The sequence below is a fragment of the Schistocerca piceifrons genome, chromosome 2, assembly GCF_021461385.2.
Source record: "Schistocerca piceifrons isolate TAMUIC-IGC-003096 chromosome 2, iqSchPice1.1, whole genome shotgun sequence".
In the NCBI taxonomy this organism is placed as follows: domain Eukaryota; kingdom Metazoa; phylum Arthropoda; class Insecta; order Orthoptera; family Acrididae; genus Schistocerca; species Schistocerca piceifrons.
In genome coordinates this window covers 968,396,780-968,468,868 of record NC_060139.1, presented here as the reverse complement: position 1 = coordinate 968,468,868, position 72,089 = coordinate 968,396,780, and the positions used below count along the sequence as shown (strand labels likewise).

The following is a 72,089-nucleotide window of genomic DNA, read 5'->3' as shown; positions in this document are numbered from 1 at the left end:
CCACGCTGTCGCGGCATGCTACCAGTGTTAAAGACTGCGATGGAGCTCCGTATGTCACGGCAAACTGGCTGACACTGACGGCGGCGGTGCACAAATGCTGCGCAGCTAGCGCCATTCGACGGCCAACACCGCGGTTCCTGGTGTGTCCGCTGTGCCGTGCGTGTGATCATTGCTTGTACAGCCCTCTCGCAGTGTCCGGAGCAAGTATGGTGGGTCTGACACACCGGTGTCAATGTGTTCAGCAAACGATATCGAAAACAATATGGCAACATCCTCAAAAAGTTAAGGAAACTGTCCATGTAAGCCTTTTAGGGCCCCAATAAATTCTTCAAAGGTCACATTTTCTTCAACGCCAGTGAGCTAAGAGAACTGGAATTTGTCAGAATGTTTTCCGTCTACAACATGATTTTCTTTTTAAATACATCCCCAACAAATCAGAAAGAAATGTTTCTCACCTTGCAATGTCCTACTGTTGGCACTTGCACAAAGCTCACAGTAAGACATTGCAAGGAGAGAAACAATGCGAGACATGCAATCCATTCCTGAAACGAAAACTAGAGTTTTCGTTTCTGCACTACTTTTTCCTGCATAAACTCAACAACAGCAAGTCTTAAATAAAAAACTCGTTCCAGGCATGACCCTTGACTTAACCAGATTAACTAGCAGTAATATATGAAGCCCATACTCATCGTTCGTTTCCATCGAAAACTGTTGAAACTGACAGCTGAATAATGTGTGTAACTTCAGAAGTTATGCTATTCTTACTACCAGTTGTTTCACGTTCTCCTTGCCTGGACATTTAGCACTAAATGCTTCTTGATGCACGGAAAAATGAATCTCATCTGTCGAGCGTTGTAATTTTTTGCTCTTTCATCGTCAACTCTTTCTTAAAATTCTTTCTATATGGTATCGTAATGTCGCATCATAGCAAATTTGCAGTAGTCCTTATGAAAATGCATAATATATTTTGGGAAGTCTCATCCCTCTCTCCTGTCATTCCCATTCATTTTTAAAGACTTCTCACCATAGATCGCTGGACAGCCTCGTTTTGAGCGAACGGCCACTGGACCTGTGAAGGTCCTTCAAATGGTTCAAATGGCTCTAAGCACTATGGGACTTTACATCTGATGTCATCAGTCCCCTAGAACGTAGAACTAACTAACCTAAGGACGTCACACACATCCATGACCGATGCAGGTTTCGAACCTGCGACGGTAGTGGTCGCGCCGTTCCAGACTGAAGTTCCTAGAATCGCTCGGCCACAGCGGCCGGCGGAGGTCCTTCATAGTACGAGGCGTGTTTTTGAAGTAAGTAGCGTTTTGAAATTGAAAAAAGACGTGCTAATATACGTCAATAATTTTATTTTTGCATGAAAGCCTGTACCTTAATCTACTTTTCTACATAATTTCCGTCAATACTGAGGCACTTGTCATAACGTTGTAACAGTTTTTTTAATACCCTCCTCATAGAATTCTGCCGCCTTATTTGTTAACCACTGCATCACCACTGTTTTGACTTCGTCATCGTCTTGAAGACGCTGACCGCCCAGGTGTTTCTTCAAATGCAGGAACAGATGGTAGTCACTGGGCGCAAGATCGTGGGTGTACGGAGGATGATCTAGAGTTACGCATCGACAAGATGTGATGAGATCTTTGGTCTGATTTACCACATGCGGACGGTCATTGTCTTGCAGCAAAACGATGCCCTTGCTCAACTTCCAGGGACTGTTGTTTTGATTCTGGTGTGACATAGGCCACTCATGTTTCATCGCCCGTAACTTTTGGGCTTATGAAATCATCACCGTCGTTGTGTTACCGCTCAAGGAAATTCAATGCACTGTCTAAACGTTTGGTTCTGTTCACATCCGTCAACATTTTCGGTACCCAACGTGCGCACAATTTTCGGTAATTCAAGTGCTCGGTCACAATACCATACAAAACACTACGAGAAACATTAGGAAAGTCATCCCGCAAGGAGGAAATCGTAAAGCGTTTGTTTTCTCTCACCTTATTGTCCACTTCCTGCATCAAACTTTCATTAACGACCGAAGGACGCCCACTCCGTTGTTCATCATGCACTTTTGTGCGGCCATCTTTAAATGCTGTCACCCACTTTCTTACAATTCCATCACTCACAATGTTTTCTCCGTAAACTGCACAGATCTCACGATGAATATCGATCGCTTTTAGGCCTTTAGCACTAAGAAATCTTATAACAGCCCGTACTTCAAAGTCGGTGGGACTCACTATTATCGGAGGCATCTTAAACACTCAATACACAAAGTAAACAAGGAAGAATCATACTGTAATGGCGTCTGTGCGTAGATTAAGGTACAGGCTTTCTTGTAAAATAAAAGTTTTTTAAATTTCAAAACGGTACTTACTTAAAAAACACGCCTCGTATAAACAAATAGCGAAGGGTAACCTACGCTGACAAAACGGTTCTGCTGAAATCAAGACAGCTGGACCAACCGAGAAATGCCACACTGCTGTATTCAGTCAACTGTCGCATTGGTCCTCGTACTTCCGAGAAGGGTCGTAAAAATCTGAACGGGCCGATCCTTGGTCCCAAGCGACCTTCACACGCTGCACGGAGCCAACGGTACATATGAGTCCTGCAAAGAACTTGTGACGTCGCACTAGTAGGCTTGTCCGCGAAATTTCGGGAACTTTCGGCTCCGTGCAGGGACCACGGGAAATCAGTATTTGAGTGAAAAGGTATCGATTAAAGGTCTTAATTTTGCCGTGTGCTATCGAGAACTTGCATACATTTAAACACGCAGTCAATAAGTGTTAAACTCGATTGTAATAGTTTCTCGCACCTCCCTGGAGAAGGCTGATGGAACTTTTTAGACATGCAATGTTGTGTACTGTGACGTACGCACCACGGCCTGTCTTTCTCGTGGCCTCGCACCGTCCGCACGTGAAGTGTGGTAGTACGACGTGGCCGGCCCTGCTCTAGTTGATTAGAGCTAACCTTGAATATTTGTGTGAGTCACTTCCACAACAATGGGCTATCTCTCCACGTTATTATGTCGACTGTGACCAGACAAGTTACGTAACTACCACACAGCTCCTCAGTGCCCATGCATTCCAGTATCTTGCATCAAAGATTAAGTAACTAAGTGTGTCGATACACAAAAGAAAAGTTTTTACAAACTTCTTCCCTGTCACTACAGTCCACATATAAAACAAGCTATCTTGCACTTCGCGCGCAACACCTAATGTGTCCTGTTCACTTAAGAAGAAACTGGAGCACTTCCCTTTATCTACCTTATTACTTTTTCCTGAAAAATTAATATACACGTACGGTCGGCTCCAGATATTTTGTCTCCCCGTCCGAAAATTTCAAGCTCCGCCCACACACACTCCCTATTCCCCTTCCCCCACGTCCTTGCATTTCAGTATTAGCCAACCTTTTTCACAATGTCACTTTTCAATGACGTCTTATTGTTACGTACCACTTACTCACAAGTCTTTTTTGACCTGCACACGTTTTTAAGACCATGGCCAGGTATGGGGCACCAGTCAATGAAACAGAAGTGAAAGATTTACAGTATAATACAGTTTAGGTTGTAGCTCCATTATTAGTTAAGTCAACTAAACTTAAGTAATGTTTGTCGCAAAGTGTATAATCAAAATCGGTTCACTTCCTGTCACCGAGCGAGGTGGCGCGGTTGTCAGCACACTGAACTCGCATCCGGGAGGACGACGGTTCAAACCCGCTTCCGGGCACCCTGATGTAGGTTTAGCGTGAGTTCCTTAAATCGCTTCAAACAAATGCAGGGATGGTTTCTTTGAAAGGTCATGGCCGACTTCCTTCTCCATACTTCCGTCATCCGATGGGATCGATGACCCCGCTGTTCGGACCTCTCTCCCCCGAATCAACCAACCAACCAATCACTTTTTCTCGTTCCCTGAGCAGAAGGGAGCGTGTGGTGTGCAGCGAGAAACACCGTCAACGCTGCAGGGAGAGTTACCAGCGGGCAGAAGAAGCCGTGTAGAATTCCCGCATTAATCCAGCGTTTACGGTTATCGCTTATTACCGATTGCTTCCTATGGTGTAAATGACGTATGGGAGTAATAGGTTTCATGGTTTCATGAAAGAGCATCTTTAGATAGACGTATATCTTCACAGACGATATATATTCATAGCTTATCACGAAGAAACAAATGCGCACCAGTTCAATGCGCACTGAACGACTGCTCACTGCAGTGCCGAACAGCGGTAGAACGCATACGTTGGCAGAAGTTGCAAAAGGCACGAAAAGTTCCGAACTATGCCAACGCGTCCAGCACAGAACCTCGGGTCGTAGGGAACAAGAAAAACTGAACAGACTATAATACGTAAATAGCACCTCCAAGAATGGGTTTGCACAAGCGGGTGACATTCGCCAAACTTTTGCGCCATTAACAAAAAAAAAAAAAGTAGGCCTACCCTACGGCAAATCTTTATTAAGTACGTGAGTGAGAAAGCACAACATACATAAATAAGTCAAAACTAAAATTTATGGTAGACATTAGTTGCATTAGCGAATTACTGTATGATTTCGTTGAAATCCAAACATTCAGCTAGCTCATGTTCAATCGACACCGTTATTAGCCTATATAGTCGTGCCTGGTCCACTACCGACCTCAGGTAGGCCTGTGTTTTAATCAGTTCAAGCCTCGAAAAAATTATTTCTCCACTTGCCACTATCACTGGTTATGTTACTGAAATTCTTAACGTTACACTTACGTTGGACGCAAAGCCATACTTTTGCATGAATTAGAAAGTTTCAGCTCGTGTACTACTAGGCTTTACCAACGATAATACTAATTTAATGTCATCTTTGAAATCGACAAGACTGACGTCCTTGGCTTGTCCATGACTGAATCTGTCCCACAGTTTTGAACACCAGTCTCTTAGAACGTCAAGTGACATTTGTTTTTAATTTTACTAACGTACAAAAAATCAAAACCTCACTGCCCCTTTTAAGCTGTTGAAGTCTCTCACTAAGATAACATATTATAAAATCTAGTACTTTTAAGCAAAAATCTATTTTAATCTATTTTATACTACATTTCTAGATGTTCAATTGTCTCATCTTCTCTCTCATACTGAACTGTTTCTTCTTCCGTCTCTTTCGTATCTGCGTTGTACCACGGACGGTGAGGTTTTCTGAATCGTGTTAGGTTGCCAGCTCCTTACCGCGCAGTAGGTAATCTTGGAACTTCAGTTCCACCATGCAGTTTGTGAAATATTATGTCGTCGTTTCGAGTAAAGTAACTCAATAGCTTTCAATACACCTGTAGTAATATTTTGTAGGTTTTTGCTGACAACATTAATATGGAGTAATATATCACATCATATCATCACTGAACAAAAGAGTGTAAAATCACGGATAAGGTTTTGCAAACTGCCAGTCTCATGTGTAACTATTCTGTCTTCGCTTTTTTCAACCCGATCTCTCCTAGATACACTTAAGAAGGGCGACTACATCAGTCCTATTTTCCGATCTTGTTGTACACAATGGCTTCCGATATGGACCATTTAAGACTGCCAAGCCTCATGTAGACGCAGAAAAGAAAATATGAAGTTTTCTCAAGAAACAATGAAACACCGTATTTTGATGCCTTTGTAGCACCATCCAAAACTATATTTAGGGAATTATTATGGCAGGGAATATAAAATGCCTTAGGATTCACCTCTAATATCCGCTTTTGCATTCCTATGTTCTTGCCTTTCGTATTAAAAGCATTATGTCCTCCAAAGGTCTTTTCATTCTCTCTAATAGTTTTAAGACTACCTCTGTAAGCACCAAATCAGATTTATCTCTTACAGGTACGAAGCTAAGGAAACTTTTACTAATATTTATATTACAAGTGTCAACATCAGCAGAAGTCAGATTAGCGAAACGCACTATCATTGTCATTCACTCAGCACCAGAAATATATGGTGTACAGTCGCAAATTGTGCTGTAATCTTTAGCAGCTTTCAGTAAAGACAGTATTTTGTTTTTGATCTTTTGATGGAGAACGTGTATTATTTCATTTTTTATATATTTCCCCAGATAATTACAGGACTTATTTTCATCGCGAGATGTTCTCCTTATATGTTCGCCTAGAACTGAATAAAGTTTTACAAATAATTCAATCAACTTTAAGAAATTCCCATTGTTCTGAGTAAACAATTGTCTGAAGTTCCTCTTAAAGAAAGAAACTGTCATCCCCAAAAATCGATAATTGCTATAATTCTTTACATTACACCATTCCAATGCCGGAATTTAATATCTGCAGAATTCCTACATTGTCAGTATTGCCAGATTTTAACTTTCAGGAGACCTTCTCCCACTTTTGGTTTGATTCTAAGTGGTCTTGGGACCTATCGCGGATAGCAAGTGTCTCATAAATATGCCACCAGTTACTGTAAGCACCTCAAGTGAGTAATATTTTAAGGAGTTTGCAGCAGAAACAAAAAAAAAAGTACCTGCACTTTCTGAATAAACTAACCATTTCCTCCGAACGATTTCATCATTGCACAAACTATAATCGTAATTTTTAGAAGTAAAGAAATGAACAGAATCACACATAGGACAGCTGTCAAATTCAGCTATGTTTGGGAGAGGCTTTTTTGACTAAGATTTATCTAACAGAATCGTCTATTTTGTGGAGCCATTTCAACTCTACTACATATCTAGTAATTTTAGTAATTTGAGTATGACTTGTGCAGTTGCTAGGCTGATCTGTAACAGTACCACATTCATTGGATAGGTCTCAAAAATGTCCAGTTTATCCCGTGAAGTTGTAAGTACGCCTTCACCTACCAAGCCACGGTTCACCTTGATCAAAATTTCCTGTATGTTAAAAAAGTTTATCTACGGAAAATTTCAATTTTGCACCTACATTTTCTGTTTCAGCTCGTCTTTACCTATACTGACAGTCTGAGAGGCGCTTCCTGCCGTCAGACAATGTAAGAGTTTATAACATCCGCAATATAGCCTAATGAAAACATGTCGTATCACAGCCAGAAAGGCTTTAACAATTAGACGTTGACTGCCACGATGCTTCCAGTGGACACACGCACTTCTCTGTTTAGTACTGTGTAACTTTGGATGGTGCGAAAAGCTGCGAAAAACGAAGTTCAAAACGTTGAACAAGATACGTATCCGGTTTCACTTACACCGGCGTCAACTCAGTCAGGAAATACTAGCGAAAACACGGTACTCCGCTACAGAGTAAAATTAAACCAGACATCAATCCGAAGATCGTTTTGAGTACCACAGTGTTTTACTAACAAGGGAACCTCCCCATCGCACCCCCCTCAGATTTAGTTATAAGTTGGCACAGTGGATAGGCCTTGGAAAACTGAACACAGATCAATCGAGAAAACAGGAAGAAATTGTGTGGAACTATGAAAAAATAAGCAAAATGTACAAACTGAGTAATCCATGTGCAAGATAGGCAACATCAAGGATACTATAAGCTCAGGAGCGCCGTGGTCCCGTGGTTAGCGTGAGCAGTTGCGGAACTAGAAGTACTTGGTTCAAGTCTTCTCTCGAGTGAAACGTTTAATTTTTTATTTTTAGACAATTATTATCTGTCCGTCCGATGCAATCACTTTTTTGGGAGTGATTATCACATCCACAAGAAAACCTATATCGGGCAACGTAGAAGAACCTTTTTACCCATTCGCCAAGTGTACAAGTTAGGTGGGTCGACAACATATTCCTGTCATGTGACGCACATACCGTCACCAGTGTCGTATAGAATATATCAGACGTGTTTTCCTGTGGAGGAATCGGTTGAACTATGACCTTGCGATCAAATGTTTTCGGTTCCCATTGGAGAGGCACGTCCTTTCGTCTATTAATCGCATGGTTTTGGGGTGAGGTCGCAAAACACAGACACTAAACTTATTACAGTGAACAGAGACGTCAATGAACGAACACACGGATCATAACTTTGCGAGAATAAAGAAAGTAAACTTTTCACTCGAGGGAAGACTTGAACTAAGGGCCTGTCATTTCGCAGCTGCTCACGCTAACCACGGGACCACGGCGCACCTGAGCTCACATTATCCTTGATGTTGCCTATCTTGCGCATGGACTACTCAGTTTGTATATTTTGCTTATTTTTTTCATAGTTCCACACAACTTCTTCCTGTTTTCTCGATTGATCTGTGTTCAGTTTTTCAAGGCCTATCCACTGTGCCAACTTATAACTAAATCTGAGGGGGGTGCGATGGGGAGGTTCCCTTGTAAGCATGGATCAGCTAGGGCTGGTATGCCGTTTCCTTCCTCTGGCCTTTGAACTGACTCCCGTAGGCAGTTATAGGGGGACCCATATATTAACCCTTTGAAGACTAAGTTTTTGTACACTAGCCTGCTTCTCTGGACTGAGTGATATTGAAATAAAACAAGCCATTCGCTTGATATTTTCACATCGACTCATTTTATTGTATTTAATTACCTGAAAAGTATTACACGGAAGTCTAATTTTTTTTGTTCAGATAGGGTTTCATCAGAGTATTTACAACGGCGCCTGAAACACAAAGGCCACACGTATCTTCAATTTCTCTTCCTCTTCCTGTGTGCACTATAATATCTAAAATAAACCTAGTTTCAACATCGCACAATATAAACAATTTTGTTTCAGATCTATGCCTCTTGCTTGACATGTGCTGTCTGAAACCAAGTCTACGTTTCCACAGCATCGGAGAGTAGTGAGTGCTCAAATCTCTGAATCGATTTAGAACTGACTTGCAATTCACTATCAAAAAATCACAACATACTTCATCTTACAAAGCATATTCGCTCTCTCAACGTCTCCCAAAATGCCTGCATCACTAAAATGTAACATTCAAAGAACTGTCAGAAATCTGTACATAGGCATTGCTTTCGTAAAGAAGGATGTTTCAGTTAATAGATCAGAAGACCGATAGTCCTTCAGTCTATTCTTTTTTACGTGAGCCATGCAGACTCCTAAAAACTGATATATCTCGTCTGCACTTGTATCTGTACAGTATATTCCCCTGAATGATCCTTCTCATGCTTCATTCACTACTTTTTAAAGCTGTTACATTGACTGGCAATGGATCCCATCAATTGTCTATCGAAACAAAACATTCACTTTCACCAGGTTTCTCACTTAGTCCGCAATGAGGATTCACCCCCATTATCGTTAGAAAAGGTGTCGTCCTGTGGTGTCAACACGCCTTACCTTAGCCACCTGTACTCACTGTCTCCGACTCTTCCCTTCTTTCTTACCTGTGTGGGACCCTGTTCGTAAATAATTTCAACATCACTAGAAGGATCTTAACTTTCGCTTAGTAGTACTTGCGATCTTCGTGGCCTTCGAAATCACTACCAGATTCTGCAGCTGAGTCTTCATTTAGGAGTATCTCTCTAATTTCATCGTCGCTCAAACCTTTCGATCATTCCATTCTCACCAAACGCAGAAACACAAAATCTTGGCATATATGTTCTGTGCTGAGTGCAGAAAACTTATTCTTCTGTGGTTGCTGTATCGGCCTCTGTCTCCTTTTTCAAAAACTGGTATCACTCTAGCAATTTTCCACTCAGTATCGAATTTAGTTCACATAGATCGAATGTATGCAAGGCCTTCTGAAAAATCAAGGACATCTAGATGTCAGCAACAGATTTCAGCACCATGCAGTCACATAGGGGAGCAGCCGTACCGATACGGCGGCAGATACACGTGGCAGAAAAGCGAAAACGTAGCCCTACGGTCGTCGGCTGGCGCGACAATATGGCCTTCGCCGTACCGGTATGGTTGCCGCCCGCAAAGGGTTAATGTGGACTGCGAACCACGGTGCAACTCCACATTTTTCATATCAAATACTATTGCCAGAGGTGAAACAAGGGATAACTGACAGATAACTATCGTAGGACTGGCTGTGGAACGTACTGGAGTAAGTGGCTGTACAGCTAGTGATTTACATTGTAAATGCTTTATTTGTTGAAAAAAGAAGTGTATAAATCGCCAGCGCCTATTTGATGTGTCCGTAGTACATAAAGGGACAACGGCCATGCTCGGATATCGGGAAGGATTGCTTTCCGACGTGTGTCAACCACGACTTATGGCTCAAAATAATCATTTTTGAAAACACTTTTGTTTATTGTAGCAAGAAGTAACAGCTGAACACCAGATACAGTTGTTGGGGCTCAAACAGCGGGAAATACGACGAGACTGGATAATCAGTAATTCTTGCAGTACAGTTTGATATGTTTGTTCCGTAAGATTTTAATAGTATTAATACACGGTGCAAAAAAGAGGAAAAACTAAAAAAAAGGAAAAAGTAGTACTTTTTCGAAACGTCTTACTGTCTCCCATTGCGACGCATAAGTTTGATTATTTATAATATGTTGGGGAGGGGGGGGGGGGGGCGCCTTGCTACGTCATTTTCGAGCTCGGCGAAGTTTCAAACAACAAGTTGGCGACACATGCGAAAAGAAGGCCACAGCTCAGAAGTTCAAGTGAGGTGCAAGGTGCGTTAATAATGCCTCAAACGTCACCACAATTTTGTCCAGTCTAATTGTGGACGTGTCGCGTGTCTTACCCACATTTTACAGGTTCCTTTTTTACGCTTCTGTGATTGAGTTCAGAACCACGACAGCAGTTTTTAAATCAATCGGTTATCTTATGGATGGCCTAGGAAAACATTTATGACATATCGCTGATCAGAATCGACACGAAAAGCCCTTCTTTTGGGAGTTGATTGCGCGTTCGAAAACGACAGTTCGCAGTGCGATGAGACTTGACAATGTTCGACGCTGATGACCCCTCCCCCCCCCCCTTCCGATCGTTAAACCCTACTCTAAGGACATCATGAGGTTGTCACCCCATTGAACGTGCTCTGACAGATATTAAATATAGCGCGACCGTGATTTTTGCTCTGGTCTACAAGGTGGAACAACTAGCGACCGTTCAAAACCGTTCGACGGAATTTGATCGTGATCTGAAGCAGGCCTCTTGTTTCGCTCCCTCCTTTGACACGATCGTTGGGGGAACAGGGTGCAACATTGTTATGCTGCATGATAAAATGGCAAAGGGTCCATATAAGACCCCCCCCCCCAATTCGGCAACAGCTTTGGGCCACACGCACACTCCTTTGTGGAGTACATTACAAATGAGTGACTTCGATACCCATTCAGTCTTGTGGCTGCTCTAACGCCAGAGGGCTGGGAACCTCACCTAAGTGATGTGGAAGGGGTCGCCTGCCTTTAAACTTTAGAGCAGCCACAAGGCTGTATGCGTATCGAAGTCTTTGACAGGTACATTTATAACATGGTCAACTATGGTGGCACCGAGGAAGGTGCCGAACAGCGGGCTCTTAGAGGCCTTTTTTTTCTTTTTTTTTTTAACAAAACGTGTTCATTGTGGGTTGGTTGGAACGTCATACCTTCCTACAATGTGGTGCATTTATCAAATAACATCGCAACTTGGCATGAGGCTCCAGCTAAAACTGAATACGTTTTGTAACAAAAATTTTCCTCCTCATGGACTACCACCTTAGGGTTGGTTGGGAGGTTCGTGTGCCTCAGTGAGCCATTGTGTTACGCTGGAGGGAGCAACGCTCTAGGCAGAGTCACCAGTTCAAATGGCTCTGAGCACTATGCGACTTAACTTCTGAGGTCATCAGTCGCCTAGAACATAGAACTACTTAAACCTAACTAAGGACAGCAAACACATCCATGCCCGAGGCAGGATTCGAACCTGCGACCGTAGCGGTCGCTCGGCTCCAGACTGCAGCGCCTAGAGTCACCAGTGACTGTTATTGAGATTCCAGACAAAGTGTGGTCCCGCTGTAGGTCTCCAAACTACATGGGCCCTTGGCTAAGACTGACATTGCTTGCACTTGCTTGTGTCAGGCTTCTTCTTTTTCCTTCTGCCGACCTCCCTTGGCCAAATAGTTTTTTCCCGACCACTGTGGTATTAGGTTCTGCGTCCGAAAGATGCCTTTCAGTTTCCTTTTCCTTTTCTATCTCTAATGTCAAAGGTTGTCAAAGGATCTCAGACTCTGTTCAGGCTGCCGATACCTGTTCAGAGTCAAAACTCTAAGAAACGTACAGTGACTGTTGGTTATATATTCAATGTAAGAGGATAAAAGGAGAATTTTCCGCTGCCATTAAATAAACAGAACACATCGGCTAAGGGAGATGACCCCGAAAGAAAATCATGTGTCTCCTAGAAAGGTGGTTGAGCATTGCTGGCAACCAACTCTCAGAAAACACTAACTACTCCTAGTTACCCAACGAGCCTCAGAAACAGGATGGTCCCAAAGATCAATGACAAAGCTGTGACAATAACAAACGAAAACGGGTCAAAGGATATATCAAGATAGCAACCTGGAATGTCGGAGATAGCATCAAAAAATAAACTAAAAGACACGAATATCGATGCTGTAGCAATCACAGAAACGAAAATGAAAATGAGAGGTAATAAATATGAAGGCGATTACGTTATGTTATATAGTGGAGTCGAAGAAAATGAGAGAGCAAGCATAGGTGAGAAATTATTCGTCCATGAGAGATGGGAAAAAAAGAGATCAAAGATTGCACGTCCATAAGCGAAAGAATAGTCATAGCCAGATTGAAACTTAGAAGAGGCAACGCCGCCGTTATAGGCGTATATGCACGAGAAGAAGGAAAAAAGGATGGATCTAGAAGCCTCTACGAAGAACTACAGAAGACTCTGAATAAATGTAGTGCTACTGATCAGATTGTTGTGATGAGTGATTTCAATGCAAAAACACGAAATATCCCAGCAACGAATATTGTAGGGCCTTTTGGGGAACAGGTATGTAATGTAAATGGTAAAATAGTAAAAGACTTTGCATCTACAAAATTTATAAATAAAAAATGCACTTTTTAAGAAAAGGGATATACATAAGCATTTTTGAGGCAGTAGAGGTCTTAGATCAATAATTGACTACATTTTAGTAAATGATAAGCTAGCGAGTCAAGTAAGGGATACAAGAGTTTACAGAGGACAGGATATAGGGTCAGATCATTTTCTGGTAATCTCCAGATTAAATTTTTTTGCGAAATGGAAGACAGCAAATAAGTAAACAACAAGCATTTATAGAGTATACTTGCTTGAAGAGGGCAGCAAACATTTTTGCCAAAACATATTAAATTAGGAGCTGGCAAAATTGCAAACTAAAGATAGTATAGAAGAAGAACGGCAAATTCTAAAGACCGTGATATACTATACAGTGCGTCAGGAGAAGCTCTCGGCAAAAAAAGAAAGGGTCTAAAAATTTGGAATGAGCATACAAGAAAACCCGTTAAAGACAAACAGGATGCATACGTAAAATATAATCTTGTACATAAGCTACTCCACAGCTGAGAAGATGCAATCTGATAAGGAGAGAAGCTATATTGCTAAATGTGTAATAAGATAGGCACACCAAGGTCACAGGGATAGGTTTATTTCTAATATCGAGAATGATGTTTATGGGAGACAGCAAATGGGTTATCAGGTTTTAAAAACATTAAACACAATAGAAAAAGAGAAGATACAAACAAACAATATTGAAGAATAACTGTGGTAAATTATTACAAATCAATATGGTATGACGACACAGCACAAGAAACTGAAATGGAAACACTATACGACGAGGGATTAGATGAAATACAGCCTGACGAAACAAAATCTGCCTTAACACCACTTAAGAACAGAAAAGCGACAGGAAGAGATGGTATTAACGTTGAACTGCTAAAATATGGAGGAATGATTCTACGTCAACGAGTGTTACGTCTCTTATACAAACATTAGAAGAGCAAAAGTTCCCAAAGACTGGAAAACTGCTAGAGAGATATCAGACAGAGGCCGATGCAGCAATCACAGAAGAATAACTTTACTGCACTCAGCATACAAGATACATGCCAAGATTTTAAACACATGACTTAAAAACATAACGGAAGCTGTACTGCATGAGGAACAAATGGGTTTTAGGAAAGGACGCTCCACGATAGACGCAGTTTTTATTTTACAACAAATAACCCCGCAGAGAATATTTTTTATCGATTTTAAAAGAGGCTTTTGACAATGTCAATAGACAGAAACTTTGGAAGATAATGGCGAATCGCAGATATCCAAACCATCTAATAAATGCGATAAAAAGTATGTATCAGGACAAACTATTACTCTTGATCTCAATGGGAGAATGACTAATGAGATACCAACTAACAAAGGAGCGCGACATGGCTGCTGTATCTCCCCAACTTCGTTTAACATTTACGTACATGAATTAATGCACATGTGGAACTAGAATTTCAGATAGGTGTATACCTAGATAGGACGACTCATTTAAATAACATACTATACGCCGACGATGCAGTGATCCTAGCAGATAAAGAACACGACTTTCAGAAAGGAATAAACTTACTGAAACAAGTAAGTGCAAAATTTGATGTGGAGATATAAAAAAAAAAGAACTAAGATGGTGGCCTTCATGGGGATGGAACACATTAGAACCAAAATAGTGGTAGATCAACGGATTTTGGAGCAAGTAAACCACTTCAGGTATCTAGAATGTGAAGTGACATACGGCTGCAGCAAAGGCATAAAAAATAAGCTCAGTAAATTTAACCAGGCGTGTCGAACAGTTATCAAAAACGTTAAAAGCAAAACTAGGAAAGATGTTCAAATTAAATCCTACAGAAGCGTTGCAGTAGCCGAGCTGCTCTATGGAAGCGAGACCTGAGTGCTTAGCAAAAAGCAAGAAAGCCGCATTCAGGCATAAGTAATAAAATTCCTGAGAAGAGTTAAAGATTTCAAAATAGAAGACAGAATAAGGAATCAAGATATTACAGAATCACTAAAAAATTTTAGTCGAAACGATAAAATACTCCTAGAATTAGCGGAGCCTGACAGACTACCCTTAAAGGCTAGAAAATGTAAGTGCAAAGGAAGAAGAAATAGATGAAGGCACCGGCGACGAAGGGGAACATAACAGGAATTTCGCCTGAAACCTGAGGACAGGAAGAAGAAGAACAACAACAACAAACACTTTGAAGACGTGAAGATGACAGCAAAATCGGTCGGAATCGGTTGTTGAACATAAAGAAATATTTATGGGAACTTACCTTCGCTGCCATATTCACAGACATGTTAAAGTTGTACTCATCCGCGATTACGTGACCGAAGGGCGTGAACAGCAGGTCAGAAAAAGAATAAACACCCTTTTCTGCTTGGGCTAACATTCAAATTTCATCAAATAGCTCTTAACGATCCATTGTCGTTCCACCCAGAGCAAAAATTGCTGTCATACTACTCTCCAATAGGGTCAGACAATGTACAGTGGAATGCAGCCCATGATGTCCTTAGAGAAAGGTTGACTCGTTCAGGGGAGGGAGAAAGGGTCAGCAGAGTCGTACGTTGTCAAAGGCGTCGTCCTGTCGCTCATCGCACAGCAAACCATCATTTTCGACAGAGAAAGGTGTGGGAATCAACGCCCCAAGGGATGTTGTGGTTTCATTGACGCCCTTGGTACCACCTCCCAAAGGTTCCTCGTGACGATTCTGAACGACGGTGTGTCGGAAAGGTCATCGGCAACCGTGAGAAAACCACGTGACTTCAGCGCTGGGTGTCGTGGATCTGACCTCCAGCGCAGAGGTGCCAGAGGAAGGTGTGGAAATTGGGTGAAAGGGATGTGACGAGCTGTGGCCTTTTTTTCGCATGTGTCGATATCTTTCTGTTTGCAACGTTGTCAAGCTCGAGACTTACGTCGGAGGCCACCACTCTTTTTCACCATTTCACAGGAAGGCTGTAGCACCAGCCGAAATTTCGAAGTACGCAGCTCGTGATCGTGCGGTAGCGTTCTCGCTTCCCACGCCCGGGTTCCCGGGTTCGATTCCCGGCGGGGTCAGGGATTTTCTCTGCCTCGTGATGACTGGGTGTTGTGTGATGTCCTTAGGTTAGTTAGATTTAAGTAGTTCTAAGTTCTTGGGGATTGATGACCATAGATGTTAAGTCCCATAGTGCTCAGAGCCATTTGAACTTTTCAAATTTCGAACTTATACGTCGCAAAGGGATACAATTACGGAATTTCGCAAAACTGATACTTTTTTGTGGAGTGTATGTATTAATTATGGCTTCAACAACGAGAAAGAGAAGGAAGTGAGGTAAGACTAAAAAAGAAAAAGGTTAAAAATAAAGCAGAAATTTAATTTAGAAGTTTATGACAAACAGAAGAAAAATGTAAATCAAATGTATATCAGATCCAAGGGAGAGGCAGTGATGGGGAAGGATGCAGTGTATTTTCTTCCCTGTTAACACAACGTCTGGATTCTAAAGACTGTAGTAAGTGTCAGGTTACGCAAATTCTACTTTCTCTTTATTAGAAGGTGTTCTTCCCAGAGGTACTGCTGTAGGTGTTTAAGGTTGCTGTGTAGGACGTATTAGGCCATCATATGCTGACATTTATCTTCATATCTTAATAATAATGTTTTTCGCTTCTAGAGGGGCTTTGAAGTTGACGTAGGTACATTTCAAGCGTGGTGTAGGGGCGTGGTAGAAATTGCATTGGCAATGTTGCACTGGCAACCTTTGTTCACCTAAAGTGAGCAACTGTAGCGCTTGATTTGTCATCTGTTTCACAATGCTGCATATAATTTCCAGTAAGGCACTATAGGACATGAATTATTTCTATTTCGAACAAACTCTCATATCTCTTCATTTACGCAAAACTTAATTGCGTTTTTTACTTCATCCTTTTTGAACCATATTAAAATGTAATATTTTGTCACCTCCAAAAAAGTACTTCCGTGCAAGGTGGTACGTTTCGACTTCCCTTCGTTCCCCAGAGCTCCCTTTCCTTCGTCAATAAGCCACACAACTTATTTTTTCATTCTCCTCATCCCTTGTGGTCTGTCTTCCTTACTCACCCTCTCGATTACGTCCTATATTGCCATAGTCCACGGTTTAAATGTTTCTGCCTGTTGGTCGTCTTTCTTGTTTCACTTTTCATATACTACTACAAACTCTGCATTTTTTACAGTAATTACTACTGGTTTCTGCGGTTTATGTTATAGTTGCTTCTGTTAAATATAATCCTTTACTCAACTATGTACCATTATAAGAACTTAATGTAAAATATACTGAAGCGCCAAAGAAACTGGTATAGGCATGTGCATTCAAATACAGAGATACGTAAACAGGCAGAAGACGCCACTGCGGTCGGCATTGCCCATATAAGACAAAAAGTGCCTGGCGCAGTTATTAGATCGGTTACTGCTGCTACAATGGCACGTTGTCTTCCGTCTAACCGTTTCACGAGTGTAACGTGAATATTAGGAATCCCGTAAAACATCAAATTGCGACATCGCTGCGGCCGGCCGGAAAACGATCCTACAAGAACGGGACCAACAACGACTGAAGGGAATCGTTCAACGTGACAAAAGTGCAACCCATCCGCAAATTGCTGCAGATTTCAATGCTGAGTCATCAGGTCAGCGTGCGAATCATTCAACGAAACATCATTGATATGGGCTTTTGGAACTGAAGGCCCACTCGTGCATCCTTCATGACTGCACGACACAAAACTTTATGCCTCGCCTGGGCCCGTCAACACCGACATTGGACTGTTGATGACTCGAAACGCGTTGCCTGGTCGGACGAATCTCGTTTCACATTGTATCCAAAGGATGGACGTGTACGGGTATGAAGACAGCCTCTTGAATCCATGGACCCTGCATGTCAGCAGCGGTCTGCTCAAGCCGGTGGAGTCTCTGTAATGGTGTGGGACGCGTGCAGTTGGAGTAATATGGGGCCCCTGATACGTCTAGACACGACTCTGACAGGTGACACGTACATAATCATCCTGTCTCATCAACTGCATCCATTGATGTCTGTTGTGCATTCTGACGGACATGGGCAATTCCTGCAGGTCGGTGCGACACTCCACACGTCCAGAATTGCTACAGAGCGGTTCCAGAACACTCTTCTGAGTTTGAACACTTTCGCTGGCCACCAAACCCTCCACCCATTCGTACTCTTATGGATTTGTGGAGAGCCCTACAGAATTTGTGGCGTCAATTTCCTCCAGCACTACTTCAGATATTAGTCGAGTCCATGCCAAGTCGTGTTATGCCACTTCTGCGTGCTAGCGGAGGCCCTTTACGATATTAAGCAGGTGTACCAGTTCCTTTGACTCTTCAGTGTAAATAGTGTGCCTCATTGGATGTGAGAGAGATCATAATAGCCCTAAACTTGTTAGTATAAATGACTGAAACAAGACACAAAAAATTTCAGATATTGGCTCCGAGTGGACATTAATTTAAATCAATGGGCAAAGCTGAAAATTGTACCAGACACTGATTCCAACCTGGATCTCCAGCTTACTAGGCAGATGCGCTGACCACTGCGCCATCCGGACACTGTGGCAACTGTAGCTGCACAGAATCTCCCAGGGCGCCTCCCGTCAGACACTATTAATGTAGCGCCCTTTGCCCATTATCCTCATTACTCATGGCATTTCACCGATTCATGTAAGAGTTCGAGTCTGGTGAGCATTGCACTGAAGAGATCATTGGCCGTCTCGCCTTCATTATGCATGCATGTGGTGTCTGTTCTTTCAGACACTTCTCAAAGAAGTCACCACATATACAAATAACTCAATCATTAAATCAAATAAATGTTTAAGTTTTTGTATCGCTAAATGAGAGATACTATATGTTTGACAGCCTGATATTTACAAAATTTTGAATGAGTACTAAATCCAAATACTGTGCTTCGGCACATGATCATGAACCAGCATTCATACTGATAAGGAAAATTCACATATAGCAAATTTTATCGTTTTCTTGTAGTCGCAGTTCATCACAGAAAACAGTTTCAAGCAATATGTAGTTTCAAACAGTATATAGCTTTCACCATCCACCTTATTCGATGGATGCACCTTGAGCTCTGTTGCTTTGACAAGGAAGGTGGCAGATAACTGCAAATCTCCCATATAATATCATCTAGGCTCCTAATATTTCAACCTCAAAATAAATAAAGATTTCGGGACACATCGACTTGACCAAAGCGTTCTTTCTGGTTTCCGAGATGATTTCCAGATGTGATTTAAGACCACTATTTTAAGACTGTTTTGCATAGTCGAACCTGTGTTTCTTCAGCTCGTCTTTTCCTCAGAAACACTTCTCAGGATGATTTCATATATCTGACCCCTGTCAAGAAAGTACAGGAAGCCTTTCTCGAGGCGTTTTTAGTCAAAACACACGCTCCTCTAAATGTGTTTGTATTCTACGCCGTTTTCAAAAAGTAATGCTTTAACACAGGGCTAGATACCCCATTCAACGAAAGTTTCAATTACAATTTACACCTTTTTCTACAGTAAGACTAACAGCTCAAATGAGGCATGGGGTAGCTGCGTGGTCTACCGCGCCTTGACACGGTTCGCCCTACTTCTCCTGTTGGAGGTTCAGGTCCTCCCTCGGGCATGAGTGTGTTTGTTGTCCTTAGCGTAAGTTAGATTAAGTTTGGTACCACAAGAACCTATCACAAATTTCCAAAACTCAGCTCAAATATTGTATGTGAAAGACTACCATCGTTGAATGAGCATTGTATTTTACTTTTAGTTTCCAATATATTTACGTGCACCGTTGATAAGTTTATGAATAATCACAGAATTGTTGAATAACTATACAGGGTGATTAAAAAAGAATACCACAACTTTAGGAATTTAAAACTCTGCAATGACAAAAGGCAGAGCTAAGCACTATCTGTCGGGGAATTAAGGGAGCTATAAAGTTTCATTTAGTTGTACATTTGTTCGCTTGAGGCGCTGTTGACTAGGCGTCAGCGTCAGTTGATGCTAAGATGGCGACCGCACAACAGAAAGCTTTTTGTGTTATTGAGTACGGCAGAAGTGAATCGACGACTGTTGTTCAGCGTGCATTTCGAAGTATGGTGTTAAACCTCCTGATAGGTGGTGTATTAAACTTTGGTATAAACAGTTTACAGAGGATGGGTGTTTGTGCAAAGGGAAAAGTTCTGGACGGCCGAGAACGAGTGATGAAAATGTAGCACGCATCCAGCAAGCATTTGTTCACAGCCCAGGAAAATCGACTCGCAGAGCTAGCAGAGAGCTGCAAATTCCACCATCAACTGTATGGAGAGTCCTACGAAAAAGGTTAGTTATGAAACCTTATCGTCTGAAATTGGTTCAAGCACTGTCTGCAGCTGATAAGATTAAAAGAATCGATTTCTGTGATTTTATCCTTGCTCAAATGGAAACAGATGGATCTTTCGTTTCAAAGATTGTGTTTAGTGATGAAGCAACTTTCCACACTAACGGGAAAGTCAACCGTCACAATGTCTGTATATGGGGCACTGAGAATCCGCGGGAAACAACTCAGTATGAACGTGACTCGCCTAAGGTGAACGTTTTCTATGCCATTTCAGCCAATAAAGTTTTTGGTCCCTTTTTCTTCGAAGGTGCTACTGTAACTGGACTACAGTATCTGGAGATGTTAGAGAATTGGCTGTTCCCTCAGCTCGAACAAGAAGCACAACAATTCATATTTCAGATGGATGGAGCGCCACCACATTGGCACTTATCTGTCCGTAACTACCTGAACGTCAACTACCCGAGGCGATGGATCGGCCGCCAGGCAGCCCGTGACAGAGCACTTCATCACTGGCCTCCAAGAAGCCCTGATCTTACCCCCTGCGATTTTTTCTTATGGGGGTATGTTAAGGATATGGTGTTTCGGCCACCTCTCCCAGCCACCATTGATGATTTGAAACGAGAAATAACAGCAGCTATCCAAACTGTTACGCCTGATATGCTACAGAGAGTGTGGAACGAGTTGGAGTATCGGGTTGATATTGCTCGAGTGTCTGGAGGGGGCCATATTGAACATCTCTGAACTTGTTTTTGAGTGAAAAAAAACCTTTTTAAATACTCTTTGTAATGATGTATAACAGAAGGTTATATTATGTTTCTTTCATTAAATACACATTTTTAAAGTTGTGGTATTCTTTTTGAATCACCCTGTACTTCATTGCTACGTCTACTCGAACAGAGGTTCCCTTTCTCAAATATCTGATGACTGCTTCCAAGCGTGCACTTTGTACCACCTTTCAGCCGTTGGTTCATAAAAGTCCGGCTCTATTCTTTAATAGCAGATATCTACAAGGCATTAGCATAAGCTTTGTCCTTGCTTTCCGAGAACTATCAGTGTATTTTAGCTAACGAGTTTCCGACATTCTGCTGTCATTATTTGTAGTACTTTATAATTTTCTTCTGCAGCTCTCATGACGGGATTCGTCCTTTACGGAATACATCATCAGTTATTGTAAACCTAGTGTGACCCTTCGATGTGCAGTTAATTCATGAATCCGCAAATAGTAATAAATAAATAATATGTTTGTCTGATAGAGGGCAGCTTACTTAGGGGTATTTTATGCTAGTAACACACAATTAAATATATTATGTCCCGTAATTGAGATGATGACGAAGACATAGCACTTGCTGTGACTGCCTCCTCCCCTCGATTGATAAAAGCCAAAGAGGTCGACCGAGGTAAGGCGTAAGAAGGAGCAGCTCGGCGCGTCTCGCCTGTCTTGGGGTCATTCACCCCTCACGGTTGCCGAACAATAGGCGTCATTAATGAGAGGGAATTCAGTGACAGAAAATGAAGTAAATCACCTCCCTGCTGTGGGTAATGAATGGCTTTATTATGCCGACGTAGTATTTTATGAGATCGTTAGTGTTTTCTCTGAAGGCCCAAGACCGACCTTTTCCCTTACCTTACTGAGCCCAGATTTCACACTGCTCATTTTTACATGGATTGGAACATATATGAGAGATAGCCAAAGGAAAATGCTCAAAGATTTTAAGAAGTTTCACGTAAAAGCCATCCTCACGTCCATACAAAAGACCACTCAACAGATAAGAATAATTTTATTGATTTTAAATATTGTGAATGACATTTTGCAGAAATATGAGTTTACATTTTACTTTCATAAATCGTCACACTAAATTTTGTTCTCCATGATGAAGACTAAACACAGCTGTTTTTACTACGCTACTGATTCATTTTGAATCTGGACAGAGTACTAACAAATGCGTTAACGTATCGAAAATACTATACGTTAATTAATTGTACTTAAGAGTAGCAAAGGCGTCATTTAAAGAACGTAGTTAGTATTATATAGGCAATTTAAAAACATTCTAGGTTTAGGAGGAAAAGAGACTTCAGAATGAAAAAGGTTCATACACATTGATTACAGGTTCAATTTTCGAATTTCTCAACAGGTACTTTTAATAAAATAATCATCTAAAAAAGGCAACTAAACAACGATTTTATTACCAGTCATTCCTTGGAGTTGGTTCGTACTGCCACTGATCTCAAGGCCAGAACAGTAGAGTAATACTCGTACAATACTTATTACACATATTTTATTGTGAATATTGAATCGAAAATAAAAACAAAGAGTTCTGTACATATTTTCCAAAAGTAATATCGCTTCATTCGTAGCTGATAAACTTCCAAAATCCCCAAACAACATAAAGGGCATAATATGTCCTTTTGCCGTAATTGCAGGAATGAATTTAGTCCCTCTTCATGGCATGGACAATTTTTGGTCAAACAACAGAAAGAAATGAAAATTCACAGAGACACATTTTACTGAAATGTTAGTGTGAGAGACCAGTAACTAATTCATGAAGAAAGGATACTTGGGAGGAAAATATCATGAGACTAAGTGTTGGTCAAGAGACAATAAAGGCAATACAACAACCAAACTTAAACACTGAATCCAGTATTTATTCCTATGCACTACAGAGAAGATACACTGACTAACAGCAATAAAATCATTGCATTCTATATTACAAAGAAGGGACGCCTGTTATTCAGGTGTTGTATAGTACGAAGAAAATTAAAAATTGGGTTCAGTCCAGGATTGAAGGCAGGAAGATTTTCTATTCTGTGAGGCAAAAGATTATTCCATGGCATATTAAGACTGGGAGGAAACTCTTGCTGTGACTCAGGAGAACCTGGTTTATTCGTTTCACTTCCCACAGAGTTAGATGGCCCGGAAGGCATACCAGATGTGCTACTAGCCACGTTGCCAGATTGTAGTGGCAAACCTGTTCCATTTCCAGTCCAATTACCTGGTGGTTCTGGGATATCTGTTCCATTTCCTGTCCAGTTACCGGGTGGTTCTGGAATGTCTGTACCATTGCCTGTCCAGTTACCAGGTGGTTCAGGGATATCTGTTCCATTCCCTGTCCAGTTACCAGGTGGTTCTGGAATGTCTGTACCATTGCCTGTCCAGTTACCTGGTGGTTCAGGGATATCTGTTCCATTCCCTGTCCAGTTACCAGGTGGTTCAGGGATATCTGTCCCATTTCCTGTCCAGTTACCGGGTGGTTCAGGGATATCTGTTCCATTTCCTGTCCAATTACCAGGTGGTTCTGGAATATCAGTTCCATTTCCTGTCCAGTTACCTGGTGGTTCAGGGATATCTGTTCCATTCCCTGTCCAGTTACCAGGTGGTTCAGGGATATCTGTCCCATTTCCTGTCCAGTTACCGGGTGGTTCAGGGATATCTGTTCCATTTCCTGTCCAATTACCAGGTGGTTCTGGAATATCAGTTCCATTTCCTGTCCAGTTGCCTGGAGGTTCAGGGATATCTGTTCCATTTCCTGTCCAGTTACCAGGTGGTTCTGGAATGTCTGTTCCATTTCCTGTCCAGTTACCAGGTGGTTCAGGGATATCTGTTCCATTTCCTGTCCAGTTACCTGGGGGTTCTGGGATATCTGTTCCATTTCCTGTCCAATTACCAGGTGGCTCTGGAATGTCTGTACCATTGCCTGTCCAGTTACCTGGTGGTTCAGGGATATCTGTTCCATTCCCTGTCCAGTTACCAGGTGGTTCAGGGATATCTGTTCCATTCCCTGTCCAGTTACCAGGTGGTTCTGGAATGTCTGTACCATTGCCTGTCCAGTTACCTGGCGGTTCAGGGATATCTGTTCCATTCCCTGTCCAGTTACCAGGTGGTTCTGGGATATCTGTCCCATTTCCTGTCCAGTTACCAGGTGGTTCAGGGATATCTGTTCCATTTCCTGTCCAATTACCAGGTGGTTCTGGAATATCAGTTCCATTTCCTGTCCAATTGCCTGGCGGTTCTGGAATGTCTGTGCCATTTCCTGTCCAGTTACCTGGCGGTTCTGGAATATCAGTTCCATTTCCTGTCCAGTTGCCTGGAGGTTCAGGGATATCTGTTCCATTTCCTGTCCAGTTACCAGGCGGTTCTGGAATGTCTGTTCCATTTCCTGTCCAGTTACCAGGTGGTTCAGGGATATCTGTTCCATTTCCTGTCCAGTTACCAGGTGGTTCTGGGATGTCTGTTCCATTTCCTGTCCAGTTGCCAGGCAGGTCTGGAATACCCAAGTTCGTAGACTGCCCAGCACATATTGTTGCCTGGAACCGATAGAAGAGATTTATTATTAATTACTGTAGTTTAATTGTATGTGATAAGTAAAACATTTTTAAATGATAGCTGACACAGTGATAGACAGTAATTCGTGTTGCAATTAAATCTAGGTTGTTGTGAAAAATTATTTCATTAGTGTGGTAGGAAGAAACTTTTGTTGTTAGAAATATTATAGTAATATATTAAACAATATATTTTTCGTATCAGGAGTTTTTATGAAGAATTTGTGGTAACTCATTAACATATTTTCTTCCAAAGATAATGTACTCCAGCTGTCCACAAACAAGATTGTGCTCAAATACCCATGACATACAAATTTGTAGTCACGACATTCTTTGAACTATTCTCGAAGCGTATTTTTGATACAGACATTGAAATTAGCGGCGGTATATGATAAACCCGTCCAAAGTTCCAGCTACCTTCCGTGGTGTCGTTAAGTTCTCCACTGGTCTCTCCTGCAGTGTCTTTGGTGGTGTACAGACTGCTGGCATCATTCAAGAATCTACAGAACAACGCTCTTTTGAAGATTATCGTAGGTCTCTAACTTGTATTCGTCCGAAGTCTGTCTCGAAACTGTGTTCTTTAGGGCCTCTGCCTTCAAGTTTTTTATTTCTCAGACGTTCGAGTACGTGTAAAACACTTAACGACTAAATAACACCCCACATAGTTGTTATATTTAGTAACAGGTTTAACCCAATTCTCTTTGATTCGGATAGAGTCTTCAAGGATATCATAATCTGGCTTTTCGTCTTAAATGAGAACCACTTGTTCCTATTCAATAAGAGGTCTCACTTCCATTTTCCTAGTATCGCATTGCTCTTTTAGGCTGCCACTAGTACCTGATTCCACTTTCCTTTTTACGAAACGTCGCATTCATCGCCTACAGTATGATGTGAGTATTTGGGAATTCCTCCTTTTTTCTGGCATAAATATTTTACTCCTCGTTATTTTCTGTTTTCTTTTCATAATCTGAGGTAGCATGCTAAAGGATTTTCAGTATGCTGATGCTATTGTTCTTCATTTATTAAACCAAACTTTTCAGCTTTCACTTCTCAAGTAAAGCGGTTCCGTCATTTGAAACTGACAAGCTGATTGAAGCATTAATGAAGAGAGTGACAGCATGCATTGTAGTATACCCCTTTATCCGCCATCCCCAGCTGTTGCCTCTGTCTCTACGCAAACCTTGAGTGACGTACATGATTTTACGTATTTATTATTGAAACTTTATACCCTATTCAGCAGAATGCTCCAAGCTCACTTGATATGCAAACTGTATTCACAGAATCACTACATCTATACAACTCAGGCTTAGTTTTATGTTGAAAAAAAATGTGTCGTCTAGAAACAACTCATTTACGTTACATATGTGTTGTTTCATGTTCAGTAGTAACACTTTCGTACGTAAATAAAGGTAAAACGTATCTTTTATGATGTTCCTTGGCTTCTCTTTAATTATGCGAAAAATACAAAGGTTAAAAACTAAAAATTAAGTTGTTATATCTCGGATATCTCGGAAAACATAAGTAGTTTATTTGGCTCTGCAGCCATTTCCACTGGTGACTCATGAGACCAGTTATAGTTTATTGTGAAAGATTTCAGAAGCATTTGAAAAGCAGCAGTCGCATACGAGGGCGTGCTGAAAAGTAATGCCTCAGAATTTTCTTTGTGAAAACTTTCCAAGCTCTTTTAAAAAAAGCAAACTTCATTAACATCCTATATTTTTATTCTTCATGTGTACGTATTTATCACGCTGGCGACGAAGACATTTCTCCCAACAAGATTAGCCGAGCGGTCTCAGGCGCTGCAGTCATGGACAGTGCGGCTGGTCCCAGCGGAGGTTCGAGTCCTCCCTCGGGCATGGGTGTGTGTGTTTGTCCTTAGGATGATTTAGGTTAAGTAGTGTGTAAGCTTAGGGACTGATGACCTTAGCAGTTAAATCCCCTAAGATTTCCCACACATTTCATTTGTCCCAACAAGAGACCAGTTTTCTGATACCGTCACTGCTGAAAGTTTGACAACCTCACCTATGTTTGCACCGCTTCATCACTATGCATGTGAAATTCTCGAAGGTGTTCTTTAAGTTTTGGAAACAGATGAAAATCGGATGGGGCCAAGTCAGGACAGTATCAAGGATGATCTATGATAGCGAACTCAAGGCGTCTGATTGTTACAGATGTCTCAACGCTCGTGTGTGATCCAGTTGAACGAGAGAGTCCTCCCATGTATCGAAGAACTCTCCGAATTCGGAACTCGATTCACAGCACGAGGTTCCTCAGGCACCGACATAGCTGCATTACTCAGCGCCATGTTACATTCTACAATTCGGAGCTTTCTTGCGGCGGGAACGTGAAAAATAAGGATGTAGAATGTTAATTACGGTTGTTTTATTTAAAATGCTGCAAGAGTTTTCACATAAAAAATGGAGGCATTACTTTTCAAGATGCCTTCGTATTTTTGAAAGGTTTTTGACTCGTAGTCTAACAACCCATTTGTAACAGCCCTTTAGCAAAAGTACATTATGACTATACTGGCGAAAAAGTTGGTAAAAGGCAATAATAGTAAAAATCTGACACAAAAAATTTCAATGAGGTGACAAAAATAGTGATATTCACATATATAAACGGCAGTAGTATCGAGTAAACAAGGTACAAAAGAGCAGTGAATGGGCCTGGCTGTCATCCGTACTCAGGTGGTTCGCGTGAAAAGGTTTCCGACGTCATTGTGGCCGCACGACGGCAATTAACAGGCTTTGGACGCGGAGTGGTTCTTGGAGTTAGACGCATTGGACATTTTATTTCGGAAATCGTTAGGGATTTTGTGGTGTCACCGCCAGACACCACACTTGCTAGGTGGTAGCCTTTAAATCGGCCGCGGTCCGTTAGTATACGTCGGACCCGCGTGTCGCCACTATCAGTGATTGCAGACCGAGCGCCGCCACACGGCAGGTCCAGAGAGACTTCCTAGCACTCGCCCGAGTTGTACAGCCGACTTTGCTAGCGATGGTTCACTGAAAATTACGCTCTCATTTGCCGAGACGATAGTTAGCATAGCCTTCAGCTACGTCATTTGCTACGACCTAGCAAGGCGCCATTATCATTTTCTATTTATCTTGTGATGCATGTAACGTCAGACCGATGTTCACCAAGTATGGATTAAAGTTAAGTATTCCAGAAGCTACGTACTCTTTTTTACTAGACTCAACTCCTTTAACTGTTCCAGACCTCACGCCAGCTTGCGTGAGCTTAAACGTGTGCCTTTCGGCTACCTCCTAGTGGCTTGGCTGTCTTGCCAAGTCACAACAGATTTCAAATTTCCGAGATCCACGGTGTCAAGAGTGTGCCGAGAATACCACATTTCAGGCCTTACCTATCACCACGGACAACGCAGTGGCCAAAGATCTTCACTTAACGTTCGAGAGCAGCGCCGTTTGCCTAGAGTTGTCTGTGCTAACGGACAAGCAATATTGTGTAAAATACATCCACATTTACGCAATACTCCGTATGCCGCCTGATAGTAAATGTCGGAGGGTACTTTTCGCACAATTAACCCTCCAACCCGGTTCCACTCATGAATAGTGCGTGAGAAAAATGGTTGTCGGTAAGCCTCTATATTGGTTCTAATTTCTAGAATTTTCTCCTCGTGGTCATTAGGCGAGACCCATTGGGGGGGGGGGGGGAGGGGGTAAGTAATATGTTGTCTGACTCTCTCTCGAAATTTCAGTAGTAAATCTCTTCGTGATGCGCAACGCCTCTCTTGTAACGTCTGCTAATGGAATTTGTATTTGTGTGATGTCCTTAACTTAGTTGGGTTTAAGTAGTTCTAAGTTCTAGGGAAGTGATGACCTCAGAAGTTAAGTCCCATAGTGCTCAGAGCCATTTGAACCCTTTTTAATGAATGACAATGAGCCATATCACAGGGCCACAATTGTTGGCGATTGGTCTGAAGAGCATTCTGGAAAACTCGATGGTTCGTTGATTTGTGGGAGAGGACCAAAGAGCGAGGTCATCGGTCCCATCGGATTAGGGAAGGATGGGGAAGAAAGTCGGCCGTTCCCTTTCAAAGGAACCATCCCGGCATTTGCCTGAAGCGATTTAGGGAAATCACGGAAAACCTAAATCAGGATGGCCGGACGCGGGTTTGAACCTTCGTCCTCCCGAATGCGAATCCAGTGTGCTACCCACTGCGCCACCTAACTCGGTCTGGACAATTCGATTGAATGATGTGGCCACGCAGATCGCCCGACATGGATCCCATGGAACATTTATGGAACATAAACGAGAGGTCAGTTCGTTCACAAAATCCTGCACCAGCAACAGTTTCGCGATTATGGACGGTTGTAGAGACAGCATGTCTTAATATTTCTGTAGGGGACTGCCAACAGCTTGTTGAGTCCATGCCACGTCCAGCTGTTGCACTATGCCGTACAAAAGAGGGTCCGAGACGATATTAGGAGGTTCAAAATGGTTCAAATGGCTCGGAGCACTATGGGAGTTAACTTCTGAGGTCATCAGTCGCCTAGAACTTAGAACTAATTAAACCTAACTAACCTAAGGACAACACACACATCCATGCCCGAGGCGGGATTCGAACCTGCGACCGTAGCCGTCGCTCGGCTCCAGACTGTAGCGCTATTAGGAGGTATCCCATGATTTTTGTCACCTCATTATATAGCTCAATAACAATTTATTCTACCTTCTGGAAGGTATTTGAACGAACTGCTGTAGTCAGGTTAAAGAACATAGCACGAACAATATTATTTCATAACCTCAGTTCGAACTTAGTAAAAACGAATACGCTGTGTGTCGTGAATTACCGATTCATGGCACAGCTGAAGTCCTGCCTTTCTGACCAACTGGCACCAGTGCTGGTGGTGCGTTCCCGCCGTATCAGAGCGCAGAATAGCTGAGCGCATTGCCACGATGAGGCAAGCAGTGGCTGCGAGAGGCAACAGACAGTGTAGTGTAGTGTGAGACGAGGAAGCGGCACCAACCTCGAGTCAGCACTGGGGTCTGTGGGTAGCAGCGGCAGAACTTTGCATTTGGTGCTGGACAAAGAATGGCAAACCGGCCAGTCTTGTTTACATACAGGTGTGGCTAGGTCAGTGAGTTGGCTGGTGAGCAATAGCGTCTGGCTGCTGTCGGCCAATGGTAGTAGCCTCGTGTGTGTGGACGACAGGGTGGCTGCAGTCATCAGGGAAACCGGACAATAAACGAGTTGCGGGCGGTATGCCGAAAGCCAATGAAGAAGCACAACAGCAAGAGAACAACTGAGAGGTGAGTCAGTTGGACAAGACAGGGCGTCCATTTCACGTGGCCAGCAGTGGAGGTAGCCAGGTGGAGTAAGGGCTTGAGCTTGCTGCGACCGGCTGGCCGGTCGCAGGTTCGAATCCTGCCTCGGGCATGGATGTGTGTGCTGTCCTTAGGTTATTTAGGTTTAAGTAGTCCTAAGTCTAGGGGACTGATGACCTCAGATGTTAAGTCCCATAGTGCTCAGAGTCATTTGAACCATTTTGCAGCGACCTGTTATCAATGAGAGGTATTAATTCCTGTTCCCGGGAAGCAGGCAGTCCTTTGGACGGTGGTGCACGGGGAAGGGTGTTGTGTCTTGTGCTCGGCAGAAAACTTCCGATGTGCAAACACCTGTTTGGCGTTTATTATTTGCCACAACGGCAGGGCTCATCCAGGGGCTAGTATTGTTCTCTGAGACAGGTTGTTGTACGAAAATATTCTGTATGAATTAGATCCAAAGTGCGTACCTCATTTTATCATCAGTTGTGCTTAACTGATTAACAATTCCGACTTCTAACTTCTGATCTTGTTGAATTACTGTTCTGACCTATTTTGTCCAAAGGCCAGTTTTGTGTAGCCTGGTACATCGTGCCTCAAGTTTCCATTTCCTGTTTCTCCTGTTCATTACTTATATTTGTATTAGTTTCGGAGCTTGGTGTTTCATCTCTAGTGGTTTAACTTTGGGTATTGTGTCCTGAGCTACAACCTAGCTATTTTAGTTTTCTTGCCATGCCTTTCGGCTCGTGTATTAGTTATTAGTGGTAATGTATTCTATTGTGTCATGCCCTACTTGTTATTGTAAAGCGAAATTAATTTGGAGAGCATTAGCAGAAAGAATCATTCACTTGTGGGATAGACGGTTGACGCCAAGTCTAGATCACTTAAATACCTTATAAGGGAATTATGTACTTTTAAGTGGGAAAAAGATTAACAGTTTTGCCGGGGCTTGCTACGACACAGTACATGGTGATCGCAGACACTCCAGCAGTACTCCAGAGCTAGTATTCTATACGTGGTCTCCTTTATAGATGAGCCACACATTCCTAAAATCTTCTCAGTAAACTGAAGACCGTTAGCATTTGCTGTTACTGAAATTACGTGCTCTTTCCGTTTCATATCGCATTCCAACGTAACGACCAAACATTCAATCGACGTCTCTGTGTCAAGCAGCGTACCACTAATACTGTATTCGATCATTACAGGATTGTTCTTCCAACTCATCTACGTTATTACATTTTTCTACATTTAGGACATGCTGGCATTTATCACACCAAATTGAAATTATCTCTCAGTCTTCGCGTATCCTCCTAAAGTTACTCAACGATGCCAGTTCCTGGAACATTACAGTGTCATCAGAAAACAGCCCCCGATTGCTGCTCACCCTATCGGTCGGCCTGTTAATGAACATACAGAACAATAGCGGTCCCATCACATTTGCCTGGGAACTGCTGACGATACGTTTATCTCTTAACGAACACCCGCTGTCCAGGACAACGTACCGCGTTGTATTCTTTAAGGAGTCTCGAGCCACTCACATATCGGGGCAACCCACTCATGTTCGGTATAATCGGCCTTTCGTTAAAAGTATGCAGTGCAGCACCGTGTCAAATGCTCCCTGGTAGTCTAAGAATATGGAATCTGTCTGTTGTTCTTCATTCATAGTTCCCAGGATATCATATGAGAAAAGGGAAAGCTGAAACTCACACGAACGGTGCTTTCTAAAACGGTGCTGATTCGTGGACAGAAGTGTTTCTATCTCAATGAAATTATATTCGAACTTATAAGAATTCAACAGCAAACCGACTTGAAGGATATTGGCCTGTAATTTTGTGGATCAGATCTTATACCGTTCTTACACTCAGGAGTCCCCTGCGCTCTTTTCCAGTCGCTTGGGACTTTGCCCTGGACGAGAGACTGGCAATAAATAGAAGCTAAGCAAGGGGCCAAACCCAGGATTACTAAGCTTTACGCAGTTTTTAGAAATGAATTTCTAATGCTTTAAATCACTATATTCTATTCGTCCCTGTGCAACTTACATGTAAATATTTTGGATATGTATACCGTAGCCATAGAATACTCGGTATGATTTCATCTTCAGTCATTGTAATATGTTATCCTACAACGTTTGTTTATTCTGTAAATAATACTATATGTTAAATTTTTGTAGCATAAATGACGTAGCCCACATCAAATATACAATTTAGTGCCTCACTGTTCAACGGGATGACTAAAGAGTGAGTCAATCAATATATACAATACAACAGGTTTTGTTCATCATTGTAGGGAGAAATTTAGAAATGAAAGGGAAGCTACATAGACGAACAGATTCGACATCATCAAAAATGTTACCAGACGTTATAGAGCATGTTCTCAGGCCCTTGAAAGAAGAAAACGGAGAACACAGCGGAACCATCAAGAGGGGCTTTGTGCATCAGGGAGAGGTTTACTATTGAAATTTGGAGAGAGCACTTTGCGGGATGAGTCGGAGAATATGTTACTTACTTCCAAATACATTACGTATAATGACTACGAAGATAAAATTCAAGAAATTAGAGCCAGTACAGAGGTTTACCGACGATCGCGCCATTCACGAATGGAAAAGGACAGAGGGGATCAGTTAGTGGTGTCAGAAGTACCCTCCACCACACACCATCAGCTGTCATGCGGAGTATGATATGTATTGTAGATTTTAGATATTTTCTTGATGATATTCTACGGTTTGTCTCTAATACAGAAATACTTCATTATGCACTGTAGGATCTTGATCGAGGTTGTACGAGAGCAGTTTGCAAATCAAAAATAATATGACTAACGTAATGTGTAATCATCATCTGGAAAATGAAACAGTACCATTTACTTAACAATGAATACATGGAATCACGTGATAAGGTTTCATTTTTATTTTGGGCAGTTGAAGCTAATGACTAGACGGACAAGTAAAAAGTAAACAGACAGGGGAAAGTGATCTGCTGTGCTTATGGAAAACTAAATAGGCTTTCTAAATTAATCTTCCGATAGGTCTGGGAAGAAATGTTTCCACTCACCTTGTTACCTATTCTAGCTTATGACGTGGAGTCATGTCGAATACAAAGGACAAATTAGTGTCGATAAGAGATTAATGGAGAAATACATGTTAGGAGAGACAGAATAAAACACACGGTTCAGTGGAAAAATGCAATAAAAAATTTAATTATAACTGTAGTGATAAATGAATTGGATGAGACCGGGACATATGACCTCGTGAATGGGCGATGGGTGAACCAAGAAACTGCTTTAGATGAGACTATTAGAACGACCTAGTAGAACCTGAATGACACAAGAAAACAAACAGGGATTATGTTCAAACAACTGACGGTAACGCAGCCGACTGACGAACTGGACACCAGCCGATATTTTTACAGATGCACATTCGGTTATTTTCAGGCAACAGCTGCAACGAGAGAGCGCTTTACAAGTAGTCGGGACTAAATCGACCAACAACCGTAACAGCACATTTTCTTGCCACAGCACTCTCTCGTGGCAGTTACGCCTTGAAAATGACGGTGTGTTCACCTGTCTAAATATCGGTATTTATCGAAGACGTCACTCGGCTGCATTCCCGTAATCTGTTTGAACGTTTTGTATGCCGGGAGAAACCCAAGTTTCAAACAGGAGCTATACTGATGGTCACAGCTGAAGACCAACATTCGTGGAAAAGCTTTGATATTCCAGATACTTTAAGACAACAAATTGTGTATTGAAGTCTAAAACAAAAAAATAAAGATCTACGCATCACTAAGGAATTATCCGAATAGGGTAGAAATCGATAGCTGTGACGTACGTATACAGGCAGAGGAATGATTACAGTTTCAGAAAAATTGGATGATTCATTCAATAAATTGAACTTCACAAATTGGGCAAGTCGATAACATGTGGGTCCACCTCTGGCCCTTATGCATGCAGTTCATCGACTTGGCGTTGATTGATAGAGTTGTTAGATGTCTTCCTGAGGGATGTCGTGCCTAACTCTGTCCAGCTGGTGCTGTAGATCGTCAAATTCCCCTACTGATCCGTGGTAAAAATTGCTGTTTTGAAGAGCGCGCCGCAGCTCGTAGTGTGAAGCAGTCGCTCTCCGTTTCTGGCGGTGGCACCGCTGTGGCCATCGCAGCTTTGGTGTCTTCCTCTGGTGGGAAAGGGGAAAGGTTGCCTGTTCATGTGCATTTAAGGGGCGCTGTGAGCTCGACAGTCGGTCAGTCTGGGTCAGTCTCACGTCCCCAGTTTGCTAGTCTGTCTCTCGTCCGCATTTGTTAGGCAGTCAGTGTCTGTCTGTCGTTCGGAGTGCTAGTATGTCGTTCGGATCAACCCTTAAAGCCGGGAAAATGAGAGTCTTCCCACTCCGCCAGTAAGAGAACTCAGGGAGTGGTCGCCCGGTCGGGGCTTAGTTCCTGCATCTGAGCCTGCGCGTTACGCCGCCAGTCTGCTCGAGTTTGCTCAGGCAATGGTCATTGGCGGTTGGATCGATTGGTTGGTCGGTCACGCACTGAGACTTGTCCGCCTTGAGCGTCGGCGGATGTGAGGTCGCCAAGTGAGTCGAGTGGGCCGCGCCGTATAGCGAGGGGTAGTGACTTCGCGGTCGACACGAGAGCAACAGGAGTAAACCCACGACATCAGTCTGGCCAGTGCGAGCTACGACGCCATGAGACGGGAGATCGGCGAGCCTTCCTGCGTCCGTTGAAGCGGCTGGCAGCGGACGGTTCAGGAGAGTGATTTGGGAGGGTGCTGCGCCAGGTCTTCTCGAGGAATCGCAGTTTATTAGAAGTTAAGTGATTGGTGACATGTTGTTTGATTTACCCTTGTTAAATTCTACTTGTTTTCTTAGTGAAGTTACCAGCCGTTTTGCTTTGGGGTCGTCCCACCATTCTTCTCCGTTTTCCCACCCGCGGGAAGGTGGTTGTTTATAAATTGGTTGGTCCATTTTTCCCTTGAGGAGCATGGGCGGGTTAGAGCAACCTGCGGTTCGGGTTGTTCGGCAATGCCCCTATCAATCTACCGTACGTTAGTAGCTGCCTCTGTCACGTTTGTCGGATTTGGTGTATTAACGAATTTATTGCTTGGAGTCTAACGACCTAATACCTGAAATATGTTTTGATCTTTGGAAACTTTGATATTATTCCCTATGATCTTGAGAGGCGGTATCTGTGTACTGTAGAGCATCTTAACTATTGTTTGGCCAACTGTGTAGAATTTTATATAAGATTGCATTTCATGGGCTTTTATTTAAATGATCATTTTAGTATATAAAGTTGCCACCCTTTCACTGTAAGGCTTTTCTTATAAGTTAAAATCAAGTTGCACCTACGGTGGCAAGGTCAATATTTTCATTGTTAGTGTTTTGTACCATTTCCATCCCTCCTACGGGGGGTGCATAGTTTGTGCGCTTGTGTAAATTGTTAAAATTATTAGTTTAAAGTAATCTGGTGTGTTGCAGATTTGCACCAGTGTAGTCTTTCGGAAGCTGTTGTCAGCGGTCGTAACTACGGCCGTGTCAAAAGAGAGTGGCAAGGTTCTCTGCCCAAAAGCTCATACAGTCAAAACTTGTTTCTTTCTGCCTCTGAATAAATTGTAACTTTGATATTTAGAGGGTGCTTTCTGATTATAATTTTAAATCTGTTTTTTTTTTAAAAAATGCTTTTAAACACTATTAAAGTGAATAAAAATTCCCATTTGTTAAAAGGAATTTGATTATGATTTCATCAGTTGCTCCCTGGCAACTACTTCCATGTTTACATAGTGTGATTAAATGTGTTAATGTTATCGATGAATCGCTAGTAAATAAAGTAAATTCTTAAGAATATTCTTTGAAAATAAATCACGGTTCACATACTGATAATGCTCCAAATATTTTCAGCTGGGGAGAGATCTGGTGACCTTAAAGGCCATGATAGGGCTTGGCAAGCACAATTACAAGTAGTAGAAACTCTCACCATGTGCGGGCGAACGTTATCTTGCTGAAATATCACCCCAGACTGGCTTACACGAGGGACAACAAAACGGGGCGTAGAATATCATGAACGCACCGCAGTGTTGAAAGAGTGCGCGGATGAAACCAAAGAGGTCGTGCTGTGAAATGATATGGTACCCCACACCATAACTCACGTATGTCGGGTCGTACGCCAGGTTCGTATCCCAATACTGTCCGAGCGTCTCCAGGCACGTCTTCGGCCTGGAATCTCATTGACTGGGCGCAGAAGTGTCTTCAGTGATGAGTCCTGCTTCGAACTGAGCCCCAGTGACCAGCAAAGACGTGTCTCGAGACGCCCCAGGCAGCGGTTGGATAACAACTTGACTGTCGCACGCCATACGGCGCAACAATCAGGAGTGATAATCTGGGTGCCATTTCTTTTCATAGCAAATCCTCCCTTTCGTTGTCATCCGCAGCACCCTTACTGCACAAGGGTACGTCGAAGATATTGTATGCCCCGTTGCCCTTCGTGCCAAGCCGCCCTGGGCTTACACTTCAGTAAGATAATGTCCGTCCGCTAACGGCGATAGTTTCTACTACTTGTCTTCTTGCTTTCCGAAACGTACTTTGTGGTGCAAGGTCACCGGATCTCTTCCCAATTGAGAACGTTTGGAGCATTATGGACAGGGTTCTCCAACCAGCTCGTGATTTTGACGATCTAACAATTCATTTGGATATAATTTAGCACGATATCCCTCAGGAGGACATTCAACAACTTTATCAGTCAGTGCGAAGCCGAATAACTGCGTGCGTAACTGCCAGAGGTGCACCGACGTGTTATTAACTTGCTCAATTTGTGAAGCTCTTTCCCTTGAGTAAATCATCCACTTTTTCTGAAACTAATCATTTGTTTGTCTGTACATTTACAGCATATATACAGATTTCCGTCCAATTCGGATATTTCCATCGTGCTTGGTGAGTATTTTTCTTTTGTTTTAGAATGTGCCTTGTGTAGACAGAAACACACTTCGCAAAACTAAGTCTCTAATGGATCTGAAGAGGAAAGTTTTGACCTATGGCAGTGACGCCCTGATTAAAAATGGTTCAAATGGCTCTGAGCACTATGGGACTTAACATCTATGGTCATCAGTCCTCTAGAACTGAGAACTACTTAAACCTAACTAAGGACGTCACACAACACCCAGTCATCACGAGGCAGAGAAAATCCCTGACCCCGCCGGGAATCGAACCCGGGTCCCTGATTCAAAACTGGATATTAAGCGTCTGTGATGACATCCATTATCATGCCAGAAGTCTTTTCCTGTGAGACATTTTTGACACTAACTAGTCCATTATAACTGTTGGGGCTTTGCTCTTTATAGCCATTGGGGCTTTCTACAGACTAGATGTGTTTCTCTAGTAAATATCAGCAAAAAAGAAGACGAGAAAAGCTGGTGGCAGATACTATAATGTAACGAGACTCGATAATAAATACAGAAACTTTTCTTTGGGGCCGGCCGGAGTGGCCGAGCGGATCTAGGAACTAAAGTCTGGAACCGCAGCGACCGCTACGGTCGCAGGTTCGAATTCTGCCTCGGGCATGGATGTGTGTGATGTCTTTAGGTTAGTTAGGTTTAAATAGTTCTAAGTTCTAGGGGACTGATGACTTCAGAAGTGAAGTCGCATTTGAACCTTTTTTTTGCCTGTCGTCAAATGGCGCTCTACTTATCTTCCTTTTAACATAATTACCTCAATAATATTCTAAATGACATATCACTTTTATTTTTCAACTACTAACAGATATTTGGCCAATGGCCTTGGCCGCAGTGGTAACAACGGTCCCGTCAGATCACCAAAGTTAGGCGCTGTCACGCTGGACTAGCACTTGGATGGGTCACCATGCGGTCTTCTGAGTGCTTTTGGCAAGCGGGTGCACTCAGTCCTTGTGGGGCAGACTGAGGAGCTACTTGATTGAGAAGCAGCTGCTCCGGTCTCGTAAACTGACCTACCGCCGGGAGAGCAGTGTGCTGACCAGATGCCCCTCCATATCTGCATCCAGTGACTCCAGTGGGCTGAGGATGACACGGCGGCCGGTCGGTACCGTTGGGCCTCCATGGCCTGTTCGGGCGGAGTTATGTTTAGTTTTAACAGATACTTAGGTGCTCCTAAGTTTGCTCCACGGGAGAAGTCACTTTTGATGGCAAAAGCAACGCTTTCTTCCTACTTAATGCAGATAACATAGTGTTGTTTTTCATATTAAGCAAGCATCTACACTACTAGCTATTAAGAGTGCTACACCACGAAGATGACGTGCTACAGACGAGAAATTTAACCGACAGGAAGAAGATGCTGTGATATGCAAATGATTAGATTTTCAGAGCATTCACACAAGGTTGGCGCCGGTGGCGACACCTACAACGTGCTGACATGAGGAAAGTTTAAAAGCGATTTCTCATATACAAACAGCATTTGACCGGCGTTGCTTGGTGAAACGTTATTGTGATGCCTCGTGTATGGAGGAGAAATGCGTACCATCTCGTTTCCGACTTTGATAAAGGTCGAATTGTAGCCTATCGCGATTTCGGTTTATCGTATCACGACATTGCGGCTCGCGTTGGTCGAGATCCAATGACTGTTAGCAGAATATGGAATCGGTGGGTTCAGGAGGGTAATACGGAACGCCGTGCTGGATCCCAACGGCAGTCGAGGTGACAGGCATCTTATCCGCATGGCTGTAACGGATCGTGCAGCCACGTCTCGATCCCTGAGTCAACAGATGGGGACGGTTGCAAGACAACAACTATCTTCACGAACAGTTCTACGACGTTTGCAGCAGCATGGATTATCAGCTCGGAGACCATGGCTGCGGTTACCCTTGACGCTGCATCACAGACAGGAGCGCCTGCGATGGTGCACTCAACGACGAACCTGGGTGCACGAATGGCAAAACGTCATTTTTGCAGATGAATCCAGGTTCTGTTTACAGCATCCTGATGGTCGCATCTGTGTTTGGCGACATCGCGGTGAACACACATTGGAAACGTGTTTTCGTCATCGCCATACTGTTGTATCACCTGGCGTGATTGTATGGTGTGCCATTGGTTACCCGTTTCGGTCACCTCTTTTTCTTATTGACGGCACTTTGAACAGTGGACGTTACATTTTAGATGTGTTACGACCCGTTGCTGTACCCTTCATTCGATCCCTGCGAAACACTACATGTCAGCAGGATAATGCACGACCACATGTTGCAGGTTCTATACGGGCCTTTCCGGATACAGAGAATGTTCGACTGCTGCCCTGGCCAGCACATTCTCCAGATCTCTCACCAACTGCAAACATCTGGTCAATGGTGGCCAAACAACTGGCTCGTCACAATACGCCAGTCACTACTCTTGATGAACTGTGGTATCGTGTTGAAGCTGCATGGGCAGCTGTACCTGTACACTCCATCCAAGCTCTGTTTGACTCAATGCCCAGGCGTATCAAGGCTGTTATTAGGGCCAGAGGTGGTTGTTCTGGGTACTGATTTCTCAGGATATATGCACCCAAATTGCGTGAGAAAGTACTCACATGTCAGTTCTTGTATAATATATTTGTGCAATGAATACCCGTTTATCATATGCATTTCTTCTTGGTGTAGCAATTTTAATGGCCAGTAGTGTATTTACAGTAGAAATTTTCAATAATGTAATTTCTTTCATTCGAGGAAATTAGTTGTGATCGTCGTTCAGATAAGATACCAAATATCTGAATTTTGTGAACCAGGAAAATGTAATGCGCACATATTTCAGAGTAGGGTACATGCCGTAACGTTTATATTGTGACAGACTGAATGGGGTAAATAATAACGCATCGGTTGCTGTACCACAGTTGGATGCGGGTAGCGAGTCGTAATAATTGGTATCTCTAAGGCACAAAACTACTAATACCTAAAGGTTGGATTCTTAGTATTCAGTACTATAATTAGTGTAACAGCAACACTTCTTATACTCACGGCCAAGGCAAAGCACAGGAAGTGAATGACGACCCGCGCCTTCATCTTGACGCAGTGTGACTGGCTTCAGTCGTGACAACAGTTTTTATAGTTGTTCGCAGTTGCGTGTTGCTACCAGCTGTCTTTTCTTTTCTTCCGCCCCTGAGAACAGCTCATTCTACATATATGAAGTGTGGTGTCTGCATTATATGTTTAACCAGCTGTGACAACGTTGACAATGAACAGCCTGACATTGCATGACATTTCTTCGCAAACATGTTTTCTTTTCCTGGCGACCAGTACCATGCCAGTAGTCTAACCCAGGTTCACTGAAGGATGACTTGATGACTTGCAAAAAAAAAAAAAAAAAAAAAAAAAAAGTATTTTACGGACTGAGTGAAAAAACGTTTCGTCGATTCGGAATGTGGACAAACTGACGGCATAGAGCGGAGAGTAGTGCAGCATTGCAAGAAAAAGTTGCTTTCCCCCTTTCATTTCTACTTCAGTTTCTTTACGACAAGCGATTTGTACTGATAAGTAAACGAAACAGCGAGTTATACACTTCTGAGCTATAAAAATACTTCTTGTATTCGCTGTTGGATATCTTCACAGTATCCGTCGATCTCCTGTGTTCATTCACCTAGCTACAGCACGCTTTCGCAGTTCTTTCTACATACACAGTAACTGTACGTGAATGTGACGATAAATATAAAAAAGTATTCTAGTGTTACTTCGACTTAAAAACAGTATGATATGAATATTGATTTTCGAACATCAACTAACAAGTGTATAGAGAGTTACCTACGGGTAATATGCAGAAAGCGGTCCACTGAATCTTCGAATCTGACCTCTAACTTAGATAATCTTCCACATACAGAAATTTTATTATGTTCTTCTGTAACTCTGATGGTAACTTTTTTGATTGTGGAAGTCTCAGATATAGTATACGACATTTACATCTTTTACAAGTGATCCTGATTACAACTGACGCAAACATTATCCTCTGAATATATGTAGCAGATGACATTCTATTATTGATTTAATAGCTCCTTTCCTTTCACGAATCCAAACGAAATAGTGTAAAACTCTTCTCAGAAGTTCTGAAAAGGCGCCTATCAGATATGCATCGAGATTCAGTCATATTACTACGCAGCTATCAACAGAAATACGCTGTAGGCCTACAAAACAAATTATTCAATCATTACTTGGTTGAAACATGGACATAAAATATAATCCTTTTCCAACTGGAAAAGAAACTATTTCATTGTGTACAATAAATATATTCTCCGCTACATGCGTTATCATTAAATATTTACTGTTGAAAACATCTTTCTTCTTTCCGGTTCTGCAGCAACTGAAAGAAGTCTGTACAGAATTATTTTTAAATTTTAAAGTATATTTTATCAACTCATATTATTTTCTGAATATTGTTGCTTGTAAATACGTGTACATCGTTGAAGATATTCTTTTTTGTAAAGGCACACAATTTAATTCTCAGTTTTTTGTTTTAGCATTGTATATTGAATTGTGCGTTGAATTTCGTAATGCTTCAGGTTTTGAGGCTTTCGTTAATCCTTATACTGGCATCAGGTTTTTTGCACGTATGACAAACGGTTGCGTCGCACGTCAGTCAACCTAGCTTATGTAATCGGGTAGGGCGGGCGTTACATTCAGCTTCCTTTAGCATCTGATATGAATGGATGGCAGCTGTAAATGACGTCGGGTGATGCTGAAGGAATTAGATTAGGAAATGAGACACTTTAAGTAGTAAAGGAGTTTTGCTATTTGGGGAGCAAAATAACTGATGATGGTCGAAGTAGAGAGGATATAAAATGTAGACTGGCAATGGCAAGGAAAACATTTCTGAAGAAGAGAAATTTGTTAACGTCGAGTATAGATTTAAGTGTCAGGAAGTCGTTTCTGAAAGTATTTGTATGGAGTGTAGCCATGTATGGAAGTGAAACATGGATGATAAAGAGTTTGGACAAGAAGAGAATAGAAGCTTTCGAAATGTAGTGCTACAGAAGAATGCTGACGATAAGGTGGGTAGATCACGTAACTAATGAGGAGGTATTGAATAGGATTGGGGAGAAGAGAAGTTTTGCACAACTTGACTAGTAGAAGGGATCGGTTGGTAGGACATGTTTTGAGGCATCAAGGGATCACAAATTTAGCATTGGAGGGCAGCGTGGAGAGTAAAAATCGTAGAGGGAGACCAAGAGATCAATACACTAAGCAGATTCAGAAGGATGTAGGTTGCAGTAGGTACTGGGAGATGATGAAGCTTGCACAGGATAGAGTAGCATGGAGAGCTGCATCAAACCAGTCTCAGTACTGAAGACCACAACAACAACAATGAACGAAAGTTGTATGTTCTGAAATTATACATGCGCGAGGGTGGTGGGTGGGAGCAGACGTTATTAGGAAGGACAGAATAAGTAGGGAGATGTGCGAGAGGGTTTTCTGATATAGGAAATGAAGTAAAAGATGTGTGAAAGTTTAATTCTGGGTAGGAACTGCCCTTTCCATTGTGTCCTGTGCATTTTAGTTGGTAGCTTAGGAGCATTATGTGTCCTGTCGATTTGAAATGCGTAAGATTTTCCACGATAATGGCTACAGAGTTATTATTGATGTATGAAACTCTCTTAAAATAAAATAGTAATGACAATGCGTATGCTAAAGACTACGAGGAGAGCTAGACATTCAAAGACTTGGAATAAATACCAAAATTTGGGGTTTCCGGAAACCTGCACAACGTGGGTCACGGAAAGGATAAATAAGAAAAGTTTTTGATAGACGTGGGTGATTTTTGGCATGATAGTAGTGCCAGTAGATAGAATGTACAAAGGTCACAAAATTTATTGGATAGTGATATGCACATACACACATTGCGCCTGTATCGCGTACGTAACTTATAAAATGGCGGCTAATTGTCGAAGCTGTTATTTGTACTCAGCTGATTCGTGTTAAACAGTTTCCGACGTGATTATGGCCCCACGACGGGAATTAACAGAGAATGATAGTTGGAGCTGGACGCCTGGAACATTCCATTTCGGAAATAAGAAATTCAATATTCAAAGATCTATAACATCAATAGTGTTCCGGCAATACCAAATTTCAAGCATTACCTCTCACCACGGACAACGATTTGACCAAAACTTCACTTCACGACCGGGGGGCAGCGGAGCTTGCATAGACTTGTCAGTGCTAACACTGCGTGAAAAAACCACAGAAATCAATGTGCGTCGTACGACGGCGAAATTTGGCGTTAACGGGCCATGATAGCAGACGACCGACGCGAGTGCCTTTGCTAACAGCACGAAATCACCTACAGCACCTTTCCTGGGCTCGTGGCTATATGAGTTGGGCCTTAGATGACTGGAAAACCATGATCTGTTCACATGAGTCCCGATTTTATTTGGCAAGTGCTGATGGTAGGGTTCGAGTGTGGCGCAGACCACACGAACCCACAGATCTAAGTTGTCAGCAAGGCACTGTGAAAGTTGCTGGTGGTTCCATAATGGTGTGACCTGTGTTTCTATGGAATGGATTGTGTCCTCTGGTCCAACTGAACCAATCATTAACTGAATATGGTTATGTAGATCTGTCAACACCTGCTTTCTTTGGAATTGGAATTATTACATTCTTCTTGAAGTCTGAAGGTATTTCACCTGTCTGATATATCTTGCTCAAGAGATGGTAGAGTTTTGTCAGGGCTGGCTCTCCCAAGGCTGTCAGTAGTTCTAAGGGAATGTTGTCTATTCCCGGGGCCTTGTTTCGACTCAGGTCTTTCAGTGCTCTGTCAAACTCTTCACGCAGTATCATATCTCCTATTTCGTCTCCATCTACATTCTATTCCATTTCTATAATATTGTCCTCAAGAACATCGCCCTTGTATAGACCGTCTATATACTCCTTCCACCTTTCTGCTTTCCCTTCTTTGCTTAGAATTGGGTTTCCATTTGATCTCTTGATATTCATGCAAGTGGTTCTCTTTTCTCCAAAGGTCTCTTTAATTTTCCTGTAGGCAGTATGTACCTTACCCCTAGTTATATGTGCCTCTACATCCTTACATTTGCCCTCTAGCCATCCCTGCTTAGCCATTTTGCACTTCCTGTCGATCTCATTTTTGAGACGTTTGTATTCCTTTCTGCCTGCTTCATTTATTGCATTTTTATATTTTCTCATTTCATCAATTAAATTCAATATTTCTTCTGTTACCCAAGGATTTCTACTAGCCCTTGTCTTTTTACCTGCTTGATCCTCTGCTGCCTTCACTACTTCATCCCTCAGAGCTACCCATTCTTCTTCTACTGTATTTCTTTCCTCCATTCCTGTGAATTGTTCTCTTATGCTCTCCCTGAAACTCTCTACAACCTCTGGTTTAGTCAGTTTATCCAGGTCCCATCTCCTTAAATTCCCACTTTTTTACAGTTTCTTCGGTTTTAATCTACAGTTCATAACCAATAGATTGTGGTCAGAGTCCACATCTGCCCCTGGAAGTGTCTTACAATTTAAAACCCGGTTCCTGAGTCTCTGTCTTTCTATTACATAATCTATCTGCTACCTTCTAGTATCCCCAGGCTTCTTCCATGTATACAATCTTCTTTCATAATTCTTGAATCAAGTGTTAGCTGTGATTAAGTAAAGCTCTGTGCAAAATTCTACCAGGCGGCTTCCTCTTTCATTTCTTAGCCCCAATCCATATTCACCCACTACGTTTCCTTCTCTCCCTTTTCCTACTATCGAATTCCAGTCAGCCATGACTATTAAATTTTCGTCTCCCTTCACTATCTGAGTATTTTCTTTTATCTCATCATACATTTCATCATTCTCTTCGTCATCTGAGGAGTTAGTTGGTATATAAGCTTGTACTACTGTGGTAGGCGTGGACTTCGTATCTATCTTGGCCACAATAATGCGTTCACTATGCTGTTTGTAGTAGCTTACCCGCATTCCTATTTTCCTAATCATTATTAAACCTACTCCTGCATTACCCCTATTTGATTTTGTATTTATAACCCTGTACTCACCTGACCTGAAGTCTTGTTCCTCCTGCCACCGAACTTCACTAATTCCCACTATATCTAACTTTAACCTGTCCATTTCCCTTTTTAAATCTGACATTCCACGTTCCGATCCGTAGAATGCCCGTTTTCTTTCTCCTGATAACAACGTCCTCCTGAGTAGTTCCCGCTCGTAGATCCGCTTGGGGGACTATTTTACCTCCGGAATATTTTACCCAAGAGGACGCCATCGTCATTTAACCATACAGTAAAGCTGTAATTTCCCCTTGCTTTCAACCGTTCGCAGTACCAGCACAGCAAGGCCTTTTGCTTAGTGTACAAGGCCAGATCAGCCAATCATCCAGACTGTTGCCCCTACAACTACTGAAAAGGCTGCTGCCCCTCTTCAGGAACCACACGTTTGTCTGGCCTCTCAACAGATACCCCTCCGTTGTGGTTGCACCTACGGTACGGCCATCTGTATCGCTGAGTCACGCAAGCCTCCCCACCAACGGCAAGGTCCATGGTTTATGGGGGGCGGGGGGGATTACAGGATAGGATTCTTTATTTGAGCTACGTCAAACCGTGTTAAGTGTTGCACAGAAGGCATCACTTTCCTTATTTTACTGTACATGACCAAATGAATCTGCTTACTATTAGTTGAGGGAGACATAAACTGATTGTCAAAATACTGATAGGTGTGAGGAACAGGATTTCGTTATTCACGTAGTCCATGTTTCGGAATCTAGCACAAAGGAATGCATTGTGATATCAGTCAACACTCAACATGATAATTTACCCCGTGTGAACATGGCTTGAAACACAAAACGGCCGGCATGAACCCGAGTGCAAAACTGAGTTGAAGGCAAGAGCATGTCGCGATCTTACAAAAATAAAATAAAAGTGCGGCACCTGATGAAAAGATGCCGGCCAGCGTCCAACACATCCCAGTGCAGATCCGCACTGAACTGAACACAGCTGCAGTGAATGGCTTCCGCCAGCCCACGCGTTCCTCTAACCGAAATTCGCTGCAGGGCCTCCGATTGGCTATGGCAAGGCGAAGTCCCTGACCAGCGTGGGATATATAGGGTGGTCATAAAAAGCTTTCGCTACTTGACAGGGCCGCAATGAAAAACGACTGATCGTAGGGCAATGAAACTTTCTGGAAGCATTTGTCATGATATGCGGAAGCCAAATAACGAATAAACAACTGAAAGAAACATACGTTAATTTCTAAATGAGAGAGTAACACTGTTAATTGAGTACTATTTTTACATTTCAGATTACAAACGCTCCTGAAGCTGACGAAATTCTGGAAGATTATACGGATACCGTTTCATAACTGTTCGTAGTACTTTTCGAACGATGGACCGTGGAATATTCAGCCGTCGTGTCACAGCTCGTGCCCTACTTGAAGATCACACATTGCGTCCACTGTTCGCAGTCATGGCATCAGTAACTTATTCAACTGTTCGTGGCTCCCGGGAGCAATTGCCAAATCGCCAGGTAATTCTAACTACCCAGTCACGTTCTTCAGTCCCGGGTCGCAAAGAGGATCTGTCCGTATTCCTTCAATGCGTCGAAACTCACTAAGAGTAGCAGCACACATGCCTGTCTTTAACCAGGCCTATATTGACTTTTTTGCAACTGTTATGCCACGCATTGAAACCCGTCAGAAATACTTTGGCTAAATAGCAGGTTGGCGGGCGCGCACTTGTGCACTAAGGTAAAAAGTTACGCGAGTAGCTAATGTGTTTCAAAATGCAATGCGGTTCTACGAAAGGCGAGGTGCATCCCTTTAGGTAACAGTAACTCATGGAGTCGTAGTAAATGGTTGTACTTCGTTTTTACACGAGTACGTTTTAAATGTTTTGTACAGTGGGCGCTGTATATGTACACTACTGACCATTAAAATTGCTGCACCAAGAAGAAATGCATATGATAAACGGGTATTCATTGGACAAATATGTTATACTAGAACTGACATGTGATTACATTTTCACGCAGTTTGAAGGCATATATCCTGAGAAATCAGTACCCAGAACAACCACCTCTGGCGTAATAACGGCCTTGATACGCCTGGGCATTGAGTCAAACAGAACTTGGATGGCGTGTACAGGTACAGCAGCCCATGCAGCTTCAACACGATACCACAGTTCATCGAGAGTAGTGACTGGCGTATTGTGACGAGCCAGTTGCTCGGCCACCATTGACCATACGTTTTTAATTGGTGAGAGATCTGGAGAATGTGCTGGCCAGGGCAGACGTCGAACATTTTCTGTATCTAGAAAGGCCCGTACTGGACCTGCAACATGCGGACGTGTATTATCCTTCTGAAATGTAGGGCTTCGCAGGGATCGAATGAAGGGCAGAGCCACGGGTCGTAACACATCTGAAATGTAACGTCCACTGTTCAAAGTGCCGTCAATGCGAACAAGAGGTGACCGAGACGTGTAACCAATGGCACTCCATATACCATCACGGCGGGTAATACGCCAGTATGGCGATGACGAATACACACTTCCAATGTGCGTTCACCGTGATGTCGCCAAACACAGATGCGACCATCATGATGCTGCAAATAGAACCTGGATTCATCCGAAAGAATGACGTTTTGCCATTCGTGCACCCAGGTTCGTCGTTGAGTACACCATCGCAGGCGCTCCTGTCTGTGATGCAGTGTCAAGGGTAACCGCAGACATGGTCTCCGAGCTGTTAGTCCATGTTGCTGCGAACTCGTCGAACTGTTATGGCAGACGGTTGTTGTCTTACAATCGTCCCCATCTGTTGACTCAAGGATCGAAACGTGGCTGCACGGTCCGTTACAGCCAGGCGGATAAGATGCCTGCCATCTCGACTGCTAGTGATACGAGGCCGTTTGGATCGAGCACAGCGTTCCGTATTACCCTCCTGAACCCATCGATTCCATATCCTGCTAACAGTCATTGGATCTCGACCAACGCGAGCAGCAATGTCGCGGTACGATAAACCGCAATCACGATAATCTACAATCCGACCCTTATCAAAGTCGGAAACGTTATGATACACATTTCTCCTCCTTACACCAGGCATCACAACAACGTTTCACCAGGCAACGCCGGTGAACTGGTGTTTGTGTATGAGAAATCGGTTGGAAAGTTTCCTCATGTAGCACGTTGTAGGTGTCGCCACCGGCGCCAAACTTGAATGAATGCTCTGAAGAGGTAATCATTTGCATATCACAGAATCTTCTTCCTGTTGGTTAAATTTCGCGTCTGTAGCACGTCATCTTTGTGGTGTAGCAATTTTAATGGCCATTAGTGCATTTGTTTTTAGTTTGTTGTGTAGTTATTGGTAGCCACAGGCAGGTAATGGGATGGTTGTGGTGATGCGTTGGTGAATGTAGTGTAGGATTCTCTGGAAGGATCAAAGTTAGAATCAACGTGATGCCATAGTCGCATTCAGCGTAGAAAATCACGACTCAGAAAGTCATGGGCAGTTATGGAAAAAAGAATTTATGATTAGTGCTTGTGAGGTGGTAAAATTCTTTACAACATCTCGTTGGCATAGCAGACATTGTGGCGTTTAGTTTGTACATGACTATCGGCAGACTTTGTGTCTCTTTGACTGTTGAAGATTATGGATGCATCGTTGTATCTTATGGGTAACGTTTAAGTGCGACCAAGTATCTACTCAAAGGAAGGGTCGTCGCAGAAGACTGAATTGAGGAGGAAGAAGTAGAGGTCGGTGGGAAGGGGTCGAAGAAGTGAGATGGTTGTCAGTTGAGTGATATGAAACCTTAGTTATGTTGTCCAGGTTTTGTGTAATGGTCCCGTGAGTTCTGATTGTGTATCAGGTGGAGTCTAGTATTATTCCGTGTCATATTGTGTAGTGAATTAAAATGTAAGACACGAGGTATGTTGAAACATTTTTTTTAATTCTGTTTATGTGGCATTAAAAATGTCCGTTGATGTATGTGGAATCGGTTTAGTATACTCTGTAAAATCCAAATAATACTGTTTCCATGCCGGGAAACCAACATACGTATCGTTATCTCACATCAGTCAGTTATTAGCAGGCTTTCAACCACATTCTTTGGTTGTACTCGAAGAGTTCTCGTAGTGATGCGTGTTAGTTAGTTCCGGAATCAAAGGATTACTATCCACGGATAACTGAAATTCCATCACAACTCGTGACGTCTACCGCAATCGAAAATGCCTCTAAGCTGATTTCTAAAAGTTTGGCAGTAAATGTCAGACTCGCAACTGAAGCTGGCCTAAGTCCCACAAGGAACCCCTTAGATGAGAGGTCGTAGGTCCAATCTTTAGTAAGGCTCATTTCAAAGTTTTGTGTTAACTGGAAAAATATTAGCGGCTAATGACTCATCATGTGCATCACGAGGCCGACAGTAAATAAGTGTTCGAAAGATGCAGAGATGAACGTGCTATGGAATGTGCGCATTACACTCCACGAAACAGACATCGCTGATATTTGAGAAATGTTCAAAACAAACCGTTAACTATGCCTCTAAGCTGATTTCTAAAAGTTTGGCAGTAAATGTCAGACTCGCAACTGAAGCTGGCCTAAGTCCCACTCTGTTTAACCGAAGGAAAAATGGCACGCCACAGTGATCACAAAGACTGGCACAATCAAGATCGATGGGAGTTACAAACCGTGCAGGACTTGCAGCTATGTATCCAATCTTAAAAAATGCATTTAGATCATATTGGTCTAAAGGAGTGATAAGAACTGGTACAGTATGACGACGTGCAGTAGAATGTGAAACAGTCTGCCGTAGAGCTATCATGAAACTAGCTATCCCTTAAGGCGTAGCTGCAGACACTGCAATAATATATTATATAGGCAGGAAAAAGCAAACAACCAGAGGTTGAATTTGTCCAGTGGTTCCAGGTGGTATGAACTGCAATGTCACACACTTTTCAGACGGGATAATTTGTTCTAAAGGAGTATGATTTATACACGCAGACCAAGAATCAAGCAAAAACAAGTTATTTTGACCAGCTGTTGGCCCAAAGCAGTGCTCATACCGTAGATGTAGCTCTCTTACTCCCATTTTCCCACTCTTCCTTGCTATGACGTAAATATTCCGTATTGCCGTTGCAAGATGACGCACACGAGAAAGTACCGTAGGGAACGACGCACCTTCGACTTCTTGCACCACAATAAATAACTTCCCAACCAGTTTGCCATTTAGATTAACAGTCGCCATAATTGTATACGAATACGTTAAGACATTGATGTTACTTGATCTTTATGCAGCTCATTTGGCGCCTGTAATTCCCAGGACTCCTTTCATATGCATTTCCTCAAATACCGATTGGTCGGAGCTTACAAATCCCTTAGAGAGCGATGGGATGAACTCTCTCATCTACAAATTTTCCGGTCGATTTCGTAGTTTGCTGTGCATCTCCAAGTTGACGCTTTGTTTGAAATTTCGTTACCTTACGTCTTGCAGTTCTGTAGCACTGTCTGAAGTTATGTAGCCGTGCGCTGCTTCCCTTGAACTCTCCGTAATCTATGTCGCGCAAAAATTGACATGCAAAACGTACTAGGCCACTGCCATGCATATCCATAAATTGTATCGAGCGTCCTTGAAACGGGCAAACACCAGTTTTTGTAACTAGTGCGACCCGTTCTCCCATGAATCTCCGTAGTTTTTCTTATGCACCAGGCGGTCATACTGCCTCGGAATTATTTGAAATCTATTCAGAATCTTTTTTTATTACTATTCTGCTGATGAATTTCCATGTACATATTTATATTTAGTAGCCTCTCCTTGGTCAACGATTATCCTTTACTACATTGCACTGGAGACAGGATTTGTGGCTCCCTGTCCGACAATGGTAAACTACATGGCTCAACACTTGTTCCAACATCACTTTCCCTTGTTAAGCAAGTATCTTCATGATTGTTCTCCTCGCCTACATTGTCCGCGCAGTCGAGCATATACGATACCACACATTCCACTAACTAATCTTGCAGAAACGCTAATATTACATCTGCCTCATCTTTCTCACTCGGAGAATTCCTTGGTCTTCCATCTGATGCATGTCAACTTCGGTAACTGTTGTTGTAGATATAATGCAATGTTTGATTTGTTTGTCGTTGTCATTGTTCTGCTTCGTATCAACACCACTGGCACGGTAGCATGTTGTGAGCTACTGGTCCACGGAGGAGTTCAACTACGCTCATGTTGCGTTCACCATTGGATACCTCCAGTCCCACCCCCTATTACCATTAGCAGCCAATATCGTGGTTGCATGGTAGACAATATATGGGGTGTCGAATGCCGTAAACATAATTGGCCTTTTGCGACCTCGCACTCAAGGGGTAGCTTGCCAGATTTGCAGTCGATAACGACAAACCACCTGCAATTTTTTCTTAATTTAAGAATTATCTTCTTGGAGGTCGCAATTAATTTTTCTCCCCTTATGGCACCGACATCAGAAAACGCGAGGGAAAAAATTCCCTGGGTTGTGTCATCAAACCTTCTCATCCGATACAACATCTCTTACTTCTGCTTTTCCCTTTATTGGCTTGTTCCTTCAACCCCCTGGCCCCATATGGTCATAACGGTGGATGAGGACGGGGGAAGGGGTACATGGAGCTTAGGGAGGAAGTGGCCATCGGTCAGTGGTACAGACATTCCATTCTTCTGTATGATGGTTTTGAAATTGATGTAATCACTACTATGTAATTAAAAAAGTTGAAACAATTACTTGCCATTTTAGAATTATTAAAACACTATTTTCGCTGATGATATAAAAAATATAATTGCTTTCCATAAAAAATTACCAAATAATAAGATGATGCAGATACACTGAAGAGCCCAAAAGACTGGTACACCTGCCTAATATCAAATCGTTCAAATGGCTCTGAGCACTATGGGACTAAACATCTGAGGTCAACAGTCCCCTAGAACTTAGAACTACTTAAACCTTACTAACCTAAGCACATCACACACATCCATGCCCCAGGCAGGATTCGAACCTGCGACCGTAGCGGTCGTGCGGTTCCAGACTGAAGCGCCTAAAACCGCTCGGAAATGCCTAATATCGCGTAGGGTCCCCGCAAGCACGCAGGAATTCCGCAATACGACGCGACATGCACTCGACTGGAGTAGTGCAGGAGGGAACTGACACCATCAATCCTGCAGGGCTGTCCATAAATCCGTAAGAATTTGATGGGATGGAGATATCTTCTGAACAGCACGTTGCAAGGCATCCCAGATATGCTCAATAATATTCATGTCTGAGGAGTCTGGTGGCCAGCGGAAATGTTTTAACTCAATGGACATGAATGGACGCAGGTGATCAGACAGGATACTTACTTACTTGTCACATATCAGAGTCTTATCTAGACGCATCAGGGGCCCCATATCACTCCAACAGCACAGACCCCACACCATTACTGAGTCTCCACCAGCTTGAACTGTCCCCTGCTGACATGCAGGTTCCATGGACTCATGGGGTTGTTTCCGTACCCGTATGTGTCTATCCGCTCGATAAAATTTGAATGGAGCGAAACTCGTCCGACCAGGCAACATGTTTCCAATCATCAATAGTGCAATGTCAGTGTTGACGGGCCCAGGCGAAGCGTAATGTTATGTGTCGTGTGGTCATCAAGGGTGCACGGTGGTCCTTGGGCTCCGAAAGCCCATATCGATGATATTTCGTTGAATGGTTCACACGCTGACACTTGTTGATGGCCCAGCATTGAAATCTGCAGCAATTTGCGGAAGAGTTGCACTTCTGTCATGTAGAATGACTTTCTTCAGTCATCGTTGGTCCCGTTCTTGCAGATGTCGGAGATTTGATGTTTCACCCGATTCCTGATATTCACGGTACACTCGTGAAATGGACGTACGGAAAAATCCCCACTTCATCGCTACCACGGAAACGCTATGTCCCATCACTCGTGCGCCGACTATAATACCACATGCAAACTAACTTAAATGTTGATAATATGATACTGTAGCAGCAATAACCAGTGTAACAAATGCGCCAGACACGTGTTGTCTTATATAGGCGTTGCCGACCGCAGCGCCGTATTCTGCAGGTTTTCAAATCTGTGTATTTGAATATGCATGCCCGTACCATTTTCTTTGGCGCTTCAGTGTAGGTGGAAGTCCTTAAACATAAGTATTGCTGTTTCGCTGAAAATGGAAGTCTTGCACTGGAAAAGAATAGTTAGGCGAGGGAAGTTAGAGTTTTTGTAAAGCAGGAGTTCGCAAGTATTTTCTACGACGGAACACTTTGAGGATCCCGGTACTTTCATGGAATACCTTGTTTATTTTGGAGGTCAATGAAATTTTTAAAAACTTCGAAAAACTTTTTTTTATTCTACAATTGTTTCAATTTTAAACCATAGCTTATGATTCAAAAATTGTAGTAAATTTTAAAAAATAATTACTTTCGTGTAAATGTCGAATAAGGACGCCATGTCATTAATAGTTTTATGCGGAGCCCTTATTCGCTTCTCTCACAATACAGTTTGAGAAAACCTGATGTAGAGGGACAGGATGTGGGTAAACTGCCAAGACATCGATCTCTTCTTTCATTTACGCCTTGAAAATGAAGTTGTGTTCACCTGCCGAAAATCGGAGATTGTCGAGTATGTTACTCTATAGTATTCTCTTAAGTTATTTGAACATAACGTATGTAGTTCTGCAAAGTGTGGCTGAACATACGAGGGCTATCCACAAAGTACATTACGTTTTGGAATTAAAAATAAATAAAGTATTGGAATTTTTTTTATTATATACAGATGAAAGCCACACTTAAATACTACTTTTCTACATAGCTGCCATTTAAATTAAGGCACTTATCGTAGCGATGGACGAGCTTGGAAATTCCTTCGTCGTAAAATTCGGCCGCCTGCGCCTTCAACCACGTGGTTACCTCTTCTTGAAGCTGTGCGTCGTCATCAAAACGCTGCATAGCCAACCACTTCATTGCTGGGAATAAGTGGAAGTCGCTCGGTGCCAGGTCGGAACTGTACGGCGGATGAGGAAACCCACTTAAAAGATTCGAGAACTTCACGAGTGGCATTTGCCGTGTGGGCCCGGGCGTTGTCGTGAATCAGCAAGATCTTTGAGCCCAACTTTCTCCTGCGCTTGTTTTGTATTGCTCTTCTGAGGTTGTGCAGAGTTTGGCAATACCTTTGAGAGTTTATTGTAGTGCCTCTTTCCAGGAAATCCACAAGAATCACACTTTTTCTGTCCCAAAAGACAGTCGCCACGTGGTTGAAGGTGCAGGCGGCCGAATTTTACGACGAAGGAATTTCCAAGCTCGTCCATCGCTACGATAAGTGCCTTAATTTAAATAGCAACTATGTAGAAAAATAGTATTTAAGTGTGGCTTTCATCTGTATATAATTTAAAAAATCCAATACTTTATTTATTTTTAATTCCAAAACGTAATGTATTTTGTGGATAGCCCTCCTATTAATTGTGAAGATATAGAAACTCCAGCAGTGGAAGAAGACAGGGAGAAAAATTAGGAGACAGCAAATGCTTGCAGAACGCAGAACATATCACATAGGGAGTATAGTAAAGAAGGCACGGAATTAAAAGAACGAACTGAGCACGTTTGTTGTGCGTTCTGAGATAATACTTATTACTACCCCTTTCACTCCTACATATATGACCAGTTTCAGTATGTAAAATAATCACAAACAGATACACGTAAACATAAGTTTCTTCTTTCTAGTTATCCGATGAGCGCTCAAAACTGTAAGTATCAGTCGATGATAAGCACGATACAGACATATGATATGTACAGGTATATGACAGCCTCGAATAATTTCAAATTTATAGAACCCAGTACGCTATACTGAATGATGAAAGTTCTATAGAAATGTAAATAGCATGGGGCTCGCCACCGGGCAGTGTGGGATCCCCAATGTTCTCGATATGCGTGAATGATATGCCGTATTTTGTGAGCAATCGTATCAAGCTGTCGAGTGACGACGCTCTTGCGAAAGAAAATTATAGTCGCTGTATGGACGTACTGAAGTATAGGACTTTGCGGGCTGAAATGTGGATAAATGCTTTGCAGTTTCCATCATAAAGAAACGAACAGTATCGTATCCAAGACCAAGATTAATGGCAAATGTCTGAAAACGGCAAAAAGCTATAATACTGAAGACAAATCTTTTGGAAACAGCATTGCCTCTGTAAAGGAAATCGCATAGAAGTCAGCAGTATTCCTGTAAGTCACTTGTATTCCAGCACTTCTAAAGCGCCGTTCAAGGGCTTAGAGTCATTATCAGGTAGGATTGATTCTGGCTATAAAATGAAATTAGAGGTCGTAAGAGGCCTGTGTAGCCAATACGGAAGTGTGACAGGGGTGCCTGAAAGAAGGTGAGATTTTTCCTGCAGGCCCTGTTGGATAATTTTAGACAACTGGTATTCGACGAGGAGTGTGTGGCATTTCATATGGCATGAGGGTAAAATAACAGTAATTTGGGCGCATACGAGGACATGTATGTATGCAGATAGAGTAGGATAGAAAACCGCTAACATTGGAATAAAAGTACTCTCCATGCTTTATGGTAGTGGTGTTGGCGAAACGGAATACATCAGAAATTCATAAATTGCTCAGATAAGTAGAGAGAAATGAAAATCTTATAGTCACTGATGATATTTGTTGTGCCGTAACAAGCTTGCTACGCCACACTGAGAAGGGAGCCGAAAGGCACGCGTACACACACGCCGACTGGCGTCAAGTCTGGAACAGGATACGTTATGACTGCTATAAAGAAAATACGTAGCTTTGGAATATACTTAACTTTTAATCACTCCTTGTGATACATCTCTCTTGACTATACAAATGAGACTCGTAAGATACATGCACTGTTACAATTGGCGCCTTGCTAGGTCGTAGCCATGGACTTAGCAGAAGGCTATTCTAACTGTCTCTCGGCAAATGAGAGGAAGGCTTCGTCCGTATTGTCGCTAGCAATGTTGTCGTACAATTGGGGCGAGTGCTCGTCCGTATCTCGAGACCTGCCTTGTGGTGGCGCTCGGTCTGCGATCACACAGTGGCGACACGCGGGTCCGACATGTACTAAATGGACCGCGGCCGATTTAAGCTACCACCTAGCAAGTGTGGTATCTGGCGGTGACACCACATTCCTCCCCCGCTAATCGGCGAACGGTCGTGTTATAAGGCTTCCGCCCGCCGTGGGGAGGACCCCATGTTGACGTATGCGATGAGGTGGGGAGCCTAACAACAGGCGAGGCTGTGCCACCCGCACCCGGCCATTCGGTCCGAGGGGAGCTAGGAAACGCCTGAAAACCTAGTCCAGGGTGCACGTCAACATGCGGTGTATGCGCCCGTAAAGAGACAGGAGGGGCCGAAGGGACGACATCCATTGCGTCGGGGTACCCGACGCGCGAAGACGCCATGTGGTCCGGAGCGGGCAAGAGGTCCATGGCGGAGGACGGCTGGTCACGGGAAGCGATCGGCGGCGCGTGACCCAGGGAGGCGCTTGGCGGCTGCAGCGAAGCGTCCACTGCGGGCGGCGCCGGCGGGAGAACAGGCGGCGGCGGCGGCGGCGGCGGCTGCGGCGGCGCGTCGCCATGGGGCAAAATGGAAGGCAGCGTCGGTAACACCTGGGGATGAGGCGATCCAGTAGATGGGTCCCCAGGGCGCTGACCGGACGGCACCGTCGCTGAAAGCAGACGGGGAGCGGCAGAACCCGTGCGACGACAGAGGCGCAGCTGATTGAGATGCCGACGCACCTCACCAGAGGCCCCCAAAACCAAATACATCGCGCGGCCGAGGCAGCGAAGAATGCGCCCTGCGAGCCAACTCCGTGAACCGCGATAGTTGCGATAGAATACAACGTCGCCTGGAGCAAAAGCAGGAGTCTGCTGCTGCACAGGAACCTGATGCGGCGGATGCAGCAAAGACATCAAGGTTCGATGAGGACGACCGTGGAGCAACTCAGCCAGCGAGCGACCATCTCGGGGCTGAGAGCGATACGAAGACAAAAAGAGCAACAACGCGTCCTCCCGAGAATGCGACTCTTTCAACTTCAACATCTGTGACTTGAAAGTCCGGACCAATCGTTCAGCGGCACCGTTTGACTGAGGCGAAAACGGCGCGGATGTCAGATGTTGAATACCATTGGCCTGGCAGAATGACTGAAATTCTGCGGACATGAATTGTGGGCCATTGTCGGAAACAATAGTCTGCGGAAGACCTTCAATGCAAAAGATAGCAGACAACGCTTGAATGGTGGCGGAGAACGTCGTGGAAGACATCCGGACAACAAAAGGAAAATTACTGAAGGCATCGACCAGAACCAACCATCGAGCATTCCAGAATGGACCAGCAAAATCAATGTGCAAGCGTTGCCAAGGGGAATTGCCTTTTTCCATGCAAAGACTTTCCGTGGCGGCGCGGATTGTTGTTCGGCACACGTCATGCAAGAAGAACACATATTCGTAATCGCAGCATCGATTCCGAACCAAGTACAGTGCTGACGAGCAAGTTGTTTCGTTCGCACTATACCCCAATGTCCTTGGTGAAGAAGCCGTAAAACAGAGGACTGTAACGAACGTGGGACCACTACTCTGGACTGATCATTATCAGAACGCAACAACAAAACACCACGTCGAACAAAAAGTCTCTCCTTGTGAGCAAAAAATCGGCGAACCAGCGGATCCTCGATCCGAGACTTTGACAAAGGCCATTGCGTAGTAACAAAACGCAAAACGGTAGCAAGGACAGGGTCAGCAGCGTGGCTGTAGCTACACGACGAAAATCAATCGGAAACGATTCGACCACTTCATCGGTTTCCGAATCAATGAACAGGCAAGCAAGTTCGGAAGACTCGAATGCTTTATCCTCAGCAACAGGCAAACGGGTCAACGCATCGGCGTTTCCGTGCTTAGCAGTGGACCGATACAAGATATCGGAGCGGTACTGCGAGAGGAAAATAGACCAGCGAATGAATTTCTGCGAAGTACGCAGAGGTACAGGCTTGTTCGGATGAAAAAGCGACGTCAAAGGTTTGTGGTCTGTGATGATGGTAAAGTGACGACCATACAAGAAATCATGGAACTTAGTAACACCAAACACGAGAGCCAAAGCTTCTTACTCTATCTGGTAATAATTTCTTTGCGCAGACGAAAGCAATTTTGACGCAAAGGCAATAGGGCGATCATGCGAGCCAACTTTGTGCACAAGCACAGCACCGATCCCGAAATCCGATGCATCTACCATCAACAAAAGGGGTTTCTGGGGATCGAAAGGCGTGAGGCAAGTATTAGAAAGCAACTCCGATTTCAACTGGCGAAAGGCGCGTTCGCATTCCGTCGTCCAGACGAACGGAACACCTTTACGGCGTAAGCGATGAAGCGGAGCTGAAATAGAAGAGGTATTGCGCACAGTCACTCACACCTTGTGATGCTAAATCGTGTAATGTTCTTGCGACCTCATCACGCAATGCGTGAGGAACATTGCGCGCTCTGATAAATTTCGGTTGCGCGTTTACTTTCAGTTCCAAATGTGCTTCATAGTTTTTAGCGCAACCTAAGCCCGGTGCAAAAATGTCTGCAAATTCGTCACACAGACGAGAAACACTGTCTGAAGGCACAGTTTGATTCACCGATAGGACTTGATTTACAATAGACATGTTAAACAACTGAAATAAATCTAAACCAAACAAGTTCACTGCAGAAGAACGAAGAACGTAAAATGACACAAGTTTTGTTTGTCCCTTGTATGGTGCAAGAAGAGTGCACTGTCCTAACACAGGGATCGGCTATCCTGAATAATTATGTAACTTAACATTTGCGGCACGCAACGGAGGTGCGCCCAGTTGTTTGTACGTGTCGTGATTGAGCAATGAAACTGCAGCTCCGGTATCGAGCTGGAATGGTATGACCTTGCCAGTAAAGTCCAAATCTACAAAAAGTTTATTGTCCTGCTGACGACAAGAGCGACTGTTTTGTGCAATTTGAACAGACACTGGTACAGAATCACTTGCTAATTGACGTGATTTCCGGCGACGTCGACGCACACGTTTTGTGGGACGAACACAGTCACTGTTAGAGAAAGTGGCACTGGACGGGGTGGAAGTAACGACATGAATGTCCATGGGCGAAGGTCCACGAGCCTGAGTGTCCTTGGTTCGATTCCGGCGCGAAGCAAAGGGCCTGGAATGATTGTAATTGTCTGATCTGAGCTTTTTCTGGCAAACACTTTGAACATGTCCTTTCTTATTACAGAAAAAGCAAATAGCTTGGCGTGACGGGCAATGTTCACGCGAATGTCTAGTAGCACACCGTTGGCATGATTTCACTGCATTTGTGTGCTGGCGCGGCACACCTGGTTTAGAGCGCGGCGGCAGCTGCTTCGAAGTGCGCGAGGGCAGGTTACCGGGCCGCGCAGCGCGTCCAGCGGGCCGGTTAATGTTACACACGGCTGGCAAAGTTTCAAAAGATTCCTGAGCACAGTCAAGTGTGTCTTGTCTATCTAATATGTCTATCACTTGTTGAAGGGAGGGATTAACTAGTTTCAAAATTTGCTCCCGTATGCGAACATCAGAAACGTTCTGTGCAATTGCATCACGCACCATTGTATCGGAATAAGAAAGGCCACAGTCACAGTCAAAGGCACAGTCCCTAGTAAGTCCTTGCAATGTTGCTACCCACTCCCTATTAGTTTGACCGGCCGTACGTTTTGTGCGAAAAAACGTATACCGTTTTGCAACCACATTAACTGTTTCTTTGAAATAGGCATCTAAAGCAGACAAAATTTCTTCGTAGGACAGAGTTGCTACGTCGCGTCGGGGAAACAATTTCACTATCACACGGTAGGTGGACACACCGACACAAGAAAGCAAAAACGGCTGCCGCTCATTACCTTGAATTCTGTAGGCGGCTAGATGAAATGCAAACTGGCGGGACCATTCCGTCCAAGTCTCGTGGGTTTGGTCAAACTGGCGAAACTGCGGTGCAACTGCATGTTGTGGCTGCGATAGCGGTGAAGCGGCGGCTGCCGCATCGGTTTGAATGGCACGTTGACCCTGGACGAGCTGTCCAAGGGCATCCAATAACGCCTGCGTCTGCTGATTCTGCAAGCGATAAAATTCGGACAGTACATCTGGCGAAGCCATGACACAAGTAAATGTAAGCAATCAGAAAGAACACTTCTCTCGTCGCCAATCTGTTGTGGGGTAACAAGCTAGCTACGCCACATTGAGAAGGGAGCCGAAAGGCACGCGTACACACACGCCGACTGGCGTCAAGTCTGGAACAGGATACGTTATGACTGTTATAAAGAAAATACGTAGCTTTGGAATATACTTAACTTTTAATCACTCCTTGTGATACATCTCTCTTGACTATACAAATGAGACTCGTAAGATACATGCACTGTTACAATTGGCGCCTTGCTAGGTCATAGCCATGGACTTAGCAGAAGGCTATTCTAACTGTCTCTCGGCAAATGAGAGGAAGGCTTCGTCCGTATTGTCGCTAGCAATGTCGTCGTACAACTGGGGCGAGTGCTCGTCCGTATCTCGAGACATGCCTTGTGGTGGCGCTCGGTCTGCGATCACACAGTGGCGACACACGGGTCCGACATGTACTAAATGGACCGCGGCCGATTTAAGCTACCACCTAGCAAGTGTGGTGTCTGGCGGTGACACCACAATATTTATGTATAGTATTCATGAATGAGTGTTATTGAGAAACATGGATTGAAATACCAGAAGTGGAAGTGTTCTGCTTATCTGCGACAACTTTAAGCGCCTGATGTTTGTAGGTAATGAGGTAAACATAGGAAAGAACAATAGACACTGAAAGGTATCATATGGACTAGTACAAAAGAGAAAATATGTAAGAGATTACTAATTAATCTTGGCGGAATTAAGACTAACGTTATGACGAAAATTTTAGCTATAGTCAATATAATTATGAAAAATATACAACTTTTTCGGAATTGTGACACTGATAAGCTGATAAATGTTGGTGTATGGTAAGGAAATAAGCAAATACTGCAGGAGGTGTTCAATATAAGTACGAAGCAGTAAACAGTGTGATGCCAAGACTGAGGAAATTGCCATAAGTGCAAGAACGTTAGATAAAAAGAGAGGCACTGTTAATTAACAAAATACCAGAGTAAAGGCATTCATAAACGAAATATTCAGACAGTGTAAAGAGAAAACAACAAAATTATTGTCATATTAAATGACCCGGAGATACAGGAAAGTCATTAATACACTCAAGGGCAAAGCAAGAAGGGCTGTAATTTCAAAGATGAAGTGTGTTGTCTCCGCTAAGTGTAAAGCGTTTAGTAGGATGAATAAACATGGGAGGAGAACCATTTCAACGGCTAGCTTAAAGCGAGGGAGTGCGTACTTTTATTGAAGGAGTTGAACCAGAAATGTAATTTTGACTTCGTTGTGGCAATGAAGAATTAAACAAGGCTGCAGGTGTTGGTGAGATAACTTCTGGGCTACCAACTTCACTTGTGTTTTAGAAATTGAAAATTATTTAACATGATCTTCATACTTTGTAAAGTCAAGGGCAAACGCTTACACTTTCAAGACAAGAATGCTTATTACAATCCGAAAGGAAGTTTAAGGAAATACATTTGGGAACTGTCACATTTCGTCCTAAAATTTTATTACATTCACAACCGAAAGAACAGAAAGATAAATTATTTAATCAAATAATGAGGCAACGCTATTAGAAGAGATAAACATTTAATGTTCTCTACTGACATTGCAGAAAGTATTACACAAAATATACAAATGACGCTGCACTAGATTCTGGTTTCAAATAGGTCTAATTAATATAATCAGAATGATATCGAATGCTGAAAAGAGTAGAAGAATCAAATTTAGCGAAAAGGGGGAAAGACTCGTAGTTCCGCTTCTTGGAAGTAGGATCACACAGGATAGCCAGAGGAAAGAACGGATCACGGTTAAATTGACAGAAATTGCAACTGTTCTTCAATAACAGAAAGTTGCTAGTGCCAAATAGTAATCGATATTGCAGAAGTAAGTGAATCTATATATTCAGAGCGTGGCACTATGAGGAAGTAAACGTAAACTAAAAGCAAATGCTCGAAGAGAATATTTCGGCGATCAGACATGTCGCCATGGTCAGGTGCGCTGACGAACTGGGCTCCTGAGGGCGGGCAACCGTCTTATATTCCCTCCCCTCGCGTGGCGTTCTCTCCGCGGTCCGCGCCCGCGTGTCAGCGGTCGCTGAGACTTTGGCGTCGGCGTCTTCGGTGGCGTCGGTGTAATTGCCTCGTCCGCCCTAGTCGCCCGTTCGTTTCCTTTGCTGAGCGTCTTTTTGATTAGAGTTCCCATGCCCTGCTGAGGTTGTAGCCGCAATCTCGATTGATGAGTCCGTCCCTGGTCAGAATTTCGATAGCCTCTCTAACAACGCTGTCCCAATACTTAGATGTCTGTGCCAGGACCCTAGTATGTTGGCAGTCCATTTCGTGATTTTCGGACAAACTGTGCTCTGCGGCTGCCGACTTGTTGGGGTACCCAAGTCGAGTGTGCCTCTGATGTTCTCGGCAACGATCTTCGTTGGTCCGCACTGTCTGTACAATATGTCTTCCCACATTGACACGAAATCTGAGATATTCCGGTCTTCCGCAAACCATGATCGTCTTTGACACTTCCCAATAATGCTCGTGTTTTATTTGGTGGGCAAAAGACAGTTCCTACTCGGTGTTACCTCAATATTCGTCCTATTTTCCCGGATAGTGCGCCAGTATACGGTATATCGGCGGTGGCTATCTCTTCCTCCGTGACTTCTTCTGTCTCCACACGCTACACTGTAGAGATGGGGCGGAGAGCGCGTCTGATCTGCCATTCCGGGTACCCGTTTTTCCGGAATAAAGTTTTGAGGTGTTCCAGCTCTTGGGACAAATTCTCTGCGTCAGAGATGGTGCGCGCCCTGTGCACCAGTGCTTTTAGCACCCCATTCCTCTGCGCACAGTAGTGGCAATTATCCGCATGCAAATACAGGTCGGTGTGCATTTTCTTACTGTATACCCTGTGGCCCAGGGTGCCATCCGCTCTTCTTTTGACCATGACGTCCAGGAAAGGTAATCTTACTTCTGCTTCGGTCTCCACAGTGAATTTGATGTTCGAATGTATGGAGTTCAGGTGTGTAAGGAAGTCTAGGAGCTTGTCCCTTCCATGGGGCCAGATCACGAAAGTGTCATCCACATAACGTAGAAAATAAGTAGGTTTCCATTTGGAAGACGCCAAAGCTTCCTCCTCGAAGTACTACATATAGAAATTCGCGACTACAGGCGAGAATGGGCTTCCCATTGTGACTCCTTCTGTTTGTTCATAGTATTCTCCATTAAGGAGAAAACACGTAGAGGTCTTAGTCTTTCAGCTTGAAGTTGTCGAGACGTTTTACGAGATCCACAGAATTACGAACGTGATGAGGGTATTTACCCACATAAGGGCTTAGTAATTCTGCCAGGTATTTGGCCAGCAAATATGTAGGTGCCCTAATGTTGCTGACAATTGGGCGTAACGCACCCATTCTTTGTGGACTTTAGGAAGTCCATAAACTCTTGGTGGTACAGGTTGTAACCTCCCCACCGTAATTTTAAAAGGGAAAAAGACAATATTATTTAATACAAATGGGAGCCGAGTGTAACCTCCCCACAATGATTTAAAAGAAAATGAATGACAATATTATTTGGAAATCCTAATGGACATTGCTCTAAGCGTAACCTGCCCACAATGAAATGTACTGACAATGGCAACAAAATGTGAAATTCGCAATCTGACTCAAATATAAGTTTTTGATAAAAAAATTAAAGTCCATTCAGTGACAAGAAAATTCAATTAAACCGAAATATCGGTCTTTGGCCCTGTGCAAAACAATCAGAATTAAAGTCTTACCTCAGAATAAATGGATGTCACATTTCTGCTCTTGTTGTTGCGCACCGCTTGGAGGAACTGCATTGCAAATAATAATATTCTCTTTTTTTTTTGATTCTAGTGAAATTTTTCTTCAAAAGAAGTGGAATGAAATGGGAAGTGCAACGAAATCTTTAGTTCAATAAAAAATTAAATTTTTGAAAAAAATGCTTTTGAAATAAAAATTATTATTGGGGGACTTGTTGGAGAATAATTACAATAAATAAAATTTTTCATTATCTAATGATTATATTAATTAACAGTATACCTTATTCACCATCTTGACCAGTGTTGCCGACCGCCTACATCACACAACCGCACTGGGCTGCTACTACTGACCGACCGCTCTGCATGACGACTATTAGCGTACTGCACGCGACGACTACTGACAGAGTACTGCTCTCAACTAGACAGAGCTACAGACTTGCAACGACTGACCGACTCGCAACGACTGACTGACTGACAGAGTACTGCTCTGCTCGCAACACTAGCGCGGTCAAGCGCATACTCTCTGGTCACAGATGCTACAATGCCTCGCCATCGCTGCTGCGTTACATACGTGTTTCATAACCCTCCACTGGGGGGGCAAAAATTTGGCAGCGATGGTGAGCCATTTGGACTTGCCAAGCGCGGCAAAATTTTTCTTTAATTAACAAAATTCTACAACTTACAGAATATTTAAATGTTGTGCACACGCACTAAGTACAAGATATATCAGACAAAGACAAAATGTGAGTACAAAACATAGTAACAAATCAGAAAAATGTATATACAAATTATTTGACAGATAACAAAGTGCACAGGCACTGAAAAAATTCTTTAGCATATTCAGAACAAATAAACAGACTGGCAAAAAATATTATGTTGACAAGTGACATGAGTGCACATGCACTGCAGTTGAGAACATATCAGTAAATGATGAAATGTATATACAATTAATAACAAATGACATAAGTGCATACGCATTGAAGTATTGAATATACAGAATAGTACAAATCATATTGAAAAATGAGAAAAGTGCACAGGCACTGAAGTTCAGTAGAAAACATATTAACGCCTAACATAAGTGCACATGTACTGTAGTTCAGAACATATCATTAAAATAAAAATGTATATACAATATAAAAGACAAGAGTGTACATATACTGTACTTCAGAACAAATCGAAAAATGTCTTTAGCATTTTCGCAATAAATAAACATAATGGCAAAACATCATGTCGACCAGTGCCATAAGTGTACTCGCACTGGAATTCAACTTTTTTTTTTTTATGTGACAAGAATCAGGATAGGAAAAGGAAGGATTGCATCATGGTTGTAGCACTTTAGATTGCACACAGCTGCTCTGAAAGTCCATATCTTTCCACAGAAGTACAACACCAAGTGACACAACTTGAAGTTCTTTTCCCATCAGAATTTATCAGTGTAGCCAAGACACTGAATTGTCGTAGTAATATTCCATGTTTTCATTTTGGCAGTACATTAGGTACACCAAACAGTGGGACCATAATAATATCTTCATCGCTCACGGTGGTGGACAGCATGTCGTGTCAACACCACGCTCTTACAAGGCGCACCAATGTAGAATTAGTGCAAAACCAAATATAGTGCTCCATGATCACTAGGATAAACAGGACAAATGGACATTGCAATAATTCAGGGTAGTCAGCTTATGAGGTGAAGGACATCAAGTCACATAATATTGACAATTAGAGACTTAATTAGTTTGTGGCATTCATAGCCCAGTTATTGAACATTTCTGTAGCAAGTATGTAGTATTACAGAAAAATGTTCATTAATTGTTTTACATAGAATCAGTAGCCTTCTTTTCCTGGTTACAAAGCATTATTAAATAATCGCATTCTTTTCAGTTACAGAGTGTAATTAAGAATCATTAACCTTCTCCTAATTACAGTTAATTAATCATTTGTCATTCCAATAATAATCATTAGCCTTTTCCTAATTACAGTTAATTAAGCATTTGTCGTTAATTAATCATTTGTCTAATTACAGTTAATTAATCATTTGTCGTTAATTAATCATTTGTCATTCCAAAAGTAAGAATCATTAGTCTTCTCCTAATTACAAAGCATTATTAAACAGTCACATTCCTTTCTGGTTACAAAGTATCAACCTTGGAAACAAGAGCTAATCAATGGCATAATTAATAACAATTCGTGGAGTGACATTAATTATTGGCACTCAGTGGCCAGCAAGTATTGAATAGAATCATCATTCAGTATTATTCAGATTATTACGAAGTCATAATTAAAAATCAGTTAATTACAGTCATAACATTAGTAATCATAGGCATTATAAGTAGTCTCATTACAATAAACAGTGGCAGTTATTAGCTAGTGACAAAGCATTATTTTAAATATATACTTTTTTTTTTGTCTCATTAAGAAGTCATTACTCAAGTGACATACTATTCAGAGCTAATCAGTATTATTCAGAATTTTCTCAAACTGGTATCACTACTTGGGACTGGTAATACATTTTTTTTTTTGTTAGCAATGCATTGCGTTGGGATCGTTAATTAACTGCTGAGGCATAACACTATTTGCTTTTGACCTATTGCTGCAAATGAGGATAGGTAACGTCATTCGTCATGAGTCAGCTGTAGCAAGGTTATGTAACAAGACAGTATATGTGATCACATTTATAAATGATAAACACAAATGGGTAAAAAAAATAAAAATGCAAGTACTAGAACAGGTATAATAACTAACAGGTTTAGTAAGTATCATGAAAAGCTTCCCCTGAAAAAAAAAAAATACAAAATGTATTATTGACCTGAAAGAAGAAACGCACACTATGCTGAAAAGTAGTGAACTTCGAATTAACAAGTAGTGAAATGTGTATAAAAATGTGTTCCATAGCTGTCCTTTCCAAAACTTTCTGTCATCCTACTATGCAATGTAACACCTGCTGTCAAAACAAACTGCAACAAATACTTAAACAACTACATAGCCTAAATACATAACTTCAACATTATCCTCATCTGTAAAGAAAACTTCATTATCCATATCATCATAACTTCACTATTATCATCACCTGTAAAGAAAAACTTCATTATTCATAATACCATTTCCTTCGTCATTATTCATCAGTATTCATTATCATCTGCAAAAAATCACTTCATTACTCATTATACAACTATTCCTTATCTCTAGCATATTTCATCACTAAAACTAAGATGTGTAGTTCAGTCTGACAGCCTGCATCAATCACCTTGTATTCTGAAAGAAAAAATTAGTTAAGACTGCTATTCTACGGTGAGTATAGTATATTCTTGTTAATGCCTGCCAATCCTGATATATTTACTCTTCGTCATAAAGTTATTGCATCTCCTTTCGTTTATTCCGTAGGTGAAATTCCCATTTCTGCTGACTTTATTTCTTACATGCATCATTTCTTTCTGAAATTGATGAACAAAGATTAATGTCTTGCATTTAAATCCTATACCCACTAAATAATGACTGGTTTATGGTGACATAATTAACCATACAGCATAACATGACAGAAAACGTAATATGTCAAAGACATTGACAGTGTTCAGATGCGAAAATGTACAGAGAATATCACAAAGCAGCAGCAAAAAAAAAAATGTAAAACAGTCACAATGTTGAGATGTCATAAGGCAAAAAAAAAATGTCAAGTCGACTGGTGTGTGTTATATCTTAACTATTGCACAGTGCATACAAACAAAACTGGAATACAATCATATACACAAAAAATGGAAAATGTGCACGGTCTGATGTGTAACGACAAGAAGAGCGACCTGCTAACCTTACCTTGTCGGGCACTTGCCAAGAAAAAATACGATAATCATCAGTAATTAGTCAGGTGAAATAATTGCATTAGTAAATGGCACCATAGTGTGTTGAATCATACAGTGGTTTCACTCAATAAACGGTTTAATGTTTGAGATATGGTGATTGCCTTTGGATTTTCTAGTTCTCAAAGTTTCGACGTGTACAACATTGGGGTGAGGGATGCTGCGAATCCGATATGGACCTGCGTATAGAAGTTCAAATTTACTGCACTTACCTTTTAATTTGCTGGATAAATAGTGTGTACGTACTAGTATCTTCTGTCCAACGTGAAAGACGCGGTGTGTACAAACCTGTTTTTGCTGTCTTCTCCGGCGCTCTGCGGCACGTTTGATGTTGTTCAGCGCAATGTCAATTATTTCGTGGTGTCGTAATCGACGAGATGTAGGAAATGTTATTAATTCTTTAATTTTGTTAGGTGGTTCAGCATTTTTCAGTATAACAGACGGAGATAGCATAGTGGATTCATTTGGAATGGAATTAATTACATCTTGGAATGAGAATATGTGTGTGTCCCAATCAATATGTCTTTTGTGGCAGTATATTCGGCACAGTTTACCAATTTCTTTCATTAATCTTTCACAAGGGTTCGAAGAAGCGTGGTACTTGGATATATAGATCGGAGAAATGTTTCTGGCTCGTAACATGCGTGTCCATACGCTACTACGAAATTGTGATCCATTGTCAGAAATTACTTTCATCACATGCCCTACATGAAATAAAAAATGTTTTACAAATGCTTTCGAAACAGTTTTAGCAGTAGCTTTGCGTAACGGAGTGAAAGTAACAAATTTTGAAGTGAGCTCAACAGCGACAAAAATGTAGCAAAAACCTCTGTTAGTTCTCGGAATCGGACCAAAAATATCTACTGCGGCCATATGTCTTAACTTAACAGGTATAATGGGATATAATGGAGGAATATGTGAAGTGGTGTCTGATTTAGCTTTCTGGCAAATTTTACAAGACGCTAAAACTCGTCGTATACGTTTCTCCATGTTGGTAAAGTAACAGTTCTGTCTCAGTATAAGAAAACATTTTCGTGCTCCGTAATGTGCGTAACTTAAATGAGTGTACCAAATTAATTTGTTGACCAGTTCGTCAGGAATGCATAATAACCAATTGTTGCTGTCAGGATGAGAGCGGCGAAACAGAATGTCATTGCGCACTGTGTAGTGGTTCCTAATCGTAACATTATTCTTATCCTGCCAAAGGTGTTTAATTTCTTTCCACACGTTGTCTTTATTTTGCTCCTTTGCTATGTCCTGTAATGACGATGAAATAAAGTTTTCAAATGCAACTTGCTGAATGTACATGACACTGAAATTTGTTTTGCAGAAGTTGGTTGCTACGTCTTGCTGATTGTTGCCGAGAGAACGCGATAGTGCGTCTGCTATAACATTTTGTGTGCCGGGAATGTGAACTATTGTAAAATTAAATTCCTGTAAATATAGTTTCCATCTACTTAATCTATCGTGAGTAAATTTAGCTGAAAGCAAAAATTGTATCGCTCTGTGGTCTGTGTAAACAGTGGTATGTCTGCCATAAAGAAAGTGCCGAAATCTCGTGAAAGCCCATACAACACATAATGTTTCCAGTTCTGTAACGGAATAATTTCGTTCAGCGGGTGACAAAATGCGGCTTGCAAATGCGATGTTTTTAATTACTATTGAACCATCTTCTTCAATTTCCTGGAAAATGTGTACGCCCAAAGCGGTATTGGAACTGTCGGTGGCAATCGAAAAATTTCTAGTAAGATCTGGGTGCGATAAAAGTGGAGCATTCAACAGAGCATGTTTCAGGTTCATGAATTCAGAATGTGCTTGCTTATCCCAAGACCAAATAGTGTTTTTACCTGTTAATTGGCATAGTCTAGGCGTGTCTAAAGCAGAATGGTGAATAAATTTACGAAAAAAGTTAATTAAGCCCAAAAAACTGCGTAATTGTTTCTTCGTCGTAGGAACACTAATGTCACGTAGAGCTTGAAGTTTTTCTGGATCAGGCGCAATGCCTTCTGCTGAAATTACGTGTCCAAGAAATTTTATAGAAGTTTTGCCAAAGTGCGATTTACTAAGATTAACTGTAAGTCCTTGTGCATGAAAAGTTTGTAACAGTTGTTCAAGAATCAGATTGTGTTCGGACCAGTTAGCTTCTGCGATAAGAATGTCGTCTACATACGTCGTGATTCTGTCTTTAAGCTTTGTCGGAAGTATTGTGTTCAAACCGCGAATAAAAGCTGCAGAAGAAATAGTTAAGCCGAATGGTAATTTGCAAAATTGATAACAGTCGCCGAAACAGAGAAAAGCTGTATATTTTCTGCAATTTGGATGAAGTTGAATTTGCCAAAATCCCGATTTCAAATCTAATGTGGAATAAATAGCTGTACCATGAAATTTCTGTAAAAGTTCCTCTAGTGTCTGTGGTCGATCTGTTTCATTAATAATAATGTCATTAATGTGACGTGAATCAAGTACAAGGCGAAGTGAGCCATCTTTTTTCTTAACAATATGTAGCGGGTTTATGTACGGACTAACTGCTGGTTCAATAATTCCTTGATCGAGCATATCCTGCAATTCTTTTTTAACTTGTTCTCTGTGAATATACGGAATGGGATAATGCTTTGCTTTAAATGTGTCGTGCGGTTTGACTTGAAATTCATACATAAAGCCGGACATAGTACCAGGAATGTTGTCAAAAACTGGTGCTTGCTGTAAAAGAATTTTGTGTAATTGCTTTCGTTCGTCGTCTGTAGTTGCACTGCTCTCTTTAACCTTATCAGAAATCAATTGCATTACGTCGTAGTCAGCTTCGTCTGGAGTATTATAGTTGTGTACGTACGTATCCGTGAACAATGTGGGATTACAGTCTATGTCACGTGTTGCGGAAATGACCTCTGTGCGGTTAATTGTTTGCTCTTCCGCAGATAGTGAGTGCTGAAATTCTGAAGCAAGTTGTACATTTTCATCCTTTAACATTAAATAAGAATTCTGAAAATCAATAACTGCGTCGTGTTGTACCAGAAAATTCGTACCTAAAATAACGTCTGTTGTCAATAAAGGAACAATCCAAAAATTAGAGTGAAAAGTATGACCTCCAATACAAAATGATAAATGCGTCTGTAATTTAACGTCTACTCCTTTACCCGATACTGCTCCCTTCACTTTTGTTTTGCCTAAAGGTAATGTCGGATAGGTATTCTCTTTGTTACACTCGTTGAAAGTCTCCTCATTTATTACTGATATAGGTGAGCCGGAATCAATTACTGCTGAGAATTTCGATGAACCAATTTTAATTTCGATAATAGGATGTGAAATAGATTTCTGAATAACTGGTCTTTCCTGTAAAAGAGTGTCTCTGATGTCGTCAAAAGTAATTACATTTTCGTGAACAACATTTTGCGTGTCAAAGGTAGTGCTTGTATTATTGCAAGATGCGTCCTGTACATTATCTAGTCAGATTCTATCTGACGTGTTATTATTATTAGGAGGGTTCTGTGACATTTCGACTATTCGAACTGTCCTATTACTTCTTCCAGACGTGTTACGCTCTGGATGGTACCTACTGTCGGGTTCATTCATGAGAATATGTTCTTGCGTATGATTTTGCTGTTGGTGAGACCTACTGTTATTATATGTACGCTGGTAATTGTGCTCATCGTTTTTACGTCTGTCGTAATAGTCATTCCTATACGGTGCATTGCGATGGGAATTGAAATACTGTCTTCTTTGTACGTAGTTGTTTCCTTGCTGCCGTCCATTACTATTTGTTGGACCAGGGACTATACGTCCACGCGGCGAAACATTAAAGCCTGGTTGACCTTGTAGACTGCATTGTTGGTTAGGTATGCTAAGCGGCTGACTTTCATGTTGTTGCGGTGAAAAGGTCTATTGTTACCAAAAAATGCGTTTGCTGTTACTAATAACTTTACACATACTGATGATTACGATTTTATCTGTTACTAAAATTACGCTGGTTCTGGAGTGCCTACTGAAAATTGTCACATTCGGTAAAAGATCTGTCGTATCCGGTTTTCTTTGTCATTTTTCTTAATTCTAGGTAGAGCAATAGTTAAAGAGCAGTTTTGATAGATATAAAGGATAGTAGAAGAAAAGGCAGCAGTGCAGAAAACTAAAGATGAAACAGCACTACTACAGCTCGGGGCCCTATGCTCGCTACGGCACATATTCATTAAAGCGTAATGAATCCCCTGAGGTCGTTTACGCACTGCAAATAAATTTTAGCTTTTGCGTTGCAAGCAATAGCGGTAAAATTCCAAAAGTAAATTGTTGTAAGCACGTTAATTCAAGTTTCCTCATTACACGCAACGCTGATGAAAATGCAATAGCAAATTGTCGCATCAGGTTCAAAGCTAGCTTCTGCATTACAGGCAATAGCGGTGAAAATACAAAAACAAATTGTCGTATATAGCTCAAAGCGTGTACCTGTGTTCTGTCATTATTAAATTCTTTACATTTTCTTACAAATACAAATTGCTTATTATCAATGCTCTCGTCACTGAATTTGAGAACACGTTCAGGTTTGTGTGTGAATCTGTTCGTCTGTCTCATTTCGGATTTCAAGTTGCATAGCTTTTCAGATTTTAAGTTGCGTGGCTTTTCGGATTGTAAGTCGCGTAGTTGCTGTAAATTGCTCACATTATACACGCTG

At 42.3% G+C, this 72,089-nt stretch overlaps 1 protein-coding gene across 1 annotated transcript; it reads right to left on the bottom strand.

Annotated features, from left to right (window-relative positions):
* Nucleotides 1–22,295: 22,295 nt before the first annotated feature.
* On the bottom strand, nt 22,296–39,811 carry LOC124776331 (putative per-hexamer repeat protein 5). Its single transcript, XM_047251270.1, has 2 exons — nt 39,682–39,811; nt 22,296–24,442 (listed from the first exon to the last, which is right to left on the bottom strand). The coding sequence occupies exons 1-2, from the start codon at nt 39,724–39,726 to the stop codon at nt 22,841–22,843; spliced, it is 1,647 nt and encodes a 548-aa protein (XP_047107226.1). The 5' UTR covers nt 39,727–39,811; the 3' UTR covers nt 22,296–22,840.
* Nucleotides 39,812–72,089: the final 32,278 nt, after the last annotated feature.

Excerpts from the sequence above, each read along its gene's own strand:
- LOC124776331 (XM_047251270.1), bottom strand. The coding sequence starts at position 39,726 with ATGAAGGCGCGGGTCGTCATTCACTTCCTGTGCTTTGCCTTGGCC. Across the intron at positions 24,443-39,681 it reads TCCTGTGCTTTGCCTTGGCC|GCAACAATATGTGCTGGGCA; the intron begins GTGAGTATAAGA and ends TATCGGTTCCAG.